Source organism: Salvelinus namaycush, chromosome 3 (assembly GCF_016432855.1).
Source record: "Salvelinus namaycush isolate Seneca chromosome 3, SaNama_1.0, whole genome shotgun sequence".
NCBI lineage: Eukaryota > Metazoa > Chordata > Actinopteri > Salmoniformes > Salmonidae > Salvelinus > Salvelinus namaycush.
The window spans coordinates 89313810-89385898 of record NC_052309.1 but is presented as its reverse complement, the minus strand read 5'-3'; the positions used below and the strand labels follow the sequence as shown (position 1 = coordinate 89385898).

Sequence of the window (72089 nt, the reverse complement as noted above, 5' to 3'; positions counted from 1 at the left end):
ACTTCCTCCATTTAAAAAGACCAGAAACGAACTAGTGATGGATTCTAGCTGGACCCCACTACTGTAGACTGACTTCCTCCATTTAAAAAGACCAGAAACTAACTAGTGATGGATTCTAGCTGGACCCCACTACTGTAGACTGACTTCCTCCATTTAAAAAGACCAGACACTAACTAGTGATGGATTCTAGCTGGACCCCACTGCTGTAGACTGACTTCCTCCATTTAAAAAGACCAGACACTAACTAGTGATGGATTCTAGCTGGACCCCACTGCTGTAGACTGACTTCCTCCATTTAAAAAGACCAGAAACTAACTAGTGATGGATTCTAGCTGGACCCCACTGCTGTAGACTGACTTCCTCCATTTAAAAAGACCAGACACTAACTAGTGATGGATTCTAGCTGGACCCCACTACTGTAGACTGACTTCCTCCATTTAAAAAGACCAGAAACTAACTAGTGATGGATTCTAGCTGGACCCCACTACTGTAGACTGACTTCCTCCATTTAAAAAGACCAGAAACGAACTAGTGATGGATTCTAGCTGGACCCCACTACTGTAGACTGACTTCCTCTATTTAAAAAGACCAGAAACGAACTAGTGATGGATTCTAGCTGGACCCCACTACTGTAGACTGACTTCCTCCATTTAAAAAGACCAGAAACGAACTAGTGATGGATTCTAGCTGGACCCCACTACTGTAGACTGACTTCCTCCATTTAAAAAGACCAGAAACGAACTAGTGATGGATTCTAGCTGGACCCCACTGCTGTAGACTGACTTCCTCCATTTAAAAAGACCAGAAACGAACTAGTGATGGATTCTAGCTGGACCCCACTACTGTAGACTGACTTCCTCCATTTAAAAAGACCAGAAACTAACTAGTGATGGATTCTAGCTGGACCCCACTACTGTAGACTGACTTCCTCCATTTAAAAAGACCAGAAACTAACTAGTGATGGATTCTAGCTGGACCCCACTACTGTAGACGGACTTCCTCCATTTTAAAAAGACCAGAAACGAACTAGTGATGGATTCTAGCTGGACCCCACTACTGTAGACTGACTTCCTCCATTTAAAAAGACCAGAAACTAACTAGTGATGGATTCTAGCTGGACCCCACTACTGTAGACTGACTTCCTCCATTTAAAAAGACCAGAAACTAACTAGTGATGGATTCTAGCTGGACCCCACTACTGTAGACTGACTTCCTCCATTTAAAAAGACCAGAAACTAACTAGTGATGGATTCTAGCTGGACCCCACTGCTGTAGACTGACTTCCTCCATTTAAAAAGACCAGAAACTAACTAGTGATGGATTCTAGCTGGACCCCACTACTGTAGACTGACTTCCTCCATTTAAAAAGACCAGAAACTAACTAGTGATGGATTCTAGCTGGACCCCACTGCTGTAGACTGACTTCCTCCATTTTGTGGATTGTGCTTGTCCTTCTGACTGGATACCATCCAAAATGCTCCTTCTCTCTCCTCCCCACTTCTCTTCTCCTCTGTCCAGGTTGCTCCTAGTGGTATGAGTCGTGTTCAGACCATGGCCTGTGGATCCTGCTCAAATGAGAATGCATATAAAGCCATGTTCATCTGGTACAGAGTGAGTACATACAAAGCCCTGTTCATCTGGTACAGAGTGAGTACATATAAAGCCCTGTTAATCTGGTACAGAGTGAGTACATATAAAGCCATGTTCATCTGGTACAGAGTGAGTACATACAAAGCCCTGTTCATCTGGTACAGAGTGAGTACATACAAAGCCCTGTTCATCTGGTACAGAGTGAGTACATACAAAGCCCTGTTCATCTGGTACAGAGTGAGTACATACAAAGCCCTGTTCATCTGGTACAGAGTGAGTACATACAAAGCCCTGTTCATCTGGTACAGAGTGAGTACATACACTGAGTGTACAAAACATTAAGAACACCTGCTCTTTCAGTCAAATGTATTTCTAAAGCTCTTTTTTACATCAGCCGATGTCACAAAGTGTTTATACATGACATAGACTGACCAGGTGTTATACATGACATAGACTGACCAGGTGTTATACATGACATAGACTGACCAGGTGTTATACATGACATAGACTGACCAGGTGTTATACATTACATAGACTGACCAGGTGTTATACATGACAGACTGACCAGGTGTTATACATGACATAGACTGACCAGGTGTTATACATGACATAGACTGACCAGGTGTTATACATGACGTAGACTGACCAGGTGTTATACATGACGTAGACTGACCAGGTGTTATACATGACGTAGACTGACCAGGTGTTATACATGATGTAGACTGACCAGGTGTTATACATGACGTAGACTGACCAGGTGTTATACATGACGTAGACTGACCAGGTGTGACGTACTGACCAGGTGTTATACAGACGTAGACTGACCAGGTGTTATACATGACGTAGACTGACCAGGTGTTATACATGACGTAGACTGACCAGGTGTTATACATGCCATAGACTGACCAGGTGTTATACATGACATAGACTGACCCGGTGTTATACATGACATAGACTGACCAGGTGTTGTACATGACATAGACTGACCAGGTGTTATACATGACATAGACTGACCAGGTGTTATACATGACATAGACTGACCAGGTGTTATACATGACATACATGACATAGACTGACCAGGTGTTATACATGACATAGATTGACCAGGTGTTATACATGACATAGACTGACCAGGTGTTATACATGACATAGATTGACCAGGTGTTATACATGACATACATGACATAGACTGACCAGGTGTTATACATGACATAGACTGACCAGGTGTTATACATGACATAGACTGACCAGGTGTTATACATGACATAGACTGACCAGGTGTTATACATGACATAGACTGACCAGGTGTTATACATGACATAGACTGACCAGGTGTTATACATGACATAGACTGACCAGGTTGTTATACATGACATAGACTGACCAGGTGAATCCAGGTGATCCCTTATTGATGTCACTTGTTAAATCCACTTCAATCAGTGTAGATGAAGGGGAGGAGACGGGTTAAAGAAGGATTTTTAAGCCTTGATACATGGATTGTGTATGTGTTGCCATTCAGAGGGTTAATGGGCAAGACAAAATATTTGAGTGCCTTTGAACGGGGTATGGTAGTAGGTGCCAGGCGAACCGGTTTGTGTCATGAACTGCAACGCTGCTGGGTTTTTCACACTCAACAGTTTCTGTGTGTATCAAGAATGGTTCACCACCCAAAGGACATCCAGCCAACTGGACTCCACTGTGGAAGCATTGGGGTCAACATGGGCCAGCATCCCTGTGGAGTCAACATGGGCCAGCATCCCTGTGGAGTCAACATGGGCCAGCATCCCTGTGGAGTCAACATGGGCCAGCATCCCTGTGGAGTCAACATGGGCCAGCATCCCTGTGGAGTCAACATGGGCCAGCATCCCTGTGGAGTCAACATGGGCCAGCATCCCTGTGGAGTCAACATGGGCCAGCATCCCTGTGGAGTCAACATGGGCCAGCATCCCTGTGGAGTCAACATGGGCCAGCATCCCTGTGGAGTCAACATGGGGCCGGCATCCCTGTGGAGTCAACATGGGCCGGCATCCCTGTGGAGTCAACATGGGCCAGCATCCCTGTGGAGTCAACATGGGCCAGCATCCCTGTGGAGTCAACATGGGCCAGCATCCCTGTGGAGTCAACATGGGCCAGCATCCCTGTGGAGTCAACATGGGCCAGCATCCCTGTGGAGTCAACATGGGCCAGCATCCCTGTGGAGTCAACATGGGCCAGGATCCCTGTGGAGTCAACATGGGCCAGGATCCCTGTGGAGTCAACATGGGCCAGGATCCCTGTGGAGTCAACATGGGCCAGTCAACATGGGCCAGCATCCCTGTGGAGTCAACATGGGCCAGCATCCCTGTGGAGTCAACATGGGCCAGCATCCCTGTGGAGTCAACATGGGCCAGCATCCCTGTGGAGTCAACATGGGCCAGCATCCCTGTGGAGTCAACATGGGCCAGCATCCCTGTGGAGTCAACATGGGCCAGGATCCCTGTGGAGTCAACATGGGCCAGGATCCCTGTGGAGTCAACATGGGCCAGCATCCCTGTGGAGTCAACACAGGATCCCTGTGTAACGCTTTCAACACCTTGTAGAATCCAATGCCCTGATGAATTGAGGCTGTTCTGAGGGCAAAATGGGGGCAATTCAATAGTAGGAAGGTGTTCTTAATGTTTTGTACACTCAGTGTATATATTTATATACACAATATCTACTCAATATAAGGAGAATATATATACAATATAGATGAAACACTACCATGTTCAGCTGAGACAATCCACATTATATAGTCAATATATTTACAAAATGTACTGTATACCACTGGACACAATTGAAACATAGTATATTGTCTTGTCTTGTCTTTCTTGTCTGTCTTGTCTGTCTTGTCTTGTCTTGTCTTGTCTCAGAATAAGGAGAGAGGCCACAACATCCCCTCTGATGAAGACGTGAGCTCCTGTATGATCAACCAGGTGGGTGAAATCTGTTTTATTAGTCGTATGTACGGGATACACATGGTACGCCTCGTCCAATGAAATGCTTACTGGCAGGTTCCTTCTGGACCATGCAACAACAATATGAACTTTTAAAAGATACGAATAGGAACATAAAGTAAATGTCTCAGTAAACATTTTAATATCACTATAATACAGGAAGGAACCATTTATAGTCCCGTATTTACATGTATTGGGGATGAGGGGCAGTGTATAAACTGAGCAGTATAGTGTGTGTGTGTGTGTGTGTGTGTGTGTGTGTGTGTGTGTGTGTGTGTGTGTGTGTGTGTGTGTGTGTGTGTGTGTGTGTGTGTGTGTGTGTGTGTGTGTGTGTGTGTGTGTGTGTGTGAGAATCAGAGCAGGCCATGACCGGTGTTCCTCTTGACTATTCTTTAGTAGCCACACTAAAAGCACTCTCTCACGCTCTAATTCTCTCTCTCTCTCCCTCCCATGTTTTCCCTCGTTCTCCCTCTCTGTCTCTCTCCCCCTCCTCTCCCTCGTTCTCCCTCATTCTCTCTCTCATTCTCTCTCTCCTCCGTACTCTCTCCCTCATTCTCTCTCCCCCCCTCTCCTCTCTCCCTTGTTCTCTCTCACTCAGAGCCCTGGCTGTCCAGACGTCAGCATCCTGTCATTTATGGGTGGATTTCATGGCAGAACAATGGGTCAGTAAGGTTAAATATTTTACACATCTTCTTGTTGAATGAAAGTAAAATAACAGACCTGCCTCATCAGGTGGTGGCATTGCAGTGTATTGGTTGCAAGAAATCACCATCCACCATGAGACCCACAAAGACCCAAAAGACATGGCTTCTAGTCACCTTACACTCCCAGAAGCTGCTCATAGGAGCTGTTTTATAGACCTAGACACTGAAACCCAAAATGACAGAGTTTGGTGAACATTCTGTCATGCTGGCGGGCGACTTCAATGTGCACCATGAAGACTGGCTGGGTAGCTGAACAACTGTCATGCTGGCGGGCGACTTCAATGTGCACCATGAAGACTGGCTGGGTAGCTGAACAACTGTCATGCTGGCGGGCGACTTCAATGTCCACCATGAAGACTGGCTGGGTAGCCGAACAACTGTCATGCTGGCGGGCGACTTCAATGTCCACCATGAAGACTGGCTGGGTAGCTGAACAACTGTCATGCTGGCGGGCGACTTCAATGTCCACCATGAAGACTGGCTGGCTAGCCGAACAACTATCATGCCGGTTGCCGGGCTGACAGCTTGTAAGCTGCTTAGGCCTACAGCAGATTGTGGTTACCGCAACCAGAGGAGATCACATCCTGGACCTCATCATGACTGACCTTCCGGCTGTGTCTACAACACTCGCCAACCTGGGCACCTCGGACCACAACCCTGTCCTAGTAAAGCTTGATCTGCCTGTATACAGAGACAAGCCTTACAAGAGGAAAGTGTGACAATACAACACAGCTAGCTACTGGGGAATGCCAGGCTTTTTCACATCCACTGACTGGCAGAAAGTCTTCTCTGAGAAAGATACGGAGAAGATGTATGACTAGATCACTGACATCACCCATGATGCCACGGAGCAATTCATCCCCAGCAAAACTCTCACCAGACAGCCTGGGGGAAAAGTATGGTTTGACGAAAGACCAGGAGAGCAGAACTCTCACCAGACAGCCTGGGGGAAAGTATGGTTTGACGAAAGACCAGGAGAGCAGAACTCTCACCAGACAGCCTGGGGGAAAGTATGGTTTGACGAAAGTCCAGGAGAGCAGCAAGGACGAAGAAACGTAGCCTCCCCCCCCCCCCCCCCCCCCCCAACAGCTAAGAAAAAAACTAGCGCCAACAAGCAGCAGTTTGCCCAAGTCAGACACATTCAACCAGACTGAGAAGCAAGCTAGAAGGAACCGGAATATCAAACTCACAAAGGTACTCACTGATAACACCCTAAGTGTTATTTTCCTCTAGCTGCTCTAGCTGCTCTACCGAGGCCCATTCAAACCCCAAGGACATCAACAGGCTCCTGAAAAGCCTGAAGCCTGACAGAGACTGACAGCTCCACATAACCCAGATGTGAGCCAGTCGACATGGATTAGAATCCCACTGCCCTTTGACTTCCTCCTTTCTCTTCCCCTACTGTCCTGTCTGTTCCCCTACTGTCCTGTCTGTTCCCCTACTGTCCTGTCTGTTCCTCTACTGTCCTGTCTGTTCCCCTACTGTCCTGTCTGTTCCCCTACTGTCCTGTCTGTTCCCCTACTGTCCTGTCTGTTCCCCTACTGTCCTGTCTGTTCCCCTACTGTCCTGTCTGTTCCCCTACTGTCCTGTCTGTTCCTCTACTGTCCTGTCTGTTCCCCTACTGTCCTGTCTGTTCCCCTACTGTCCTGTCTGTTCCCCTACTGTCCTGTCTGTTCCCCTACTGTCCTGTCTGTTCCCCTACTGTCCTGTCTGTTCCCCTACTGTCCTGTCTGTTCCCCTACTGTCCTGTCTGTTCCTCTACTGTCCTGTCTGTTCCCCTACTGTCCTGTCTGTTCCCCTACTGTCCTGTCTGTTCCCCTACTGTCCTGTCTGTTCCCCTACTGTCCTGTCTGTTCCTCTACTGTCCTGTCTGTTCCTCTACTGTCCTGTCTGTTCCCCTACTGTCCTGTCTGTTCCCCTACTGTCCTGTCTGTTCCCCTACTGTCCTGTCTGTTCCACTACTGTCCTGTCTGTTCCCCTACTGTCCTGTCTGTTCCCCTACTGTCCTGTCTGTTCCGCTACTGTCCTATCTGTTACCCTACTGTCCTGTCCACCATCCTGAGGACTTCCTGGTCCACCATCCTGAGGACTTCCTGGTCCACCATCCTGAGGACTTCCTGGTTCACCATCCTGACGACTTCCCGGTTCACCATCCTGACGACTTCCCGGTTCACCATCCTGAGGACTTCCCGGTCACCATCCTGAGGACTTCCCGGTCACCATCCTGAGGACTTTCTGGTCCACCATCCTGAGGACTTCCTGGTCCACCATCCTGAGGACTTCCTGGTCCACCATCCTGAGGACTTCCTGGTCCACCATCCTGAGGACTTCCTGGTCACCATCTTGAGGACTTCCTGGTCACCATCCTGAGGACTTCCCGGTTCACCATCCTGAGGACTTCCCGGTTCACCATCCTGAGGACTTCCTGGTCCACCATTCTGACGACTTCCCGGTTCACCATCCTGAGGACTTCCTGATCCACCATCCTGAGGACTTCCTGATCCACCATCCTGAGGACTTCCTGGTCCACCATTCTGACGACTTCCCGGTTCACCATCCTGAGGACTTCCTGATCCACCATTCTGAGGACTTCCCCGTCCTGATGTTTTTTTATATATATTTTTGAACCTTTATTTAACTAGACAAGTCAGTTAAGATCCACCATCCTGCGCTCTCGTTTAGTTTTACGGTAGCGTAACAGAATGTAAGCTCGTGAGATCAGGATGCTCCAACGAGGGTAGGACTGCCCCACTCCTTAAAAACAACAACTCACTGTGTCTGATCTGTTTTCAGGTTGCTTGGCAACGACGCACTCTAAGGCCATCCACAAGCTGGATGTGCCGTCATTTGATTGGCCGATCGCTCCCTTCCCTAAACTGAAGTATCCTCTGGAGGAGTTCACACGGGAGAACGCACAGGAAGAGGCCCGCTGCCTGGAGGAGGTGTGTGTGTGTGTGTGTGTGTGTGTGTGTGTGTGTGTGTGTGTGTGTGTGTGTGTGTGTGTGTGTGTGTGTGTGTGTGTGTGTGTGTGTGTGTGTGTGTGTGTGTGTGTGTGTGTGTGTGTGTGTGTGTGTTAGGATTTAATATTTTCCTGAGAATCTACCAATTTTCCCGGTATTCCCGTCCAAACTGGAAGTGCTAATTTAAAAGCATATAATACCAGCCCAAAAACACATCTGACATGATTATACTACTGTAAATGGAGGAATAGACACATGATTATACTACTGTAAATGGAGAAATAGACACATGATTATACTACTGTAAATGGAGAAATAGACACATGATTATACTACTGTAAATGGAGAAATAGACACATTGGTTGCAATTGAATCAATCTCAAAGTTCTATCAAAGTCACCACACTATTTGGTTGATAGTTTTAATGTAGGTCTATGAACCACTGACTGGTATAGACTAGTTTTAATGTAGGTCTATGAACCACTGACTGGTATAGACTAGTTTTAATGTAGGTCTATGAACCACTGACTGGTATAGACTAGTTTTAATGTAGGTCTATGAACCACTGACTGGTATAGACTAGTTTTAATGTAGGTCTATGAACCACTGACTGGTATAGACTAGTTTTAATGTAGGTCTATGAACCACTGACTGGTATAGACGAGTTTTAATGTAGGTCTATGAACCACTGACTGGTATAGACTAGTTTTAATGTAGGTCTATGAACCACTGACTGGTATAGACTAGTTGTAATGTAGTCCTATGAACCACTGACTGGTATAGACTAGTTTTAATGTAGTCCTATGAACCACTGACTGGTATAGACTAGTTTTAATGTAGGTCTATGAACCACTGACTGGTATAGACTAGTTTTAATGTAGTCCTATGAACCACTGACTGGTATAGACTAGTTTTAATGTAGGTCTATGAACCACTGACTGGTATAGACTAGTTGTAATGTAGTCCTATGAACCACTGACTGGTATAGACTAGTTTTAATGTAGTCCTATGAACCACTGACTGGTATAGACTAGTTTTAATGTAGGTCTATGAACCACTGACTGGTATAGACTAGTTTTAATGTAGTCCTATGAACCACTGACTGGTATAGACTAGTTTTAATGTAGGTCTATGAACCACTGACTGGTATAGACTAGTTTTAATGTAGGTCTATGAACCACTGACTGGTATAGACTAGTTTTAATGTAGGTCTATGAACCACTGACTGGTATAGACTAGTTTTAATGTAGGTCTATGAACCACTGACTGGTATAGACTAGTTTTAATGTAGGTCTATGAACCACTGACTGGTATAGACTAGTTTTAATGTAGGTCTATGAACCACTGACTGGTATAGACGAGTTTTAATGTAGGTCTATGAACCACTGACTGGTATAGACTAGTTTTAATGTAGGTCTATGAACCACTGACTGGTATAGACTAGTTGTAATGTAGTCCTATGAACCACTGACTGGTATAGACTAGTTTTAATGTAGTCCTATGAACCACTGACTGGTATAGACTAGTTTTAATGTAGGTCTATGAACCACTGACTGGTATAGACTAGTTTTAATGTAGTCCTATGAACCACTGACTGGTATAGACTAGTTTTAATGTAGTCCTATGAACCACTGACTGGTATAGACTAGTTTTAATGTAGTCCTATGAACCACTGACTGGTATAGACTAGTTTTAATGTAAGTCTATGAACCACTGATTGGTATTGTCTAGTTTTAATGTAAGTCTATGAACCACTGACTGGTATTGTCTAGTTTTAATGTAGTCCTATGAACCACTGACTGGTATAGACTAGTTTTAATGTAGGTCTATGAACCACTGACTGGTATAGACTAGTTTTAATGTAGTCCTATGAACCACTGACTGGTATAGACTAGTTTTAATGTAAGTCTATGAACCACTGATTGGTATTGTCTAGTTTTAATGTAGGTCTATGAACCACTGACTGGTATAGACTAGTTTTAATGTAGTCCTATGAACCACTGACTGGTATAGACTAGTTTTAATGTAGTCCTATGAACCACTGACTGGTATTGTCTAGTTTTAATGTAGGTCTATGAACCACTGACTGGTATAGACTAGTTTTAATGTAGGTCTATGAACCACTGACTGGTATAGACTAGTTTTAATGTAGTCCTATGAACCACTGACTGGTATAGACTAGTTTTAATGTAAGTCTATGAACCACTGATTGGTATTGTCTAGTTTTAATGTAGGTCTATGAACCACTGACTGGTATTGTCTAGTTTTAATGTAGTCCTATGAACCACTGACTGGTATAGACTAGTTTTAATGTAGTCCTATGAACCACTGACTGGTATTGTCTAGTTTTAATGTAGTCCTATGAACCACTGACTGGTATAGACTAGTTTTAATGTAGGTCTATGAACCACTGACTGGTATAGACTAGTTTTAATGTAGGTCTATGAACCACTGACTGGTATAGACTAGTTTTAATGTAGTCCTATGAACCACTGACTGGTATAGACTAGTTTTAATGTAAGTCTATGAACCACTGATTGGTATTGTCTAGTTTTAATGTAGGTCTATGAACCACTGACTGGTATTGTCTAGTTTTAATGTAGTCCTATGAACCACTGACTGGTATAGACTAGTTTTAATGTAGTCCTATGAACCACTGACTGGTATTGTCTAGTTTTAATGTAGTCCTATGAACCACTGACTGGTATAGACTAGTTTTAATGTAGGTCTATGAACCACTGACTGGTATAGACTAGTTTTAATGTAGGTCTATGAACCACTGACTGGTATAGACTAGTTTTAATGTAGGTCTATGAACCACTGACTGGTATAGACTAGTTTTAATGTAGGTCTATGAACCACTGACTGGTATTGTCTAGTTTTAATGTAGTCCTATGAACCACTGACTGGTATTGTCTAGTTTTAATGTAGTCCTATGAACCACTGACTGGTATAGACTAGTTTTAATGTAGGTCTATGAACCACTGACTGGTATAGACTAGTTTTAATATAGGTCTATGAACCACTGACTGGTATAGACTAGTTTTAATGTAGTCCTATGATCCACTGTTGACTGACTGGTATAGACTAGTTTTAATGTAGGTCTATGAACCATTGTTGACTGACTGGTATTGTCTAGTTTTAATGTAGGTCTATGAACCACTGTTGTCCGACTAGTAAAATATGATGAGGTTATTACAGTCTAGTGAAAATTCCATTTATTTTAGTCTACCTTTATCTGAAAGATGCAGCTTGGTCCTTGTCTCTCTCCGTACACCTGGCTATCAGGCAGTTTTCTTTATTTCTCTTGTTGTGGTGATTTTGTCAGAGGGAACATGTCTGATTCTCCGCTAATCAAACCGATCAGCTGTAGCAGAGATTCAGTACCACGGATAGCGCTGTGGTTTATCAATTGACCGCGTATCTAAACCCACTGTGAATCATACGCCATTCTACTTTTGGCTATATTTAATGTAAAAGACAACATTTACTTGTTAGCATTCGTTATCAGGTGTTAGCATTCGTTATCAGGTGTTAGCATTCGTTATCAGTTGTTAGCATTCGTTATCAGGTGTTAGCATTCGTTATCAGGTGTTAGCATTCGTTATCAGTTGTTAGCATTCGTTATCAGGTGTTAGCATTCGTTATCAGGTGTTAGCATTCGTTATCAGTTGTTAGCATTCGTTATCAGGTGTTAGCATTCGTTATCAGGTGTTAGCATTCGTTATCAGTTGTTAGCATTCGTTATCAGTTGTTAGCATTCGTTAGCCTAAAAATCAATGGTAGGCATATTTCTAGCAATAAAGTCAATGATAATCTCTCAAGGCTCCATGGGTCTTTCGGTCACGGCCGGCTGCGACAGAGCCTGGACTCGAACCAGGATCTCTAGCAGCACAGCTAGCTGTGTCTTAGACCACTGAGACAGAGCCTGGACTCGAACCAGGATCTCTAGCAGCACAGCTAGCTGTGTCTTAGACCACTGAGACAGAGCCTGGACTCTAACCAGGATCTCTAGTAGCACAGCTAGCTGTGTCTTAGACCACTGAGACAGAGCCTGGACTCTAACCAGGGTCTCTAGTAGCACAGCTAGCTGTGTCTTAGACCACTGAGACAGAGCCTGGACTCGAACCAGGATCTCTAGCAGCACAGCTAGCTGTGTCTTAGACCACTGAGACAGAGCCTGGACTCTAACCAGGATCTCTAGCAGCACAGCTAGCTGTGTCTTAGACCACTGAGACAGAGCCTGGACTCTAACCAGGGTCTCTAGTAGCACAGCTAGCTGTGTCTTAGACCACTGAGACAGAGCCTGGACTCGAACCAGGATCTCTAGCAGCACAGCTAGCTGTGTCTTAGACCACTGAGACAGAGCCTGGACTCGAACCAGGATCTCTAGCAGCACAGCTAGCTGTGTCTTAGACCACTGAGACAGAGCCTGGACTCTAACCAGGGTCTCTAGTAGCACAGCTAGCTGTGTCTTAGACCACTGAGACAGAGCCTGGACTCTAAACCAGGATCTCTAGTAGCACAGCTAGCTGTGTCTTAGACCACTGAGACAGAGCCTGGACTCTAACCCAGGATCTCTAGTAGCACAGCTAGCTGTGTCTTAGACCACTGAGACAGAGCCTGGACTCTAAACCAGGATCTCTAGTAGCACAGCTAGCTGTGTCTTAGACCACTGAGACAGAGCCTGGACTCTAACCCAGGATCTCTAGTAGCACAGCTAGCTGTGTCTTAGACCACTGAGACAGAGCCTGGACTCTAACCAGGATCTCTAGTAGCACAGCTAGCTGTGTCTTAGACCACTGAGACAGAGCCTGGACTCTAACCAGGATCTCTAGTAGCACAGCTAGCTGTGTCTTAGACCACTGAGACAGAGCCTGGACTCTAACCAGGATCTCTAGTAGCACAGCTAGCTGTGTCTTAGACCACTGAGACAGAGCCTGGACTCTAACCAGGATCTCTAGTAGCACAGCTAGCTGTGTCTTAGACCACTGAGACAGAGCCTGGACTCTAACCAGGATCTCTAGTAGCACAGCTAGCTGTGTCTTAGACCACTGCGCCACAGGGAGGACCTCCCATTATTTTTCAACATGAAAAACAGACTGTCAGAAACAGAGTAAATATAATTGTAGGTAGGCCTAACTGTAATTGTAGCTGACTGATTCTCAAGACCCAGCCAAACAAATGTAGAAAAGCATTCTACACACAAACTTAGGCTATAGGCTCCGTAAAACAACCTGGTGGTCCTACCCAGTAGCAAACTAACAAACTAAATCCTTTGCATAGGCTATAGGCTACGTAAAACAACCTGGTGGTCCTACCCCGTAGCAAACTAACAAACTAAATCATTTGCATAGGCTATAGGCTGTACCTTTGGGGCTCTCAAAAAGTGCACAGTGCACCAATGCTTCCTGGTTTCTGATCTTGGTCACAAATTGGCCACAGACGGGGGTGACCTGGATCGTGTGCATCAAACCGCTGCTGCAGGTATTTTGACCTGTTTTTTGTGTGTGTGTGTGTGTGTGTGTGTGTGTGTGTGTGCCCCCCCCAGGTAGAGGACCTGATAGTCCAGTGGCGTCAGAAGGGCCGGCCGGTGGCTGGGATAGTGATTGAACCCATCCAGGCTGAGGGAGGAGACAACCACGCAACACCAGACTTCTTCAAGAAGCTACGGAACATCGCACGCAAGGTTGGGGGGGAGAGAGGGAGGAGGGGGGGGGGGGGGGGGGGGTCATACACACTGTAGTCTGGAGAGGGAGGAGGGGGGAGGGTCATACACACTGTAGTCTGGAGAGGGAGGAAGGGGGAGTCATACACACTGTAGTCTGGAGAGGGAGGAGGGGGGGAGGGGGGAGTCACACACTGTAGTCTGGAGAGAGAGGGGGGGAGGGGGGAGAGTCATACACACTGTAGTCTGGGGAGGGGGAGTCATACACACTGTAGTCTGGAGAGAGAGGGAGGGGGGAGTCATACACAATGTAGTCTGGGGGGGGAGTCATACACACTGTAGTCTGGGGAGGGGGAGTCATACACACTGTAGTCTGGAGAGAGAGGGAGGGGGGAGTCATACACACTGTAGTCTGGAGAGGGAGGAGGGGGGGGAGGGTCATACACACTGTAGTCTGGAGAGAGAGGGAGGAGGGGGGAGTCATACACACTGTAGTCTGGAGAGGGAGGGGGAGGGGGGAGAGTCATACACACTGTAGTCTGGAGAGAGAGGGAGGAGGGGGGAGAGTCATTAACAAGGTTGGCTGGAGAGAGAGGGGGGAGAGTCATACACAATGTAGTCTGGAGAGAGAGGGAGGGGATGAGAGTCATACACAATGTAGTCTGGGGAGGGAGGAGGGGGGGAGGGTCATACACACTGTAGTCTGGAGAGAGAGGGGGGGAGGGGGGAGAGTCATACACAATGTAGTCTGGAAAGGGAGGAGGGGGGAGAGTCATACACAATGGGAGTGTAAAGGGAGTCATACACAATGTAGTCTGGAGAGGGAGGAGGGGGGGGGGAGTCATACACAATGTAGTCTGGAGGGAGGGGGGGGAGAGTCATACACAATGTAGTCTGGAGAGGGAGGGAGGGGAGTCATACACACTGTAGTCTGGAGAGAGGGGGAGGGGGGGAGAGTCATACACAATGTAGTCTGGAGAGGGAGGTGGGGAGAGTCATACACAATGTTGGCTAGAGGGAGGAAGGGGATGAGAGTCATAGACAAGGTAGTCTGGAGAGGGAGGGGATGAGAGTCATTAACAAGGTAGTCTGGAGAGGGAGGGGATGAGAGTCATACAAGGTAGACTGGAGAGGGAGGGGATGAGAGTCATTAACAAGGTAGACTGGAGAGGGAGGGGATGAGAGTCATACACAAGGTAGTCTGGAGAGGGAGGGAGGGGATGAGAGTCATACACAAGGTAGTCTGGAGAGGGAGGGAGGGGATGAGAGTCATACACAATGTAGTCTGGAGAGAGAGGGAGGGGATGAGAGTCATACACAAGGTAGACTGGAGAGGGGGGAGGGGATGAGAGTCATACACAAGGTAGACTGGAGAGGGAGGGGATGAGAGTCATTAACAAGGTAGACTGGAGAGGGAGGGATGAGAGTCATACACAATGTAGTCTGGAGAGAGAGGGAGGGGATGAGAGTCATACACAATGTAGTCTGGAGAGAGAGGGAGGGGATGAGAGTCATACACAATGTAGTCTGGAGAGGGAGGGGATGAGAGTCATTAACAAGGTAGTCTGGAGAGGGAGGGGATGAGAGTCATACACAATGTAGTCTGGAGAGGGAGGGAGGGGATGAGAGTCATACACAAGGTAGTCTGGAGAGGGAGGGAGGGGATGAGAGTCATTAACAAGGTAGTCTGGAGAGAGAGGGGATGAGAGTCATACACAAGGTAGACTGGAGAGGGAGGGAGGGAGGGAGGGGAGTAGGGAGGGAGGGGAGTGTGGAGGGGGGGAGAGTCATACACAATGTAGTCTGGAGAGGGAGGGAGAGTCATACACAATGTTGGCTAGAGGGATGAAGGGGATGAGAGTCATAGACAAGGTAGTCTGGAGAGGGAGGGGATGAGAGTCATACACAATGTAGTCTGGAGAGGGAGGGGATGAGAGTCATTAACAAGGTAGTCTGGAGAGGGAGGGAGGGGATGAGAGTCATACACAATGTAGGGCTGGGCAATATGGCCAAAATCTCTTATCCCGATATAGGTCATTTCATATCCCGATAACGATACATATCACGATATAGCACATTTTCTGTAAATTCAATGAATAAATAGTTTATATAAAATGACCACATCTAAAGGCCTTTTTCTTAATACATTTTGAATTATACTCAACAAATAAAAGGTACTTTTAAAAGGTACTCACATTTGATTATTTCTCCTTTTATTTAGAATTTTTATTTAATTTTCAATTAAGCATTTTAACTAAATATTAATGTATAAAATCTAAAAAGGTAAATAGAAAACACTTCAACTATTGTTACAAACAAAATAAATATAGGCCTAAAATACATATATGTGGGCTTGCCTGTTTGGCATGTTATTTTTGCCATTAATACGTGTCACATATCAATGTGCATTTGGTACCTTGGGTCGAGTGTTAGCACCGACTCACGAAACCCCCGTTACTCGACCGTGTAAATTGGGGCCGTGTCTTTGCAGATGTAAGTTGTAACGGCAGCTGTTACCTCCTTCCATCTTCGTGATTCTTTGCCATATGGTGTGCCGCGGGCAAACGCCTCTTCAACGTCTGAGTCAGGGTTTAGTTTTGAGCACTTGACTGTACTTCTTTGGGTCTCGTCCGTAGACTCTCTCCGTACTGTTTCACATGATTCTTGCGCAGGTGGTAAAGGAGGTTAGTGGTGTTTGAGTCTGTTGTCGGGACCGGCCTGCGGAATATTTAGCAGAGGATGGTTTTCTGGTCCATGTCAGACTTTTCATACCCAAACCACGTCCATACGACCGAAGTAGCCCCTCTTTAAGGTACGAGCTCCGTGTCTCTGTACTCTGTGTCACGTTCACTCTCTTCCATGTTTGTTTGTGTTGCAAATGTCCTTCCACAACGCAAAGCGTCGTCCAATTGACTACAAATATTGCCGTAAAGAGTGTGATTTGCGACACAGTGAAATAAACGATAGAGCATAATATAAAAACATAGACGTTTTTCTATCGTCACACGATATATATCGTCATATCGCCCAGCCCTAACACATGGTAGTCTGGGGTGACACTGAAATAAAGTCCATCCATCCATCATGGAAGGAACAAAACATCCTCCCCTCCCCCCCCCTCCTCCCCTCGTCCCCCCTCCTCCCCTCCTCCCCTCCTCCCCCCTCTCTCAGCATGGCAGTGCGTTCCATGTGGATGAGGTGCAGACAGGTGGAGGAGCTACCGGGAAGTTCTGGGCTCATGAACACTGGGGGATGGACGACCCTGCTGACATCGTCTCCTTCAGCAAGAAGATGCTCACTGGAGGTTTCTACCATAAAGACGAGCTGCAGGCAGACAAGGTAACACACACACACACAGGACACACACAGGACACACACAGGACACACACAGGACACACACAGGACACACACACACACACACACACACACACACACACACACACAGGACACACACAGGACACGGACACACACAGGACACACACACAGGACACACACACAGGACACACACAGGACACACACACAGGACACACACAGGACACACACAGGACACACACACACACACACACACACACACAGGACACACACACAGGACACACACACACACACACACAGGACACACACACACACACACACACACAGGACACACACACAGAACACACACACACACAGGACACGCACACACACACACACTTTGTTTATGTGTGCAATGTATAACCGTATTATGGCTGTGTGTGTTTTCTTTCCCAGGCCTACCGTATCTTTAACACGTGGATGGGTGACCCGTCTAAGAACCTGTTCCTGGCTGAGGTTCTGAACGTGATCCGCCGAGAGAACCTTCTGGAGGAGGTGACCCGCTCTGGGAAGACTCTGCTACAGGGACTCTACCAACTACAGGTACCAGAGACTCTACCAACTACAGGCACTAGAGACAGAGACTCTACCAACAACAGGTACCAGAGACTCTACCAACTACAGGTACTAGAGACAGAGACTCTACCAACTACAGGTACCAGAGACAGAGACTCTACCAACTACAGGTACCAGAGACTCTACCAACTACAGGTACCAGAGACTCTACCAACTACAGGTACCAGAGACTCTACCAACTACAGGTACCAGAGACTCTACCAACTACAGGTACCAGAGACAGAGACTCTACCAACTACAGGTACCAGAGACTCTACCAACTACAGGTACCAGAGACTCTACCAACTACAGGTACTAGAGACTCTACCAACTACAGGTACCAGAGACTCTACCAACTACAGGCACTAGAGACTCTACCAACTACAGGTACTAGAGACCGAGACTCTACCAACTACAGGTACCAGAGACTCTACCAACTACAGGTACCAGAGACTCTACCAACTACAGGTACCAGAGACTCTACCAACTACAGGCACTAGAGACAGAGACTCTACCAACTACAGGTACCAGAGACTCTACCAACTACAGGTACCAGAGACTCTACCAACTACAGGCACTAGAGACAGAGACTCTATCAACTACAGGTACCAGAGACTCTACCAACTACAGGTACCAGAGACTCTACCAACTACAGGTACCAGAGACTCTACCAACTACAGGCACTAGAGACTCTACCAACTACAGGTACCAGAGACTCTACCAACTACAGGCACTAGAGACTCTACCAACTACAGGCACTAGAGACTCTACCAACTACAGGTACCAGAGACAGAGACTCTACCAACTACAGGCACTAGAGACAGAGACTCTACCAACTACAGGTACCAGAGACTCTACCAACTACAGGTACTAGAGACAGAGACTCTACCAACTACAGGTACCAGAGACAGAGACTCTACCAACTCCAGGTACCAGAGACTCTACCAACTCCAGGTACCAGAGACTCTACCAACTACAGGGACTAGAGACTCTACCAACTACAGGTACCAGAGACTCTACCAACTACAGGTACTAGAGACTCTACCAACTACAGGTACTAGAGACCGAGACTCTACCAACTACAGGTACCAGAGACTCTACCAACTACAGGTACCAGAGACTCTACCAACTACAGGTACCAGAGACTCTACCAACTACAGGCACTAGAGACAGAGACTCTACCAACTACAGGTACCAGAGACTCTACCAACTACAGGTACCAGAGACTCTACCAACTACAGGCACTAGAGACAGAGACTCTACCAACTACAGGTACCAGAGACTCTACCAACTACAGGTACCAGAGACTCTACCAACTACAGGCACTAGAGACAGAGACTCTATCAACTACAGGTACCAGAGACTCTACCAACTACAGGTACCAGAGACTCTACCAACTACAGGTACCAGAGACTCTACCAACTACAGGTACCAGAGACTCTACCAACTACAGGTACCAGAGACTCTACCAACTACAGGTACCAGAGTCAGATACTCTACCAACTACAGGTACTAGAGACAGAGACTCTACCAACTACAGGTACTAGAGACAGAGACTCTACCAACTACAGGTACTAGAGACAGAGACTCTACCAACTACAGGCACTAGAGACAGAGACTCTATCAACTACAGGTACCAGAGACTCTACCAACTACAGGTACCAGAGACTCTACCAACTACAGGTACCAGAGACTCTACCAACTACAGGTACCAGAGACTCTACCAACTACAGGTACCAGAGACTCTACCAACTACAGGCACTAGAGACAGAGACTCTATCAACTACAGGTACCAGAGACTCTACCAACTACAGGTACCAGAGACTCTACCAACTACAGGTACCAGAGACTCTACCAACTACAGGTACCAGAGACTCTACCAACTACAGGTACCAGAGTCAGATACTCTACCAACTACAGGTACTAGAGACAGAGACTCTACCAACTACAGGTACTAGAGACAGAGACTCTACCAACTACAGGTACTAGAGACAGAGACTCTACCAACTACAGGTACTAGAGACAGAGACTCTACCAACTACAGGTACTAGAGACAGAGACTCTACCAACTACAGGTACTAGAGACAGAGACTCTACCAACTACAGGTACTAGAGACAGAGACTCTACCAACTACAGGTACCAGAGACAGAGACTCTACCAACTACAGGTACCAGAGACAGAGACTCTACCAACTACAGGTACTAGAGACAGAGACTCTACCAACTACAGGTACCAGAGACTCTACCAACTACAGGTACTAGAGACAGAGACTCTACCAACTACAGGTACCAGAGACTCTACCAACTACAGGTACCAGAGACAGAGACTCTACCAACTACAGGTACCAGAGACGTTGTGTGTGCATGCTAACGTCTGTACCTCTCCTTCAGGACCAGTACCCTAACCTGTTGAGCAGTGCTCGGGGACAGGGGACATTCTGTGCCATCGACATCCGTGATGACGCCACACGCAACAGCATCATCCTCAGAGCCCGGGACAAGGGTAAGACACACTATTCACACACAACCCCCCCACACACACACACCCACACACACACACAGATGGATGGACAGACAGACAGACAGACGGATGGCTGGATGGATGGATAGAGACATGCCCGTGTACAAACACACAACCCACACACACACATATGGATGGACAGACAGACAGAAACACCTGCGTACACACTCCACGCTGGTGATCTTCTGTGTAACCTCTATCTTCTCTGTCTGTCTCTCAGGTGTTCTGCTGGGTGGCTGTGGAGATCGGTCCATCCGGTTCCGTCCTGCTCTGGTGTTTAAAGAGTACCATGTTCACATGTTCCTGAACGTGTTCAGCGACGTCCTGGCAGAACACAACTAGAACCCTGCCCCGGTCCCGTCCATACTGGACTGGGCCAAACCAACATAGGCGAAGACCAACTGGGGATGCGGTGTAGGGGAGAGGAAGCACAAGAGTCTTAACCTATAACAGAGGTTCACACAGTAACGCATACACTTAAAGGGATGCTACGGGATTTTGGCAATGAAGGGCTTTTTCTCCTTCCCCAGAGTCAGATGATACTCGTGGATACCATTTTTATGTATCTGTGTGCTGTTCGAAGGAAGTTGCTAACTAGCGCTAGCGCAATTGCTAACTAGCATTAGCACAATGACTGGAAACATTGGCTCGTGAAACTACCTCTAACTTCCTTCAACCTGGAGACACAGAGACATAAAAATGGTATCTATGAGTTCATCTGACTCTGGGGAAGTGGATAAAGGGCCTCACTGCCACAATCCCGAAGTCTCCCTTTAACACATACTCAAACACACACCATACACACACACACACACTTGAATATGTCCCATTGCTAATGTGGCAGTCCTAGCATTCCTCATGTCACAGTAATGTCCTAATGATACGCCTGCAAAAGGCAGAAGCACAAAACATAGTCTTATTTTGGTCATATCACACAAACCCTCCAACTCCCTAACAGATGAAGGCACAGCCAGATGTTTTAGAACAAACACACCTGACAGGAGTGGTTAGCAGCAAGCTAACCTAAACGAGGTTGTAATGATACAAAATGGCCGCCGCACGCCGACCCTTTAGCCCCTGACCTTGAGATGATGTCCTAGTTTGGGTTCTGTGGGGTCCTCTGAGTGTCCTAGTTTGGGTTCTGTGGGGTCCTCTGAGTGTCCTAGTTTGGGTTCTGTGGGGTCCTCTGAGTGTCCTAGTTTGGGTTCTGTGGGGTCCTCTGAGTGTCCTAGTTTGGGTTCTGTGGGGTCCTCTGAGTGTCCTAGCTCTTTTTAACAGAACAATTATGTTTCCTTTTGACTTGGGTTCTCAACCCCAGACATTGGGATTTTGTGAAGGAGAATATTATATTAGATGATGTAGTGTGTCTGCATGTTATTGTTCCTGAACTTCCTTTGGGTTGAAGGAATTGAGAACTGGGTTCCAGACTCACTGTACGTCAGGGCTAACAGTCTATTTTAAACCCCCCACTTACTAACACATAACCATACTTACCTACAGATATACCCATGTTTAAAATTGAAGGCAGGTTTTTGCAGTCAGAACCGCTAAATAAAAAGCTGTATTATATTTGTTGACTTGTTTGGGACGTAGTCCTATTAGAGTGCATCTTGCCATATTCATCCCGTTTCCTCGTGAAACAACTGGACTCCTTATTGATGTACAGCACAAGGTGTCTACGTTGTTCTCAATGCCTGTAGTTGTTGTTGTTTTAAACGTTGTGGACAGGTTGAAATAGCAGCAGTAACACCAAGGAGACGGCTTCAGCATTAACCACTGTAGAAGCTTTATAATGTGGCCATGACGATGGTGATGACGATTACAGTGATGATGATACCTGTCTTGTTAACCAGCCCAATCAGTATTGTATAGAGAGCTGATTTCCTGTTAACCCTTAACAATAGTAGAAGCATTGCTATGTTTGTTTACATTGTTCTGTGAGGTTAAAGGTTATTGCAGATCTCTAATTATTGTTGAATTATTGTCTATGAAGCATCCTCTATGTATCCTAAAATAAAACCAGAATCACATTGTAATGAATTCCTTTGGAGTTTGTGTGTTTCTTATCATATGTTTCTGTTTGCCTTGTCTACAACAGTGGAGAGGGGTGTAAGTGTGTGTTGTGTTGGTTCCTGACAGAGCCTTTCAACCAAACACAACATGTATTTACCAGCCCATCATTCTTTCATAGGACAACAAAAAAGTAAACATCTTTAATGTGTTTTAAAACACCAGCTTTATTTGTCTTTACCCGAACCAGGAACGTCCCATATGGTGGAACTGAGTTCAAACAGAAGCAGGGTTGTTGCGTCAACAATTTGACATAAATAAACATTCTACAAACGTCATTATTTACAATCGTCAGTTAATAACAATAAGATCCAAGCTTTCCTAATGAAACGTTTTTACCTGACACAGGGACACTGAGGATTCATACCAAACCCAAAACCCTGGATAGAGGGGCTCAGTGAATGTGGAGGTGAATGTGTACAGGTGGGTCAGTGTGTCAGAGGAGGCTCTATAGAAGGACAGAGTGCCTGCCGGCCAGTCCAGATACACTCCTACTCTGTTGGAGTGGGGAGATGGGACAGGTATGTCCGTTTCCTTATTATTGTGCCAGGCAGTGTAGCTGTCGTTAGAACTCCATAGACTCCAGGACTTGTTATTGGCTCCCAGCACACAGTCATTACTGTCTCCTCTCCTGCTGATTCCTTTATATGTCACTCCTATATGAGCCCTCCCACTCCTCTCTACCTCCCAGTAACAGCGCCCAGTCAGACCCTCTCTACACAGCACCTGGTCCCAGTAGTTAAATCTCTCTGGGTGATCAGGATACGGCTGCTCCTCTCTCCTACATGTCACCTTCCTGTTCTCCTCAGACAGAGTGAGGAGTCTGTATGCTGTGTTTGGGTCCAGTGTGAGATCACAGGCATCTGTTAGGGAAGATCAATATCAGAAATCCTGATCATCAGAATGTTAATCATCAAGGTATTTTATGAAGACGATGATGTAATGGAATTATGACATCTGACAGACAGACTGCTTGTAAAGACCTTTTTCTAGTCTCTGGTATTTTTGGGTTAAGTTTGGGACTATAATTGATGTATAGGACTATTACGGATGCCACAGCCCGTTGTCAACCGGAAAAGTTTGTTTTTCCGATAGTTCCTCTTTAATACCAATACTCCAGTTTTAATTGCTATATTGTAATTACTTCGCCACCATGGCCTATTTATTACCTTACCTCCCTTATCTTACCTCATTTGCACTCACTGTATATAGACTTTTTTATTTTGTTCTACTGTATTATTGACTGTATGTTTGTTTATTCCATGTGTAACTCTGTGTTGTTGTTTGTGTCGAACTGCTTTGCTTTATCTTGGCCAGGTCGCAGTTGCAAATGAGAACTTGTTCTCAACTAGCTTACCTGGTTAAATAAAGATTAAATTAAATTTAAAAAATACATCTGACAGACTGCGCATCAATCTGTATTGTTGGGGTCTTTTCATCTCACGTCTGATGATTCTGTTACCATGGGAGGATGACTCATAATAATGGCTGACCATAACTCTCCTGTGGTGTACAAGCAAGATGTCAGTTATAGACTACAATTTACATGTAAACAAACAAACGAAATACATTGGATTGGATACCTGGCTCTGTGCACAGAACCACGTTTAGACTCAATTCACTGGATTCTGTACAGGGCTTGATAAATTGGATTGGATACCTGGCTCTGTGCACAGAACCACGTTTAGACCCAATTCACTGGATTCTGTACAGGGCTACACACTAAGAAAAGAGGGTTCCTCAAGGGTTCTTTGGAATGGCTGATGGTTCTATGTGGAACCCTTTGAGCCCTTCAATGGTTCTTTGCCGTTCACAAAAGTGTTCTTTGCTCTGTAGTGATAATTAAAATGTAAGGGAACGTGGTTTGCTCACAGCTCTTCTTGTGCAACCCTGAGTGTCATTCCAGTTTATCTAATGTGTTGTGTTATGCTGGGTTATATTGGGTTAGGTTGTGTTATGTTGTGTTATATTGTGTTAGGTTGTGTTATATTGTGTTATGTTGTGTTAAGTTGTGTTATATTGTGTTAGGTTGTGTTATATTGTGTTAAGTTGTGTTATATTGTGTTATGTTGTGTTATATTGTGTTAAGTTGTGTTATATTGTGCTATATGTATGACTATGGCCAGTGTTTTGGGAAAGACTCACATATGGCCTTGTGTCAATAGATAACGGTTGATTTAGTCAGTGGTTCACAATGTTCTCCTCAGGGACCCCCAGCTGTTCCAGAGCTACCACACCTGATTAAACTGGTCCATTAACTCAATAATTCATATCTATGGAATTTTAACAATAATATGGCTAACCAGAATAGAAAAACCTAGATTCTTCTTCTTCTTTGAGATTGATGAAGGCTCTATAAAAGAACCGTAAAATGGTTCTATTTATAGCCCCAAAAAGGGTTGTAACCATGGCAGTACGCTTGTTTGGTGCTATATAGAATATTTTTGTCAATGGTGCTATTAAGAACCCTCATGAAAGGGTTCTTAATAGCACCATACAGGTTCACAGCCACGGGAAGATGTTTTGAGTTGGAGGCCTGAAAGGGGGGGATATTTTTAACAGAATATTTTTAGAATACCACACAAATGGCCGGCTACTGATCAACTGGCTAGGATGCAAATTTGGAACTTAATTTATTAACAAAAATCGCATTTATAATAATTTGTTTAACATTATAATCTTATATCATTGTTATTATTATAGTCCTATTTATTAATCTAAACCAGTTATTTTAATAGCCTATGCAAAACGTGTTTTATTTCATTCTGTTGAGAACGAAAACAATCCTGCTCGTATTTACCCTATAAACAACGGCTTGATCACGTTTGATATTACCTTAATAAAGTTTATAAAAGGTGTGGCTGTTAGTCTGTTACAGTGCAGGTCTACGATATGAAGGCAGTGAGCCCTGGCGCTCCAACTGACTCCGACAGTAGAACTTGAGGTGAGGAAGAATGTTCCAGGCCGACAGGAGGTACTCCTACAATCTAACAATATAAGAGGAAGAATGTTCCAGGCCGACAGGAGGTACTCCTACAATCTAACAATATAAGAGGAAGAATGTTCGAGGCCGACAGGAGGTACTCCTACAATCTAACAATATAAGAGGAAGAATGTTCCAGGCCGACAGGAGGTACTCCTACAATCTAACAATATAAGAGGAAGAATGTTCCAGGCCGACAGGAGGTACTCCTACAATCTAACAATATAAGAGGAAGAATGTTCCAGGCCGACAGGAGGTACTCCTACAATCTAACAATATAAGAGGAAGAATGTTCCAGGCCGACAGGAGGTACTCCTACAATCTAACAATATAAGAGGAAGAATGTTCCAGGCCGACAGGAGGTACTCCTACAATCTAACAATATAAGAGGAAGAATGTTCCAGGCCGACAGGAGGTACTCCTACAATCTAACAATATAATGCTTATCTTTACATTAGACTGCTTCTGTGAGTCTATATCTGTTTAGCAGACACAGTAGCCATCTGACAGAATGTGGGTGTTGTAGCATGTCACCAGCATCTCTCTCTGAATGCTTCTCTTCTTTTATATAGATGGTGTCATATTAATATCATACAGGGGACATCTAGGCCTATAGGTCTCTGTATACAATGGCCTGATACATTTAGAGCTCAAATCTCCCAACAGCTGAACCGTGAGGTGAACAATTATTGTTTTAGGAAAGTAGAAACCAATAAAACAATACGCTATCAAGTTTAGAATATGCTACACATCAAAATTCAAAACACAAGGAATAGTGTTTTTGTCATTTGTTATCCCTCATTTATTGATGGGACTGGCTGCATTGGTGGATGCCCTAATAGTGTATTCATCCAATGGGAGGGGAGCTAGTAGACAGTGGGAGGGAGAGTATAGGTTATTCATCCAATGGGAGGGGAGATAGTAGACAGTGGGAGGGAGAGTATAGGTTATTCATCCAATGGGAGGGGAGCTAGTAGACAGTGGGAGGGAGAGTATAGGTTATTCATCCAATGGGAGGGGAGATAGTAGACAGTGGGAGGGAGAGTATAGGTTATTCATCCAATGGGAGGGGAGCTAGTAGACAGTGGGAGGGAGAGTATAGGTTATTCATCCAATGGGAGGGGAGCTAGTAGACAGTGGGAGGGAGAGTATAGGTTATTCATCCAATGGGAGGGGAGCTAGTAGACAGTGAGAGGGGGAGAATAGGTTATTCATCCAATGGGAGGGGAGCTAGTAGACAGTGAGAGGGGGAGAATAGGTTATTCATCCAATGGGAGGGGAGCTAGTAGACAGTGGGTGGGGGAGAATAGGATATTCATCCAATGGGAGGGGAGCTAGTAGACAGTGGGTGGGGGAGAAAAGGTTATTCTTCCCAGCAGCCAATACTCACATTTCCTTAGCCCTGGTATGATTCTGCACTTTTCACCATTTTCAATGCTGAAGGAGAATAAAATAGACAATTAAAAAGACACACACACACACACACACACACACACACACACACACACACACACACACACACACACACACACACACACACACACACACACACACACACACACACACACACGTATATATATAAATAATTACGTATTACGGACATTCAGATTCTATGAGAAAGAGACAAAGAAAGAGCTCCAAACACTGTCCTAATTTAACTGGATGTTTGGCCCACAAGTTATCAATTTACTCAAGTTTCTCCAGTCTGCAGTGTGGATCCTCCAGTCCAGCAGAGAGCAGTCTGACTCCTGAGTCTCCTGGGTGATTGTAGCTCAGGTCCAGCTCTCTCAGGTGTGAGGGGTTTGACCTCAGAGCTGAGACCAGAGAAGCACAGCCTTCCTCTGTGACCAGACAGCCTGACAGCCTGTAGAGTTAAACATTATTTAACCACACACTGACTAAATACCAGACAATACAACCTTATCTTCTCATTCTCAGATGTTCCTAACAACAACACGTCACGTCCCTGACAGACCTGGATTCAAATAGTGTCTGATTTCTTTCAAATAGGTTTAAGCACACTAATGACCATCTTGTTTAATTCAGCTAAACTAAGTATTTAGATGTTTGTTTCGTTACCTTGACAGCAGTCTATGTACAAGGAGAGACTGCAGTCAACAAGCAACTAACAAACGCTAATAATAAAAATGTCCAGGCCCAAGTCTCCTCCGTTGAACACCGTAAACATGTTCCTGTTGTTTTTTCAGCCCCCAAAAAATGTGCTTTTCTTTCAAAACAAGGACATTTCTAAATGACCCCAAACTTTTGAACGGTAGTGTATGTAAATGTTCTAAATTAGCAAAAATGTCAAAACATTTCTAAAAACCTGTTTTCTTTTATTACATTTTTGAATAATGTGGAAAAAGTCAAGGGGTCTGAATAGTGAATACTTTCCAAAGGTACCAAACACATAAAGTCCATTGTAAAACATGTGGATCTGGTGAACAGGTATCACTTGTTGACCAACTACAGGAATACTGACCTCAGAGTCTCCAGTTTACAGTGGGGATTCCCCAGTCCAGCAGAGAGCAGCTTCACTCCTGAATCCTTCAGGTCATTGTTACTCAGGTCCAGCTCTCTCAGGTGTGAGGGGTTTGACTCCAGAGCTGAGACCAGAGAAGCACAGACTTCCTCTGTGAGCAGACAGTTTGACAGCCTGCAGAGAGATTACATTTGAAGGGTTCAAAGGGGCCCCTCAAGTTTAAAACCCAACCACCATGTATACTGTATATGGTCAGTCTAATCACATACGGTATGGTGAGTAAAAAAAAAAAAATACAAGCTGGATTTTAATTGGGTAGCTTGGGAACAGTGAAAGTTCAGTTCAATGGAAACTAAGAATATCAGGAGAACATTGGTATCTGTAGACATATATGGATTACTGACAAAACAATAGGATTTACTGACCTCAGTGTCTTCAGATTACAGTGGGGATTCCCCAGTCCAGCAGAGAGCAGCTCCACTCCTGAATCCTTCAGGTTGTTGTCACTCAGGTCCAGCTCTCTCAGGTTTGAGGAGTTGAGATATAAGGCCAGAAATTCACAGCTTTTCTCTGTGAGGTTGCATCCTCTAACTCTACATGAAATCAAAAAGGCAATGATCAGCATGTCAGAAATACACTGTACAAGTTGAAGTTTGGGAACAATGACATTTAATTTCAACTGATACCAAACAGAATAGTTTTATACTGTCTGCTATAAACATATGGTTCTAATGAACTATCACAACTACAGGAATACTGACCTCAGAGTCTCCAGATTACAGTGGGGATTCCCCAGTCTAGCAGAGAGCAGCTCCACTCCTGAATCCTTCAGGTTGTTGTCACTCAGGTCCAGCTCTCTCAGGTTTGAGGAGTTGAGATATAAGGCCAGAAATTCACAACTTTTCTCTGTGAGGTTGCATCTAAGAAGCCTATTTGAAAAGTAAAAAGACAAAACGGTAAGCGTGTCACATAAACATGCTGTACAATTAGAAGTTTGGGACCCATGACATTTCATTTCAAATCAGCTGATACCAAACACATCAGGCTGATACTGTCTGCTATAAACATATGGTTCTAATGAACTATCACAACTACAGGAATACTGACCTCAGAGTCTCCAGTTTACAGTGGGGATTCCCCAGTCCAGCAGAGAGCAGCTTCACTCCTGAATCCTTCAGGTTGTTGTCACTCAGATCCAGCTCTCTCAGGTTTGAGGGGTTTAACCTCATTGCTGAGACCAGAAAAGCACAGCCTTCCTCTGTGACTAGACAGCCGGACAGCCTGCAGAGAGATTACATTTGAAGGGTTCAAGGGGGCCGCTTTGATGATCACACATCTTACAAGTCTCATTCCTCAAGTTTAAAACCCAACCACCATGTATACTGTATACGGTCCATCTAATCACATACTGGACTGCATGGTGAATTAGATTTTCATTTACAAACAGGATTTAAATTGGTTAGCTTGGGAACAGTGATAGTTCAGTTTAATGGAAACTAAAGAATAGCAGGAGTACGGAGTAGACACATGTGGATTTAATGACAAAACAATAAGATTCACTGACCTCAGAGTCTCCAGTTTACAGTGGGGATTCTCCAGTCCAGCAGAGAGCAGCTTCACTCCTGAATCCTGCAGGTCATTGTTACTCAGATCCAACTCTCTCAGGTGTTTTGTACAGGTCGTGTACAGAGCTGAGGCCAAGGCTTCACAGCATTTCACAGTGAGGTTACACTCATTAAGCCTTTGAAAAGTAAAACATAATGAACATTAATTTAGACAACTGTGTGTACATGTTGCAGAGCATTTGAGAATCAACAATGAATTTGTAATATGCTAATGTGTATCTGTGTATTCTGACTGATGATTATATTCAAAACCCATATTTACAGAGCAGCTCTGGAGGCTTTGACCACTGGCAGCAGCCTCAGAAGACCTTCCTCTGATCTGGAGTATTTCTTCAGGTCAAACACATCCAGCTTCTTTTCTGAAGTCAGCAACACAAAGACCAGAGCTGACCACTGTGCAGGTGACAGGTTGGGTTTTGAGAGACTTCCTGATCTCAGGAAGCTTTGGATCTCCTCCACTAGAGAATGGTCATTCAGTTCATTCAGACAGTGGAACAGATTGATGCATCTCTCTGGAGAGGGATTCTCCCTGATCTTCTCCTTGATGTACTTGACTGTTTCCTCATTGTCCTCTGACCTTCTTGTTCTCTTGTTCAGTAAGCCTCGTAAGAGAATCTGATTGGACTCCAGTGAGAGACCCAGAAGGAAACGAAGGAACAAGTCCAGGTGTCCATTCTTACTCTGTAAGGCCTTGTCCACTGCATGCTTGTGGAATTCAATTGTCGATTTTGTCCTGAACTGCGTGAGAAGCCTTCGGGTTGACAGTGTCTTAGATAATAGATTTCGATTTCTGTTGTTGAATGAGAGAAAGACATATACAGCAGCCAGAAACTCCTGTATGCTGACATGCACAAAGCAGTACACCTTCTCCTTGGAAATCCTAGTCTCCTGTCTAAAGATCTGTGTGCACACTCCTGAGTACACTGAGGCTTCAGTGACATCAATGCCACACTCTTTCAGGTCTGACTTGTAGAAGATCAGGTTGCCATTTTGAAGCTGTTGAAAAGCCAGCTTACAGATTTTCATGATCATCTCTTTATTCCAGTGTGACACTGTCTTCGCTTGTCCATGATACTTCCTATTCTTCTGTCTGGACTGAAATACAAAGAATTGTGAGTACATCTCAGTCAGGTTCTTGGGAATCTCTCCTGTCTTCTTTTCAGACAACAGGTCTTCAAGGACTGTTGCAGAAATCCAACAGAAGACTGGAATGTGGCACATGATGTGGAGGCTCCTTGATGTCTTTATGTGAGTGATTATTTTGCAGGCCATGTCCTCATCATCACTGAATCTCTTCCTGAAGTACTCCTCCTTCTGTGGATCGTTAAACCCTCGTACCTCCGTCACCTGGTCAACACACTCAGGAGGGATCTGATTGGCTGCTGCAGATCGGGAGGTTATCCAGAGGAGAGCAGAGGGAAGCAGCTTCCTGTGGATGAGGTTTGTCAGCAGTACGTCCACTGAGGTTGACTTTGTCACATCACGACAACTCTTGTTATTTTCAAAGTCTAGGGGCAGTCGGCACTCATCCAGACCATCAAAGATAAACAGAAATTTGAAATTGTTGTTCTTGAAAATTCCTGATTTTTTCACGCCTACAAAAAAATGATCTACAATGCCAACAAAGCTATGCTCTTCCTTTTTCATCAAATTCAGCTCTGGAAAAGGGAGTGGAAAAATGAAATGAATGTCTTGGTTTGCGTTTCCTCTAGCCCAGTCCAGAATGAACTTCTGCACAGATACAGTTTTTCCAATGCCAGCGACTCCCTTTGTCAGCACAGTTCTGATATGTTTTCCTCGTCCAGTTGAGGTTTTAAAGATGTCATTGCATTTGATTGATATCTCTGATCTTGCTGGTCTCCTGGATGCTGTCTCAATATGCCTCACCTCATGTCCAGTTATGACCTCTCCACTTCCACCCTCTGTGATGTAGAGCTCTGTGTAGATCTCATTGAGATCTACTGAATTTCCTGCTTCAGGTATCCCCTCAAATACATTTGTGTATGTATCTTTCAGGTAAGACTTGAGTTTCCAATGGTATGCAGACCCATCTGTATATCCAAACAACAGTTATTTAGTAAATGTTCAAAAACATGAAGAAAAGAGGGTTCCTCAAAGGTTCTCTGGGACATACCCCTTCCTCTTTCTCTTAGCAGGGGGTTGGTGTTGAGAAAGAAGCTGTTGAGGAAACATCTCATTCTTCTGTTCTAGTTCAGAGGCCCTCTGCAGATCAACAACATTGAGACTGAAGACCCTGGTGTTGTCTCTACGCTTCCTGTTTAGAAGTCTACAAAAGGTGGTAATGCTTAATCACAACATTTTAACATTCACTAAACCATTAACAAAATAATGGTTCTATGTAGAGCCAAAGAACCATGCTCATAAGGTTCCAAATGGAACCTTTAGGGTGCTATAAAGAACCTTTCCTAAGGTTCTATAAATAATCATTATTAAACGTTTCTCGTTCAAATATTTTTTATTGAACACACACAAGAATGGTGTATAGGTATAAAAGACAGGTATACAATTCTTATCTAAACATAAAAGAGCAGACAGAAACAAAAAGACCCAGAGTTCTAGATATAAAACAAATATTACAAAACAAGACATACAGAACAAGGACAGGTAGAAAGAAAGAGGGTAGGTGTCACCCCCCACTTATTCCCCCCCTTTATCCCTCCCCCACTTCTTCCCCCCCTTTATCCCTTCCCCTTATTCCCCTCCCGACTGCTCGGGTGGCGGTGCCAGCACATGCTGCCCAAAGGTGGATTAAAATATTACAATTGAGAGTGCGTTAAAAAGTACAAATTCACAGCGCCGAATGGTCCAGGTAAGAGAGGAAAAGCTGCCAGATTTGATCAAATGTTGATAGTTTATTGTTCAGAATATATCTAATTCTTTCTAAGTGTACAGTGTTTGCCAATTCGCTGAGCCATAATTTGGTAGTGGGCGCTTCCCTCTTTTTCCAAAACAACAAGATTAGTTATTAAACGTTTCTATATAGCCCCCCAAAAGGGTTCTGCTATGGTTACAACCCTTAAGGAGCTATATAGAACCTTTTTATATTTTTGTATCGAACCTTTATGGAGAACTTTACTATAAAGAACCTTCCTCAATCTCAATGGTTCTTTGTAAACCCCTTTGAAGACCCATACAAGGCTTTTTATTCTGGATAGCCATATTATATTTGTTTAATTCCATACATTTGTGTTAATTGACCAGTTTAATCAGGTGTGGTAGCTCTGAAACAGCTGGGGGTCCCTGAGGAGAACATTGAGAACCACTGACTTCATCAACCATTGTCAGTTGACACAAGGCCATATACGACAAAAAAAAAAACGAACAAAACTAAAAAAGTCTGGAAATGTATGATCTCACTACTGTAAGTCGCTCTGGATAAGAGCCTCTGCTAAATGACTCAAATGTATGATCTCACTACTGTAAGTCGCTCTGGATAAGAGCCTCTGCTAAATGACTCAAATGTATGATCTCACTACTGTAAGTCGCTCTGGATAAGAGCTAAATGATTTCATTGTAAATGTGAGGCTTTCACAAGACACCGTCACATTTAACATGTAAAGGCATAACACAACTGATTAAATAAACTAGAATTACACTCTCACGGTTGCACAAAAAGAGCTGGGCGCAAACCACGCCACAAAGTTATTCTAAGATCCACCGCCACTAAATTTTAATTGCTAAAAAGGGGAAAGAACCATTTTCTGAACTGCAAAGAACCATTGAAGGGCTCAATGGGTTTTCATTATGGTTCCACATAGAACCAAGGTTTAGTGAATATTAAAATGTTGTGATTAAACATTACCACCTTTTGTAGACTTCTAAACAGGAAGCGTAGAGACGACACCAGGGTCTTCAGTCTCAATGTTGTTGATCTGCAGAGGAACTAGAACAGAAGAATGAGATGTTTCCTCAACAGCTTCTTTCTCAACACCAACCCCCTGCTAAGAGAAAGAGGAAGGGGAATGTCCATAGATGGAGGGGGGTTACGTACAGTATGCAGCACTAATATCACCATCCTTTTCAACAGCTGTTCTTCAGCTGGAGATGAAGTTGGCAAGCATGTGTTCTCTGGCTACTCAACATCACTAAACAATACAGGAACTATCTACAGTATATTCCCTGTTGTTGAGCTAGGAGGTTTCCCTACAGTATATTACCTGTTGTTGAGCTAGGAGGTTTCCCTACAGTATATTACCTGTTGTTGAGCTAGGAGGTTTCCCTACAGTATATTCCCTGTTGTTGAGCTAGGAGGTTTCCCTACAGTATATTACCTGTTGTTGAGCTAGGAGGTTTCTCTACAGTATATTACCTGTTGTTGAACTAGGAGGTTTCCCTACAGTATATTACCTGTTGTTGAGCTAGGAGGTTTCCCTACAGTATATTACCTGTTGTTGAGCTAGGAGGTTTCCCTACAGTATATTACCTGTTGTTGAACTAGGAGGTTTCCCTACAGTATATTACCTGTGTTGAGCTAGGAGGTTTCCCTACAGTATATTACCTGTTGTTGAACTAGGAGGTTTCCCTACAGTATATTACCTGTTGTTGAGCTAGGAGGTTTCCCTATAGTATATTACCTGTTGTTGAGCTAGGAGGTTTCCCTACAGTATATTACCTGTTGTTGAGCTAGGAGGTTTCCCTATAGTATATTACCTGTTGTTGAGCTAGGAGGTTTCCCTACAGTATATTACCTGTATTGTTGAACTAGGAGGTTTCCCTATAGTATATTACCTGTTGTTGAGCTAGGAGGTTTCCCTACAGTATATTACCTGTTGTTGAGCTAGGAGGTTTCCCTACAGTATATTACCTGTTGTTGAACTAGGAGGTTTCCCTACAGTATATTACCTGTGTTGAACTAGGAGGTTTCCCTACAGTATATTACCTGTGTTGTTGAACTAGGAGGTTTCCCTACAGTATATTACCTGTTGTTGAGCTAGGAGGTTTCCCTACAGTATATTACCTGTTGTTGAGCTAGGAGGTTTCCCTATAGTATATTCCCTGTGTTGAGCTAGGAGGTTTCCCTACAGTATATTACCTGTTGTTGAGCTAGGAGGTTTCCCTACAGTATATTACCTGTTGTTGAGCTAGGAGGTTTCCCTATAGTATATTACCTGTTGTTGAGCTAGGAGGTTTCCCTACAGTATATTACCTGTTGTTGAGCTAGGAGGTTTCCCTACAGTATATTCCCTGTTGTTGAACTAGGAGGTTTCCCTACAGTATATTACCTGTTGTTGAACTAGGAGGTTTCCCTACAGTATATTACCTGTTGTTGAGCTAGGAGGTTTCCCTACAGTATATTCCCTGTTGTTGAACTAGGAGGTTTCCCTACAGTATATTACCTGTTGTTGAACTAGGAGGTTTCCCTACAGTATATTACCTGTTGTTGAGCTAGGAGGTTTCCCTATAGTATATTACCTGTTGTTGAACTAGGAGGTTTCTCTACAGTATATTACCTGTTGTTGAACTAGGAGGTTTCCCTACAGTATATTCCCTGTGTTGAGCTAGGAGGTTTCCCTATAGTATATTACCTGTGTTGAACTAGGAGGTTTCCCTACAGTATATTACCTGTGTTGAACTAGGAGGTTTCCCTACAGTATATTACCTGTGTTGAACTAGGAGGTTTCCCTACAGTATATTACCTGTTGTTGAACTAGGAGGTTTCCCTACAGTATATTACCTGTTGTTGAACTAGGAGGTTTCCCTACAGTATATTACCTGTTGTTGAACTAGGAGGTTTCCCTACAGTATATTACCTGTTGTTGAACTAGGAGGTTTCCCTACAGTATATTACCTGTGTTGAGCTAGGAGGTTTCCCTACAGTATATTACCTGTTGTTGAGCTAGGAGGTTTCCCTACAGTATATTACCTGTTGTTGAACTAGGAGGTTTCCCTACAGTATATTACCTGTTGTTGAGCTAGGAGGTTTCCCTACAGTATATTACCTGTTGTTGAACTAGGAGGTTTCCCTACAGTATATTACCTGTTGTTGAACTAGGAGGTTTCCCTACAGTATATTACCTGTTGTTGAGCTAGGAGGTTTCTCTACAGTATATTCCCTGTGTTGAGCTAGGAGGTTTCCCTACAGTATATTACCTGTTGTTGAACTAGGAGGTTTCCCTATAGTATATTACCTGTTGTTGAGCTAGGAGGTTTCCCTACAGTATATTACCTGTTGTTGAGCTAGGAGGTTTCCCTACAGTATATTCCCTGTTGTTGAACTAGGAGGTTTCCCTACAGTATATTACCTGTTGTTGAACTAGGAGGTTTCCCTACAGTATATTACCTGTTGTTGAGCTAGGAGGTTTCCCTATAGTATATTACCTGTTGTTGAACTAGGAGGTTTCTCTACAGTATATTACCTGTTGTTGAACTAGGAGGTTTCCCTACAGTATATTCCCTGTGTTGAGCTAGGAGGTTTCCCTATAGTATATTACCTGTTGTTGAACTAGGAGGTTTCTCTACAGTATATTACCTGTGTTGAACTAGGAGGTTTCCCTACAGTATATTACCTGTTGTTGAGCTAGGAGGTTTCCCTACAGTATATTACCTGTTGTTGAACTAGGAGGTTTCCCTACAGTATATTACCTGTTGTTGAACTAGGAGGTTTCCCTACAGTATATTACCTGTTGTTGAACTAGGAGGTTTCCCTACAGTATATTACCTGTTGTTGAACTAGGAGGTTTCCCTACAGTATATTACCTGTTGTTGAACTAGGAGGTTTCCCTACAGTATATTACCTGTGTTGAGCTAGGAGGTTTCCCTACAGTATATTACCTGTTGTTGAGCTAGGAGGTTTCCCTACAGTATATTACCTGTTGTTGAACTAGGAGGTTTCCCTACAGTATATTACCTGTTGTTGAGCTAGGAGGTTTCCCTACAGTATATTACCTGTTGTTGAGCTAGGAGGTTTCCCTACAGTATATTACCTGTTGTTGAACTAGGAGGTTTCCCTACAGTATATTACCTGTTGTTGAGCTAGGAGGTTTCCCTACAGTATATTCCCTGTGTTGTTGAACTAGGAGGTTTCCCTACAGTATATTACCTGTTGTTGAGCTAGGAGGTTTCCCTACAGTATATTACCTGTTGTTGAACTAGGAGGTTTCCCTACAGTATATTACCTGTTGTTGAGCTAGGAGGTTTCCCTACAGTATATTACCTGTTGTTGAACTAGGAGGTTTCCCTACAGTATATTACCTGTTGTTGAGCTAGGAGGTTTCCCTACAGTATATTACCTGTTGTTGAACTAGGAGGTTTCCCTACAGTATATTACCTGTTGTTGAACTAGGAGGTTTCTCTACAGTATATTACCTGTTGTTGAACTAGGAGGTTTCCCTACAGTATATTACCTGTGTTGTTGAACTAGGAGGTTTCCCTACAGTATATTACCTGTTGTTGAGCTAGGAGGTTTCCCTACAGTATATTACCTGTTGTTGAACTAGGAGGTTTCCCTACAGTATATTACCTGTTGTTGAGCTAGGAGGTTTCTCTACAGTATATTACCTGTTGTTGAGCTAGGAGGTTTCCCTACAGTATATTACCTGTTGTTGAGCTAGGAGGTTTCCCTACAGTATATTACCTGTTGTTGAGCTAGGAGGTTTCCCTACAGTGTTGTCATGATGTTGCCTGCTTGGGTACTGCAAACCCCATCCCCCTCTCCCTGCCTCTCCCTTTCCACCACAACCCATGCGGTGATCACAGAGAGATGTCGTAAATTCCTGAGAATCCCCCCCACCACAAACAGTATTAAGAGAGAGGGTAAACTTTCAGGACAAAGGAATTCTCTTCCACCTCACAGAACTTGAGGTACGAACATATTTCATGTTCCTGCAAAAGTAGGAAAGCTCGGTGAAGATCCTAGCTATTAACATGTCCATTTGTCCCCATGTGGGAAACTCATGTGAGACTGTGGGACCACATTACCATACCGCTGTTTATATAATAACCTCAGATATGAGGTTTACATCTGTGTGTTGTATAAAATGAATGAGTGAGTATGATACTGTTTGTATAATTGTGTAATATGATTTTGAACTGTTTAACGAAGGAAAATACAACTCCCTGTTGTATTTGAACTAAATCCAAGGACCGCCCCTGAGCCAGTTGGGTCAGAGACCATGGGACCACCCCTCTCTGCTATCTGAATAAAAGCCAACTCTAAGAAATTACCATTCAGACCATGTTTATCCTCAATGGGGAGAACGAAGGTTGAATGTAACATTGCTGAAGTTTAACCATACCACGTGGTTAAAACTCTTAAGACGAATGAGAACAAGTCTTTGATATTGACTACTAGTCTGCAGCTAGGAATTCGGTATCATTGAACGCGAAGAAAGACAACCGCCGAAACAAGAATTCTATAACGAATGTCACTCTGAACAATCCACAATAACTACGACAGAAGGAGCTCCAACAAAACGAACTTCTCTCCGACGATCAAGACGACACAAACAATGAGCGTAAATATATATATATTGATTGCAATTGTTCCCGAATGAGTGAGCGTTCATGTGTAAGGATTAGCATGTCAATTGTTATAAAGAGTATACTCTGTAGTGACTTCTGAATCGACCCCCCATCCATCCCTTTTGTCTAACAAGCCGCCATGCCGGTTCAGCCCACTAGGGCATATTTTCTCCTATCATTTCATGTAACTATTTTAAGTTTGTTTGTTTGTTTATGCATTTCTGTGAATTAATTAGTTAGTAATAAATAAATGATTTAAGACAATTGATGTATGGACGACTCATAGTGAAGACTGGGTTCGTGCAGATAATCAACGATTTACGACGTTTGGAATGAGACTGACGAGGTAGAGTAAATAAATCATTAATTAGAAGACTATTGATCAGATATGAAAATATCTGAAAGGTTATATTGGGAAATTATAACTTTGTAATCTAATAACTTTCCCTGGTGCCCTCGAATTCATAGTTAATTAGTTACGTTATTACTCAAGTGATAGCGTAATCCCTAATTACAGGAATCTTTTATAAAAACTATGTCTTCAATTTAACGATAGCAAAGACACGACAGTGTATTACCTGTGTTGTTGAACTAGGAGGTTTCCCTACAGTATATTACCTGTTGTTGAGCTAGGAGGTTTCCCTACAGTATATTACCTGTTGTTGAACTAGGAGGTTTCCCTACAGTATATTACCTGTGTTGAACTAGGAGGTTTCCCTACAGTATATTACCTGTTGTTGAACTAGGAGGTTTCCCTACAGTATATTACCTGTTGTTGAGCTAGGAGGTTTCCCTACAGTATATTACCTGTTGTTGAACTAGGAGGTTTCCCTACAGTATATTACCTGTTGTTGAACTAGGAGGTTTCCCTACAGTATATTACCTGTTGTTGAACTAGGAGGTTTCCCTACAGTATATTACCTGTTGTTGAGCTAGGAGGTTTCCCTACAGTATATTACCTGTTGTTGAACTAGGAGGTTTCCCTACAGTATATTACCTGTTGTTGAACTAGGAGGTTTCCCTACAGTATATTACCTGTTGTTGAACTAGGAGGTTTCCCTACAGTATATTACCTGTTGTTGAGCTAGGAGGTTTCCCTACAGTATATTACCTATTGTTGAGCTAGGAGGTTTCCCTACAGTATATTACCTGTTGTTGAGCTAGGAGGTTTCCCTACAGTATATTCCCTGTTGTTGAACTAGGAGGTTTCCCTACAGTATATTACCTGTTGTTGAGCTAGGAGGTTTCCCTACAGTATATTACCTGTTGTTGAACTAGGAGGTTTCCCTACAGTATATTACCTGTTGTTGAGCTAGGAGGTTTCCCTACAGTATATTCCCTGTTGTTGAGCTAGGAGGTTTCCCTACAGTATATTACCTGTTGTTGAACTAGGAGGTTTCCCTACAGTATATTACCTGTTGTTGAACTAGGAGGTTTCCCTACAGTATATTACCTGTTGTTGAACTAGGAGGTTTCCCTACAGTATATTACCTGTTGTGGAGCTAGGAGGTTTCCCTACAGTATAGTCCCTGTGTTGTTGAGCTAGGAGGTTTCCCTACAGTATAGTCCCTGTGTTGTTGAACTAGGATGTTTCCCTACAGTATATTACCTGTTGTTGAACTACGAGGTTTCTCTACAGTATATTACCTGTTGTTGAACTAGGAGGTTTCCCTACAGCACAGGTGTCAAACTCATTCCACGGGGGGCCGAGTGTCTGCGGGTTTTCGCTCCTCCCTTGTACTTGATTGATGAATTAACATCACTAATTAGTTAGGAACTCCCCACACCTGGTTGTCTAGGGCTTTATTGAAAGGAAAAACCAAAAACCTGCAGACACTAGGCCCTCCGTGGAATGAGTTTGACACCCCTGCCCTACAGTATATTACCTGTGTTGAACTAGGAGGTTTCCCTACAGTATATTCCCTGTTGTTGAGCTAGGAGGTTTCCCTACAGTATATTACCTGTGTTGAACTAGGAGGTTTCCCTACAGTATATTCCCTGTTGTTGAGCTAGGAGGTTTCCCTACAGTATATTACCTGTTGTTGAACTAGGAGGTTTCCCTAAAGTATATTACCTGTTGTTGAGCTAGGAGGTTTCCCTACAGTATATTACCTGTGTTGAACTAGGAGGTTTCCCTACAGTATATTACCTGTTGTTGAACTAGGAGGTTTCCCTACAGTATATTACCTGTTGTTAAACTAGGAGGTTTCCCTACAGTATATTACCTGTTGTTGAGCTAGGAGGTTTCCCTACAGTATATTACCTGTGTTGAGCTAGGAGGTTTCCCTACAGTATATTACCTGTTGTTAAACTAGGAGGTTTCCCTACAGTATATTACCTGTTGTTGAGCTAGGAGGTTTCCCTACAGTATATTACCTGTTGTTAAACTAGGAGGTTTCCCTACAGTATATTACCTGTTGTTGAGCTACGAGGTTTCCCTACAGTATATTACCTGTTGTTGAACTAGGAGGTTTCCCTACAGTATATTACCTGTTGTTGAGCTAGGAGGTTTCCCTACAGTATATTACCTGTGTTGTTGAACTAGGAGGTTTCCCTACAGTATATTACCTGTTGTTGAACTAGGAGGTTTCCCTATAGTATATTACCTGTTGTTGAACTAGGAGGTTTCCCTATAGTATATTACCTGTTGTTGAACTAGGAGGTTTCCCTACAGTATATTACCTGTTGTTGAGCTAGGAGGTTTCCCTACAGTATATTACCTGTGTTGTTGAACTAGGAGGTTTCCCTACAGTATATTACCTGTTGTTGAACTAGGAGGTTTCCCTATAGTATATTACCTGTTGTTGAACTAGGAGGTTTCCCTACAGTATATTACCTGTTGTTGAGCTAGGAGGTTTCCCTACAGTATATTACCTGTGTTGTTGAGCTACGAGGTTTCCCTACAGTATATTACCTGTTGTTGAGCTAGGAGGTTTCCCTATAGTATATTACCTGTTGTTGAACTAGGAGGTTTCCCTACAGTATATTACCTGTGTTGAACTAGGAGGTTTCCCTACAGTATATTACCTGTTGTTGAGCTAGGAGGTTTCCCTACAGTATATTACCTGTTGTTGAACTAGGAGGTTTCCCTACAGTATATTACCTGTTGTTGAGCTAGGAGGTTTCCCTACAGTATATTACCTGTTGTTGAACTAGGAGGTTTCCCTACAGTATATTACCTGTTGTTGAGCTAGGAGGTTTCCCTACAGTATATTACCTGTGGTGTTGAACTAGGAGGTTTCCCTACAGTATATTACCTGTTGTTGAGCTAGGAGGTTTCCCTACAGTATATTACCTGTGTTGAACTAGGAGGTTTCCCTACAGTATATTACCTGTTGTTAAACTAGGAGGTTTCCCTACAGTATATTACCTGTTGTTGAGCTAGGAGGTTTCCCTACAGTATATTACCTGTTGTTGAACTAGGAGGTTTCCCTACAGTATATTACCTGTTGTTGAGCTAGGAGGTTTCCCTACAGTATATTACCTGTTGTTGAGCTAGGAGGTTTCCCTACAGTATATTACCTGTTGTTGAACTAGGAGGTTTCCCTACAGTATATTACCTGTTGTTGAACTAGGAGGTTTCCCTACAGTATATTACCTGTTGTTGAACTAGGAGGTTTCCCTACAGTATATTACCTGTTGTTGAGCTAGGAGGTTTCCCTACAGTATATTACCTGTTGTTGAGCTAGGAGGTTTCCCTACAGTATATTACCTGTTGTTGAACTAGGAGGTTTCCCTACAGTATATTACCTGTTGTTGAACTAGGAGGTTTCCCTACAGTATATTACCTGTTGTTGAACTAGGAGGTTTCCCTACAGTATATTACCTGTTGTTGAGCTAGGAGGTTTCCCTACAGTATATTACCTGTGTTGAACTAGGAGGTTTCCCTACAGTATATTACCTGTTGTTGAACTAGGAGGTTTCCCTACAGTATATTACCTGTTGTTGAACTAGGAGGTTTCCCTACAGTATATTACCTGTTGTTGAACTAGGAGGTTTCCCTACAGTATATTACCTGTTGTTGAACTAGGAGGTTTCTCTACAGTATATTACCTGTGTTGAACTAGGAGGTTTCCCTACAGTATATTACCTGTTGTTGAGCTAGGAGGTTTCCCTACAGTATATTACCTGTTGTTGAGCTAGGAGGTTTCCCTACAGTATATTACCTGTTGTTGAGCTAGGAGGTTTCCCTAAAGTATATTACCTGTTGTTGAACTAGGAGGTTTCCCTACAGTATATTACCTGTGTTGTTGAACTAGGAGGTTTCCCTACAGTATATTACCTGTTGTTGAGCTAGGAGGTTTCCCTACAGTATATTACCTGTTGTTGAACTAGGAGGTTTCCCTACAGTATATTACCTGTTGTTGAACTAGGAGGTTTCCCTACAGTATATTCCCTGTGTTGTTGAACTAGGAGGTTTCCCTACAGTATATTACCTGTTGTTGAGCTAGGAGGTTTCCCTACAGTATATTACCTGTGTTGTTGAACTAGGAGGTTTCCCTACAGTATATTACCTGTTGTTGAACTAGGAGGTTTCCCTACAGTATATTACCTGTTGTTGAACTAGGAGGTTTCCCTACAGTATATTACCTGTTGTTGAGCTAGGAGGTTTCCCTACAGTATATTACCTGTGTTGTTGAGCTAGGAGGTTTCCCTACAGTATATTACCTGTTGTTGAACTAGGAGGTTTCCCTACAGTATATTACCTGTTGTTGAGCTAGGAGGTTTCCCTACAGTATATTACCTGTTGTTGAACTAGGAGGTTTCCCTACAGTATATTACCTGTTGTTGAACTAGGATGTTTCCCTACAGTATATTCCCTGTTGTTGAGCTAGGAGGTTTCCCTACAGTATATTACCTGTTGTTGAACTAGGAGGTTTCCCTACAGTATATTCCCTGTTGTTGAGCTAGGAGGTTTCCCTACAGTATATTACCTGTTGTTGAGCTAGGAGGTTTCCCTACAGTATATTACCTGTTGTTGAGCTAGGAGGTTTCCCTACAGTATATTACCTGTGTTGAACTAGGAGGTTTCCCTACAGTATATTACCTGTTGTTGAGCTAGGAGGTTTCCCTACAGTATATTACCTGTTGTTGAACTAGGAGGTTTCTCTACAGTATATTACCTGTTGTTGAACTAGGAGGTTTCCCTACAGTATATTACCTGTTGTTGAGCTAGGAGGTTTCCCTACAGTATATTCCCTGTTGTTGAGCTAGGAGGTTTCCCTACAGTATATTACCTGTTGTTGAACTAGGAGGTTTCCCTACAGTATATTACCTGTTGTTGAACTAGGAGGTTTCCCTACAGTATATTACCTGTTGTTGAACTAGGAGGTTTCCCTACAGTATATTACCTGTTGTTGAGCTAGGAGGTTTCCCTACAGTATAGTCCCTGTGTTGTTGAGCTAGGAGGTTTCCCTACAGTATAGTCCCTGTGTTGTTGAACTAGGATGTTTCCCTACAGTATATTACCTGTTGTTGAACTACGAGGTTTCTCTACAGTATATTACCTGTTGTTGAACTAGGAGGTTTCCCTACAGCACAGGTGTCAAACTCATTCCACGGGGGGCCGAGTGTCTGCGGGTTTTCGCTCCTCCCTTGTACTTGATTGATGAATTAACATCACTAATTAGTTAGGAACTCCCCACACCTGGTTGTCTAGGGCTTTATTGAAAGGAAAAACCAAAAACCTGCAGACACTAGGCCCTCCGTGGAATGAGTTTGACACCCCTGCCCTACAGTATATTACCTGTGTTGAACTAGGAGGTTTCCCTACAGTATATTCCCTGTTGTTGAGCTAGGAGGTTTCCCTACAGTATATTACCTGTGTTGAACTAGGAGGTTTCCCTACAGTATATTCCCTGTTGTTGAGCTAGGAGGTTTCCCTACAGTATATTACCTGTTGTTGAACTAGGAGGTTTCCCTAAAGTATATTACCTGTTGTTGAGCTAGGAGGTTTCCCTACAGTATATTACCTGTGTTGAACTAGGAGGTTTCCCTACAGTATATTACCTGTTGTTGAACTAGGAGGTTTCCCTACAGTATATTACCTGTTGTTAAACTAGGAGGTTTCCCTACAGTATATTACCTGTGTTGAGCTAGGAGGTTTCCCTACAGTATATTACCTGTTGTTAAACTAGGAGGTTTCCCTACAGTATATTACCTGTTGTTGAGCTAGGAGGTTTCCCTACAGTATATTACCTGTTGTTAAACTAGGAGGTTTCCCTACAGTATATTACCTGTTGTTGAGCTACGAGGTTTCCCTACAGTATATTACCTGTTGTTGAACTAGGAGGTTTCCCTACAGTATATTACCTGTTGTTGAGCTAGGAGGTTTCCCTACAGTATATTACCTGTGTTGTTGAACTAGGAGGTTTCCCTACAGTATATTACCTGTTGTTGAACTAGGAGGTTTCCCTATAGTATATTACCTGTTGTTGAACTAGGAGGTTTCCCTATAGTATATTACCTGTTGTTGAACTAGGAGGTTTCCCTACAGTATATTACCTGTTGTTGAGCTAGGAGGTTTCCCTACAGTATATTACCTGTGTTGTTGAACTAGGAGGTTTCCCTACAGTATATTACCTGTTGTTGAACTAGGAGGTTTCCCTATAGTATATTACCTGTTGTTGAACTAGGAGGTTTCCCTACAGTATATTACCTGTTGTTGAGCTAGGAGGTTTCCCTACAGTATATTACCTGTGTTGTTGAGCTACGAGGTTTCCCTACAGTATATTACCTGTTGTTGAGCTAGGAGGTTTCCCTATAGTATATTACCTGTTGTTGAACTAGGAGGTTTCCCTACAGTATATTACCTGTGTTGAACTAGGAGGTTTCCCTACAGTATATTACCTGTTGTTGAGCTAGGAGGTTTCCCTACAGTATATTACCTGTTGTTGAACTAGGAGGTTTCCCTACAGTATATTACCTGTTGTTGAGCTAGGAGGTTTCCCTACAGTATATTACCTGTTGTTGAACTAGGAGGTTTCCCTACAGTATATTACCTGTTGTTGAGCTAGGAGGTTTCCCTACAGTATATTACCTGTGTTGTTGAACTAGGAGGTTTCCCTACAGTATATTACCTGTTGTTGAGCTAGGAGGTTTCCCTACAGTATATTACCTGTGTTGAACTAGGAGGTTTCCCTACAGTATATTACCTGTTGTTAAACTAGGAGGTTTCCCTACAGTATATTACCTGTTGTTGAGCTAGGAGGTTTCCCTACAGTATATTACCTGTTGTTGAACTAGGAGGTTTCCCTACAGTATATTACCTGTTGTTGAGCTAGGAGGTTTCCCTACAGTATATTACCTGTTGTTGAGCTAGGAGGTTTCCCTACAGTATATTACCTGTTGTTGAACTAGGAGGTTTCCCTACAGTATATTACCTGTTGTTGAACTAGGAGGTTTCCCTACAGTATATTACCTGTTGTTGAACTAGGAGGTTTCCCTACAGTATATTACCTGTTGTTGAGCTAGGAGGTTTCCCTACAGTATATTACCTGTTGTTGAGCTAGGAGGTTTCCCTACAGTATATTACCTGTTGTTGAACTAGGAGGTTTCCCTACAGTATATTACCTGTTGTTGAACTAGGAGGTTTCCCTACAGTATATTACCTGTTGTTGAACTAGGAGGTTTCCCTACAGTATATTACCTGTTGTTGAGCTAGGAGGTTTCCCTACAGTATATTACCTGTGTTGAACTAGGAGGTTTCCCTACAGTATATTACCTGTTGTTGAACTAGGAGGTTTCCCTACAGTATATTACCTGTTGTTGAACTAGGAGGTTTCCCTACAGTATATTACCTGTTGTTGAACTAGGAGGTTTCCCTACAGTATATTACCTGTTGTTGAACTAGGAGGTTTCTCTACAGTATATTACCTGTGTTGAACTAGGAGGTTTCCCTACAGTATATTACCTGTTGTTGAGCTAGGAGGTTTCCCTACAGTATATTACCTGTTGTTGAGCTAGGAGGTTTCCCTACAGTATATTACCTGTTGTTGAGCTAGGAGGTTTCCCTAAAGTATATTACCTGTTGTTGAACTAGGAGGTTTCCCTACAGTATATTACCTGTGTTGTTGAACTAGGAGGTTTCCCTACAGTATATTACCTGTTGTTGAGCTAGGAGGATTCCCTACAGTATATTACCTGTTGTTGAACTAGGAGGTTTCCCTACAGTATATTACCTGTTGTTGAACTAGGAGGTTTCCCTACAGTATATTACCTGTGTTGTTGAGCTAGGAGGTTTCCCTACAGTATATTACCTGTTGTTGAACTAGGAGGTTTCCCTACAGTATATTACCTGTGTTGTTGAACTAGGAGGTTTCCCTACAGTATATTACCTGTTGTTGAACTAGGAGGTTTCCCTACAGTATATTACCTGTTGTTGAACTAGGAGGTTTCCCTACAGTATATTACCTGTTGTTGAGCTAGGAGGTTTCCCTACAGTATATTACCTGTGTTGTTGAGCTAGGAGGTTTCCCTACAGTATATTACCTGTTGTTGAACTAGGAGGTTTCCCTACAGTATATTACCTGTTGTTGAACTAGGAGGTTTCCCTATAGTATATTACCTGTTGTTGAACTAGGAGGTTTCCCTACAGTATATTACCTGTTGTTGAACTAGGATGTTTCCCTACAGTATATTCCCTGTTGTTGAGCTAGGAGGTTTCCCTACAGTATATTACCTGTTGTTGAACTAGGAGGTTTCCCTACAGTATATTCCCTGTTGTTGAGCTAGGAGGTTTCCCTACAGTATATTACCTGTTGTTGAGCTAGGAGGTTTCCCTACAGTATATTACCTGTTGTTGAGCTAGGAGGTTTCCCTACAGTATATTACCTGTGTTGAACTAGGAGGTTTCCCTACAGTATATTACCTGTGTTGTTGAACTAGGAGGTTTCCCTACAGTATATTACCTGTTGTTGAACTAGGAGGTTTCTCTACAGTATATTACCTGTTGTTGAACTAGGAGGTTTCCCTACAGTATATTACCTGTTGTTGAACTAGGAGGTTTCCCTACAGTATATTACCTGTGTTGTTGAACTAGGAGGTTTCCCTACAGTATATTACCTATTGTTGAGCTAGGAGGTTTCCTTACAGTATATTACCTGTATTGTTGAACTAGGAGGTTTCCCTACAGTATATTACCTGTTGTTGAACTAGGAGGTTTCTCTACAGTATATTACCTCTTGTTGAGCTAGGAGGTTTCCCTACAGTATATTACCTGTTGTTGAACTAGGAGGTTTCCCTACAGTATATTACCTGTTGTTGAACTAGGAGGTTTCCCTACAGTATATTACCTGTTGTTGAACTAGGAGGTTTCTCTACAGTATATTACCTCTTGTTGAGCTAGGAGGTTTCCCTACAGTATATTACCTGTGTTGAGCTAGGAGGTTTCCCTACAGTATATTACCTGTTGTTGAACTAGGAGGTTTCCCTACAGTATATTACCTGTTGTTGAACTAGGAGGTTTCCCTATAGTATATTACCTGTTGTTGAGCTAGGAGGTTTCCCTACAGTATATTACCTGTTGTTGAGCTAGGAGGTTTCCCTACAGTATATTACCTGTTGTTGAACTAGGAGGTTTCCCTACAGTATATTACCTGTGTTGAACTAGGAGGTTTCCCTACAGTATATTACCTGTTGTTGAGCTAGGAGGTTTCCCTACAGTATATTACCTGTTGTTGAACTAGGAGGTTTCCCTACAGTATATTACCTGTTGTTGAGCTAGGAGGTTTCCCTACAGTATATTACCTGTTGTTGAACTAGGAGGTTTCCCTACAGTATATTACCTGTTGTTGAGCTAGGAGGTTTCCCTACAGTATATACCTGTGTTGTTGAACTAGGAGGTTTCCCTACAGTATATTACCTGTTGTTGAGCTAGGAGGTTTCCCTACAGTATATTACCTGTGTTGAACTAGGAGGTTTCCCTACAGTATATTACCTGTTGTTAAACTAGGAGGTTTCCCTACAGTATATTACCTGTTGTTGAGCTAGGAGGTTTCCCTACAGTATATTACCTGTTGTTGAACTAGGAGGTTTCCCTACAGTATATTACCTGTTGTTGAGCTAGGAGGTTTCCCTACAGTATATTACCTGTTGTTGAGCTAGGAGGTTTCCCTACAGCATATTACCTGTTGTTGAACTAGGAGGTTTCCCTACAGTATATTACCTGTTGTTGAACTAGGAGGTTTCCCTACAGTATATTACCTGTTGTTGAACTAGGAGGTTTCCCTACAGTATATTACCTGTTGTTGAGCTAGGAGGTTTCCCTACAGTATATTACCTGTTGTTGAGCTAGGAGGTTTCCCTACAGTATATTACCTGTTGTTGAACTAGGAGGTTTCCCTACAGTATATTACCTGTTGTTGAACTAGGAGGTTTCCCTACAGTATATTACCTGTTGTTGAACTAGGAGGTTTCCCTACAGTATATTACCTGTTGTTGAACTAGGAGGTTTCCCTACAGTATATTACCTGTTGTTGAACTAGGAGGTTTCCCTACAGTATATTACCTGTTGTTGAGCTAGGAGGTTTCCCTACAGTATATTACCTGTGTTGAACTAGGAGGTTTCCCTACAGTATATTACCTGTTGTTGAACTAGGAGGTTTCCCTACAGTATATTACCTGTTGTTGAACTAGGAGGTTTCCCTACAGTATATTACCTGTTGTTGAACTAGGAGGTTTCCCTACAGTATATTACCTGTTGTTGAACTAGGAGGTTTCTCTACAGTATATTACCTGTGTTGAACTAGGAGGTTTCCCTACAGTATATTACCTGTTGTTGAGCTAGGAGGTTTCCCTACAGTATATTACCTGTTGTTGAGCTAGGAGGTTTCCCTACAGTATATTACCTGTTGTTGAGCTAGGAGGTTTCCCTACAGTATATTACCTGTTGTTGAACTAGGAGGTTTCCCTACAGTATATTACCTGTTGTTGAACTAGGAGGTTTCCCTACAGTATATTCCCTGTGTTGTTGAACTAGGAGGTTTCCCTACAGTATATTACCTGTTGTTGAGCTAGGAGGTTTCCCTACAGTATATTACCTGTGTTGTTGAACTAGGAGGTTTCCCTACAGTATATTACCTGTTGTTGAACTAGGAGGTTTCCCTACAGTATATTACCTGTTGTTGAACTAGGAGGTTTCTCTACAGTATATTACCTCTTGTTGAGCTAGGAGGTTTCCCTACAGTATATTACCTGTTGTTGAACTAGGAGGTTTCCCTACAGTATATTACCTGTTGTTGAACTAGGAGGTTTCCCTATAGTATATTACCTGTTGTTGAGCTAGGAGGTTTCCCTACAGTATATTACCTGTTGTTGAGCTAGGAGGTTTCCCTACAGTATATTACCTGTTGTTGAGCTAGGAGGTTTCCCTACAGTATATTACCTGTTGTTGAGCTAGGAGGTTTCTCTACATGTTTCTCGTAGTCAGTCTTTACCACTGCTGGGGCTTGGTGCATGTGCTGATCAGGACCCGTCCCAGACTGCTGACCTAGGCACAGCAACACACATCAGTCTAATGAGGTCGTCATGGAAATGGAAATACACAACAACGTTGTCCTCAAAAGAAGGGGGTGGTGTTGGGGTGATACAATACATATTCTAACCAGAAACAGCTTGTTAGGACTTTCAACAATACAAAGTTTCCCATTTATAATGATTTACTTCCTGTACACCAAAATGTACACTAACATGTCATGCACATATCAGTTGTGAATTACCTATTTTGTAGTCAGACTTTAACTTCTGAGCAAGATTATTCTGGTTAATCCCCCTCAGTATCTCCAGTGAGATCTTCAGTGTGTCCACATAACTGTAGGTCTCCGTCATCTTATCTACTGTGTCCTCTCTGTCAGCTTTCTCCAGCTGACTCTTTGAAATGGGAGATAAGCCCATCTGGGATATAAAGCCATCATGTTGCTTCAGGTACCATTTAAATCTCTTCAAGTCATCATCAGCCAGCTGATTCAGAGTGGCCAGAAGCAGCTCTGGTACAGATGAGGCCATTGTAGATAATCAGACACTATGAAACAAAAGAGCAGATAACATGTTGATAAGACCCCAAGTCCTGTAGGGAGATTGAAGACAGGAGATCTCTCGAGAGATAACAATCTCCCTAGAGGACTTTGGGTCTTATCAACATTTTAACAGGTGATTGAAGACATGAGATCTCGAGAGATAACAATCTCCCTATAGGACTTTGGGTCTTATCAACATTTTAACAGGTGATTGAAGACATGAGATCTCGAGAGATAACAATCTCCCTATAGGACTTTGGGTCTTATCAACATGTTAACAGGTGATTGAAGACAGGATCTCTTAATAGATAACAATCTCCCTATAGGACTTTGGGTCTTATCAACATGTTAACAGGTGATTGAAGACAGGAGATCTCTCGAGAGATAACAATCACCTGTTAACATGTTGATAAGACCCAAAGTCCTCTAGGGAGATTGTTATCTATTAAGAGATCCTGTCTTCAATCATCTGTTAACATGTTGGGAAGGTCGTTTTTTTTTTTTAATGAGTGCAGTAGGTGTGTGTGAATTAGGGATTAACACTGGGAACCGGGATCCAGTTCTGTAGCTTAATGTGAATGCTATGTCTTCTGCTTAATCGTGTTGGCTTAGCGACGTGTTGGTTGACCTAGCGACGTGTTGGTTGACCTAGCGACGTGTTGGTTGACCTAGCGACGTGTTGGTTGGCCTAGCGACGTGTTGGCCTAGTGATGTGTTGGTTAGCCTAACGACGTGCCGGCCTAGCGACGTGTTGGCGACCTAGCAACGTGTTGGTCGGCTTAACGATGTGTCGGCCTAGTGATGTGTTGGTTGGCCTAACGATGTGTCAGCCTAGCGACGTGTTGGTCGGCCTAGCGATGTGTTGGTCGGCCTATCGATGTGTCGGTTGGCCTAGCGACATTTCGGTTGACCTAGCGACGTATCGGCCTAGCGACGTGTCGGCCTAGCGACGTATTGGTTGGCCTAGCGACGTATCGGCCTAGCGACGTGTTGGCCTAGCGACGTATTGGTTGGCCTAGCGACGTGTTGGTTGACCTAGCGACATGTTGGTTGGCCTAGCGGCGTGTCGGCCTAGCGACGGATTGTTGGCCTAGCGACGGACGTGTCGGCCTAGCGACGGACGTGTCGGCCTAGCGACGTGTGGGTTGGCCTAGCAACGTGTTGGCCTAGCGACGTGTTGGTTGGCCTAGCGAAATGTTGGTTGGCCTAGCGATGTGTCGGCCTAGTGATGTGTTGGTTGGCCTAACAACGTGTCGGCCTAGCGACGTGTTGGTCGGCCTAACGATGTGTTGGTCGGCCTATCGATGTGTCGGTTGGCCTAGCGACATTTCGGTTGACCTAGCAAAGTATCGGCCTAGCGACGTGTTGGTTGACCTAGCGACATGTTGGTTGGCTTAGCGGCGTGTCGGCCTAGCGACGGATTGTTGGCCTAGCGACGTGTTGGTTGGTCTAGCGACGTGTCGGCCTAGCAACGTTTTGGTTGGCCTAGCAACGTGTTGGTTGGCTTAGCGACGTGTTGGTTGGCTTAGCGACGTGTTGGTTGGCCTAGCAACGTGTTGGCCTAGCGACGTGTTGGTTGGCCTAGCGAAATGTTGGTTGGCCTAGCGATGTGTCGGCCTAGTGATGTGTTGGTCGGCCTAACGATGTGTCGGCCTAGTGATGTGTTGGTTGGCCTAACGACGTGTCGGCCTAGCGACGTGTTGGTCGGCCTAACGATGTGTCGGCCTAGTGATGTGTTGGTTGGCCTAACGATGTGTCAGCCTAGCAACGTGTTGGTTGGCTTAGCGACGTGTTGGTTGGCCTAGCAACGTGTTGGCCTAGCGACGTGTTGGTTGGCCTAGCGAAATGTTGGTTGGCCTAGCGATGTGTCGGCCTAGTGATGTGTTGGTCGGCCTAACGATGTGTCGGCCTAGTGATGTGTTGGTTGGCCTAACGACGTGTCGACCTAGCGACGTGTTGGTCGGCCTAACGATGTGTCGGCCTAGTGATGTGTTGGTTGGCCTAACGATGTGTCAGCCTAGCAACGTGTTGGTCGGCCTAGGGATGTGTTGGTCGGCCTATCGATGTGTCGGTTGGCCTAGCAACGTTTCGGTTGACCTAGCGATGTATCGGCCTAGCGACGTGTCGGCCTAGCGATGTATTGGTTGGCCTAGCGATGTGTTGGTTGACCTAGCAACATGTTGGTTGGCCTAGCGGCGTGTCGGCCTAGCGACGTTTTGGTTGGCGTAGCAACGTTTTGGTTGGCCTAGCGACGTGTTGGTTGGCTTAGCGACGTGTTGGTTGGCTTAGCGACGTGTTGGCCTAGCGACGTGTTGGTTGGCCTAGCGACGTGTTGGTTGGCTTAGCGACGTGTTGGCCTAGCGACGTGTTGGTTGGCCTAGCGACATGTTGGTTGGTCTAGCGATGTGTTGGTTGGCCTAGCGACGTGTTGGTTGGCGTAGCGACGTGTTTGTTGGCCTAGTGACGTGTCGGCCTAGCAACGTTTTGGTTGGCCTAGCGACGTGTTGGTTGGCTTAGCGACGTGTTGGCCTAGAGACGTGTTGGTCGGCCTAGCGACGTGTTGGTTTGCCTAGCGATGTGTTTGTTGGCCTAGCGACGTGTTTCTTGGCCTAGCGACGTGTTTCTTGGCCTAGCGACGTGTTGGTTGGCCTAGCGACGTGTTTGTTGGCCTAGCGACGTGTTGGTTGGCCTAGCGACGTGTTGGTTGGCTTAGCGACGTGTTGGTTGGCCTAGCGACGTGTTGGTTGGTCTAGTGATGTGTTGGTTGGCCTAGCGACGTGTTGGTTGGTCTAGCGATGTGTTGGTTGGCCTAGCGACGTGTTGGTTGGCCTAGCGACGTGTTGGTTGGCCTAGCGACGTGTTGGTTGGCCTAGCGACGTGTTTGTTGGCCTAGCGACATGTTTGTTGGCCTAGTGACGTGTCGGCCTAGCGACGTGTTGGTTGGCTTAGCGACGTGTTGGCCTAGCGACGTGTTTCTTGGCCTAGCGACGTGTTTGTTGGCCTAGCGACGTGTTTGTTGGCCTAGCGACGTGTTTGTTGGCCTAGCGACGTGTTTGTTGGCCTAGTGACGTGTTTGTTGGCCTAGTGACGTGTTTGTTGGCCTAGTGACGTGTTTGTTGGCCTAGTGACGTGTTTGTTGGCCTAGCGACGTGTTTGTTGGCCTAGCGACGTGTTTGTTGGCCTAGTGACGTGTTTGTTGGCCTAGCGACGTATTTGGCCTGTCTGGTGTCACACGTCAGTCACCACTCCCACCTTATTTGTTACAACAGACTTAAAATAGATTGTGCACAGAAATAGTTCAAAACCTTCTTCACTGCTTCCACGCCCAAATAAGGAACAACGAATAAGAGGGAAAACATGCCGTGTACAAACAGATGGACCAACACATGAATTGTCTAACTTCCATTATTCCCTCGTCTATAAATCAGTGTATTCTGTTTCATTGTCTCAAGATGTACATTTGTTGGATCCAACCAGGGTGGTCTTCAATAGGAGGCACCAGTCCTACAGGTCACCGTTCACCAGCACACAGCTACTGTATGTTGTCGCAAAATGTATCCTGTAGTCTTTCTTCTCTCATTTCCAGCTGACAACAAACCCATTTACAACTGTTAGCAGGAGGAGGTGGAGCAAAAACTTTGCATTAGTATTGATTCAGACTATTGGCTACGACAGACCTCTCAGAATCTTAAAATGGATTCTGCACAGAAACAGTTTAACTATTTGCACTGCTTCCACACCTAAATAAGGAACAAAGAATAAGGACAGGAATGTTTTGTCTTTTTCCAAACTGTGAAAAAATGAACATGTAATGTACAAAGACATGGACCAGCACATGAACTCTACGACTTCCCATTATTCCTCTTTTCAAACGGACGCAAACAGGCCAGAGCGGGGAGGGACTACCTGCACTTGTTTTAGTTTTCCGTTGCAAAATGTTTTGCTATGTATGCACTAATGAATGACCCAGCTCTCACTTAAAGGGTAATTCCACCACTTTTCAACCTCCTATTCATTATCTCCATCTCAATACCAGGGTGTACTATGTGAAAATGGCGCATTTTCTACGTCTTGTAGAAGAAAAAAAAATAAAGTTGAAAAAGTTATATGTGATGACATCATCAAAAATAAAAAATATATATTTTAAACTGTGATTTTTCAAACTGCGGTGACTTGGGGAGCAAGAAAATACCCCCCCCTTTGGCTAGAAACTCCTTACAAGTAATTATTTTTTAGAATTTTTTTTATCCTACCCTGCGATGTCAGAGAGAAGCATTTTTTTAGGAACTTCTCTTTTTAACCACAGATCATAGGAACGAACAATTAATAGCCTGGGCGTTTATTTGCACTGGACACAACAGGCAGTTATTAGAGACAGGCTTCTATTTGAGTGAGGCGTCTATTTCCTTAATGCACACAACTTTTGCTCATTTGCATAGTTAATTGTTTCATTCCAGCATTCACTTCCAGCATTTTAATACATTTCTTGATTTCCGGCACTAATGTGTCATCGTTTACACACTGTTTCCCGTTTCTTTTGTCTTAGTATGCCTCTATTTTGATAAAATATGTATACATTATTCTCCTCTTTGACTGTGCATGTTCAGCAGTTCTTTCTTTCGCCAGTAGAGGGCGCGATTTCTTGGGGTCTGTACTCCCGAAGTTGTTGACTGTTTTTGTGCTTGCCAGTTAGCTAGCAGTTGTCACTTGTTAGCAGAATTACAACAAGTGACACAAACTTTACTTTCAGTCCCTCACTGTCTAATAAATCTCAGAATGAACACTTGAAAATAGTTATTTGAATCGGTTAGCTGATTAACTGTCCACCTGCTGTTTAAAGATGAAGTAATATGTTGATTAACTGTCCACCTGCTGTTAAAAGATGAAGTGCTCCGCACTGCTAAAGCTAACTCTCTCTCCTCTGCTCTCATCCTTCTAGACCTATCGGCTGCCTTTGATACTGTGAACCATCAGATCCTCCTCTCCACCCTCTCCGAGTTGGGCATCTCCGGCGCGGCCCACGCTTGGATTGCGTCCTACCTGACAGGTCGCTCCTACCAGGTGGCGTGGCGAGAATCTGTCTCCGCACCACGTGCTCTCACCACTGGTGTCCCCCAGGGCTCTGTTCTAGGCCCTCTCCTATTCTCGCTATACACCAAGTCACTTGGCTCTGTCATATCCTCACATGGTCTCTCCTATCATTGCTATGCAGACGACACACAATTAATCTTCTCCTTTCCCCCTTCTGATAACCAGGTGGCGAATCGCATCTCTGCATGTCTGGCAGACATATCAGTGTGGATGACGGATCACCACCTCAAGCTGAACCTCGGCAAGACGGAGCTGCTCTTCCTCCCGGGGAAGGACTGCCCGTTCCATGATCTCGCCATCACGGTTGACAACTCCATTGTGTCCTCCTCCCAGAGTGCTAAGAACCTTGGTGTGATCCTGGACAACACCCTGTCGTTCTCAACTAACATCAAGGCGGTGACCCGTTCCTGTAGGTTCATGCTCTACAACATTCGCAGAGTACGACCCTGCCTCACACAGGAAGCGGCGCAGGTCCTAATCCAGGCACTTGTCATCTCCCGTCTGGATTACTGCAACTCGCTGTTGGCTGGGCTCCCTGCCTGTGCCATTAAACCCCTACAACTCATCCAGAACGCCGCAGCCCGTCTGGTGTTCAACCTTCCCAAGTTCTCTCACGTCACCCCGCTCCTCCGCTCTCTCCACTGGCTTCCAGTTGAAGCTCGCATCCGCTACAAGACCATGGTGCTTGCCTACGGAGCTGTGAGGGGAACGGCACCTCCGTACCTTCAGGCTCTGATCAGGCCCTACACCCAAACAAGGGCACTGCGTTCATCCACCTCTGGCCTGCTCGCCTCCCTACCTCTGAGGAAGTACAGTTCCCGCTCAGCCCAGTCAAAACTGTTCGCTGCTCTGGCACCCCAATGGTGGAACAAACTCCCTCACGACGCCAGGTCAGCGGAGTCAATCACCACCTTCCGGAGACACCTGAAACCCCACCTCTTTAAGGAATACCTAGGATAGGATAAAGTAATCCTTCTAACCCCCCCCCCCCTTAAAAGAGTTAGATGCACTATTGTAAAGTGGTTGTTCCACTGGATATCATAAGGTGAATGCACCAATTTGTAAGTCGCTCTGGATAAGAGCGTCTGCTAAATGACTTAAATGTAATGTAAATGTAAGTAATATGTTGATTTACTGTCCACCTGCTGTTTAAAGATAAAGTAATATGTTGATTAACTGTCCACCTGCTGTTAAAAGATGAAGTCATATGTTGATTTACTGTCCACCTGCTGTTAAAAGATGAAGTAATATGTTGATTTACTGTCCACCTGCTGTTAAAAGATGAAGTCATATGTTGATTTACTGTCCACCTGCTGTTAAAAGATGAAGTCATATGTTGATTTACTGTCCACCTGCTGTTAAAAGATGAAGTAATATGTTGATTAACTGTCCACCTGCTGTTAAAAGATGAAGTCATATGTTGATTTACTGTCCACCTGCTGTTAAAAGATGAAGTCATATGTTGATTTACTGTCCACCTGCTGTTAAAAGATGAAGTCATATGTTGATTTACTGTCCACCTGCTGTTAAAAGATGAAGTCATATGTTGATTTACTGTCCACCTGCTGTTAAAAGATGAAGTCATATGTTGATTTACTGTCCACCTGCTGTTAAAAGATGAAGTCATATGTTGATTTACTGTCCACCTGCTGTTAAAAGATGAAGTCATATGTTGATTTACTGTCCACCTGCTGTTAAAAGATGAAGTCATATGTTGATTTACTGTCCACCTGCTGTTTAAAGATGAAGTCATATGTTGATTTACTGTCCACCTGCTGTTAAAAGATGAAGTCATATGTTGATTAACTGTCCACCTGCTGTTAAAAGATGAAGTAATATGTTGATTAACTGTCCACCTGCTGTTTAAAGATGAAGTAATATGTTGATTTACTGTCCACCTGCTGTTAAAAGATGAAGTCATATGTTGATTTACTGTCCACCTGCTGTTTAAAGATGAAGTAATATGTTGCAATACTGATCATTGCAACAACAAAAATCGAGTACTCACGATTTTACCTCCGCACATTTATTGTCAACGTTTCGGTAAAATACTTTCTTTTCTAGTCTTGCCCTAAACTGTAGTTAAAATGATTTTTTTTTTAAATGTAATGATCAGTATTGCAACATATTACTTCCTCATCTTTAAACAGTGTGTGGACAGTTCAATGACAATAACCTTGATGACAATAAATGTTCGGAGGTAAAATCGTGTATGCGGGAGTTATTCCATTTTTTTCTACTATGTTAATGTTGGGGGAGTAACTCCAAGCCCCACAAATGACAATAGCATAGTCTGAACCTTTCCTCGTGAACGTCTTCTCATGTCCTACTGAAGCTGCCCACCTCTCTTCTCTCCCCTGGGGCTTTGAAATATCATTAAATATCTGTGATTTAAACTACACTGAACAAAAATATAAACGCAACATGTAAAGTGGTGGTTCCATGTTTCATGAGCTGATTCTATCAAATTTTGTGCACAAATTTGTTTACATCCCTTTTAGTGAGCATTTTGATGTTTTATTTAACCTTTGTTTAACTAGGCAAGTCAGTTAAGAACAAATTCTGATTTACAATGACGGCCTACCAAAAGGCAAAATTCCTGGTATGGTAATGAGTGGAGAACAGGAGGGCTTCTTAAAGAAAAACTAACAGGTCTGTGAGAGCCGGAATTCTTACTGCTTGGTAGGTGATCAAATACTTATGTCATGCAATAAAATGCAAATTAATTACTTAAAAATCATACAATGTGATTTTCTGGATTTTTGTTTTAGATTCCGTCTCTCACAGTTGAAGTGTACACAGTTGAAGATAAAAATTACAGACCTCTACATGCTTTGTAAGTAAGAAAACATGCAAAATCGGCAGTGTATCAAATACTTGTTCTCCCCGCTGTATAACCACGTCAGCCCAAGACCTCCACATCCGGCTTCTTCACCTGTCATGTGGGCAAGCGGTTTGCTGATGTTAGTTTTGAGAACAGAGTGCCCCATGGTGGCAGTGGGGTTGTGGTATGGGCTGCATGTAATCAATGGTAATTTTAATGCACAGAGATACCGTGATGAGATCCTGAGGCCATTATCGTGCCATTCTTCTGCACCCATCGCCTCATGTTTCAGCATTATAATGCACAGCCCCATGTCACAAGGAACTGTACACAATTCCTGGAAGCTGAAAATGTCCCAGTTCCATGTCCTGTATACTCGCCACCATGTTTGGGATGCTCTGGATAGACGTGTACGACAGCATGTTCCAGTTCCCTCCAATATCCATCAACTTCGCACGGCCATTGAAGAGGAGTGGGAACAACATTCCACAGGCTACAATCAACAGCCTGATCAACTCTACTTGAAGGAGATGTGTCCCGCATCATGAGGGAAATGATGGTCACACAAGATACTGACTGGTGTTCTGATCCATGCCCCTACTTTTTTTTTTTTTTTTTTACAGTATCTGTAGCCAACATGCATATTCACAGCCATGAAATCCATAGATCAGGGCCTAGTGATTTTATTTCAATTGACTGATTTCCTTAAATCAGGTATTCCCAAAATTGGGTAGGCATACTCGCAGGGGTAGGTGCAATGCAGTCAGGTGTACGCCAAATACAATGTGATTCACATTTAAAATATATAAATGCATACATACATATAAATATATATATATACACAGTTGAAGTCTGAGGTTTACATACACCTTAGCCAAATACATTTAAACTCAGTTTTTCACAATTCCTGACATTTATTCCTTGTAAAAATTCCCTGTCTTAGGTCAGTTAGGATCACCATTTTATTTTAAGAATGTGAAATGGCAGAAAAATAGCAGAGAGAATGATTTATTTCAGCTTTTAATTCTTTCATCACATTCCCAGTGTCAACTCTACATTACATCTATTCATATTTATTACATTTTATCTTAAAAGCTAATCATTCCGATTCACATCCGCGAACAAGGGCCGCACTATATAACAGCTTTTAGGTCATAATACAGCAGACCTGACCTCTACAACTAGGCCATATCATATCAAACAAAAAAACCTTGGAATTTCTAATGTACAATGGTGAAATTAGGGAAATTGGGAAAAAAAGGTCAGTCTTACTCATCTTCACCTTCCCCTAAATCAAAACCTGATGTTAAGTCCATACAGTCCAAAGATCCAAAGTTACAAATTGCCTAAATAATGTTAAATTTTGAATTTTAGGGCGGCTTCCTTTTAGATTCGCTAGATGAAAGGTCTTCTCTTGTTCGCTTCGATGTATCTGATTCTTTTTCAAATCAAAATGCTGATCAATAAATAGTTCAAGGTTCTCTATATTATCCAGAATGTTTGTTTCGCAGTTATCAGCTAACGCTCAATTTGTATGATTAATTCATGGTGACAAACTGACTACCACGCTTTTACATGCACAGCTTTCATTAGGTCAATTAACTGAATCAATCAAGTTTAGAGTTGAATCATATTTAGCCGACTCAGTGGGTTCACTTACTAGTCAGAACATATTTCCATCTTTGACTAAACCGAGTCACATGAACAGTATTCCACAAAAATCATAACATTATGAATCATATTTAATCATCTCCTCTTCCTCTGTTCTTTGTAATGTATATTATTGTACTTACTTCATTCTCTGTTCTCTTTTATAGCAGCTACATATCCACTCTCTGATCTCTTTTATAGCAGCTACATATTCACTATTTTTTCTCAATTATGTTCACTTCCTGCATCACATCATCTCATGCCTCGATCACACCAACAGTGTTATTGCGTTTAGGTAGACCAGAAGTACATTCATTTCCAATGGAACGCTGTGTTAGCCTTGCAGCAATGCGTTGCAGAGGCAGTTGCAGTGCGTTCTGTGTGGTGCACACGTTGGATTTATCAAACATATGCATCAAATTATATGTGTAGATGGCTTGACAGGTAAATATTGAACTTTTGTTGCACACATATCCAGATGGTGTTGGGTACAATTTTGCACCATGAAGCTGTCGTGTGATGGAGGCGTCAGGATGAGTGGTAACACCCTGACAGGAAACCACTGGTTAAGTTTTTGCCTGACTAGATGCGCAGGCATTACATTGCATTAACCATTGGTTGCGTCACAGCATGTTTTACTTTGAAACACCCTGAGAAGAAACCACTATGATCAGGAAGTTGAGCTTGCAGTATTCAGAGTAACCTTATTAGGAGATGTTAAATAACAGGCATATAGCAACTCTTCTCTATCTAAACAGAAAGAAATGAGAGGTGGGAGGACGAGGGTCCAGCATGGAAGAGAAGAACCGGGAATCAGCTTCCACCTGTGACTTTTACCTCAGTGGAAGGAAAGGAGAGGTGGGAGGAAAGGTGAGGAGGAAGGAAAGAAGAGGTGGAAAATGTTTGCTTCCTGCATCGCATCATCTCTTTCTTTTTTAAATGGACTCTCAAATCCTGCGTCCTTTCTCCTCTGTTCTCTCTCGGCCTCTTTTTGATAAAGGTCAAAGGTAATCGAGGAGAATACCCTTGTATGAAACGAGAAGCTCTTTCTCCACTTGCGCGTCATCAAGCAAATTACATTTACAAGGGTGGATCCCAAAATATGTGTAAAGTGATTAAAAACAAATTAAGTTAAAAGTTGCAACACATTTTATAGATAAAAGGATAAGCAGCAAATTGTTTTTAAATGTGTGAATGCTTTTCTCCTCCGACAATAGACTCATTTCCTGTACACGACACACTGACGTCAGGCACAGACGAGCGCGGCTCTTGGCTGCAGTAAGAAAGCCATCTCCATCTGCACCCATTCGACACAGCCTAGATTTACCTTTTTACTACTTCTAAACAAAATATATTTTTGGGGTTCTCATACACTTACAGTGATGTGGTGATTCTAGCTTGAACAGTCGCTAAGATTATAATTTGGTTTTGATCTTTGCAAAATAACTATTTTGGATGCCGCAGTCGTTAGCTAGAACGCTAAAGCTCATTGATACAGGCTGTAGCAAAAGCTAGCCAAAGAGCCATTTTACTGGTTGAAGTGGTTTTTCTTTTAAAGTATAATGCAGTTGATTTGCGATGATGACACAAACTTTATAATAAGCAGGACATTCATATGAGCCTTAAAATCCCATTATAATCCATAAGTAGTGTGAATGTCCTCATAAGAAACATGTAAATAGAGCCCTTTTGTGCTACCGTTCTTTAACAACTCCCCCTTGTTCTGACACCAACTTTGTAAACACAGAAAAGGGTCCATACAACCACTGTAGTCTACATGGGGGGTATTTACCACTGTAGTCTACATGGGGGGTATTTACCACTGTAGTCTACATGGGGGGGTATTTACCACTGTAGTCTACATGGGGGGGTATGTACCACTGTAGTCTACATGGGGGGGGTATTTACCACTGTAGTCTACATGGGGGGGTATGTACCACTGTAGTCTACATGGGGGGGTATGTACCACTGTAGACTACATGGGGGGTATTTACCACTGTAGTCTACATGGGGGGGTATTTACCACTGTAGACTACATGGGGGGGTATTTACCACTGTAGACTACATGGGGGGGTATTTACCACTGTAGACTACATGGGGGGGTATTTACCACTGTAGACTACATGGGGGGGTATTTACCACTGTAGACTACATGGGGGGGGGGGGGGGTATTTACCACTGTAGACTACATGGGGGGGTATTTACCACTGTAGTCTACATGGGGGGGTATTTACCACTGTAGACTACATGGGGGGGTATTTACCACTGTAGTCTACATGGGGGGATGTTTACCACTGTAGTCTACATGGGGGGATGTTTACCACTGTAGTCTACATGGGGGGATGTTTACCACTGTAGTCTACATGGGGGGGTGTTTACCACTGTAGACTACATGGGGGATGTTTACCACTGTAGACTACATGGGGGGATGTTTTCCACTGTAGACTACATGGGGGGATGTTTACCACTGTAGACTACATGGGGGGATGTTTACCACTGTAGACTACATGGGGGATGTTTACCACTGTAGACTACATGGGGGGATGTTTACCACTGTAGACTACATGGGGATGTTTACCACTGTAGACTACATGGGGATGTTTACCACTGTAGACTACATGGGGGATGTTTACCACTGTAGACTACATGGGGGGGGGGGGGGGGGATGTCTACCACTGTAGACTACATGGGGATGTTTACCACTGTAGACTACATGGGGGATGTTTACCACTGTAGACTACATGGGGGATGTTTACCACTGTAGACTACATGGGGGGGTATTTACCACTGTAGTCTACATGGGGGGATGTCTACCACTGTAGTCTACATGGGGGGATGTTTACCACTGTAGTCTACATGGGGGGATGTCTACCACTGTAGTCTACATGGGGGGATGTTTACCACTGTAGACTACATGGGGGGATGTCTACCACTGTAGTCTACATGGGGGGATGTTTACCACTGTGGACTACATGGGGGGATGTTTACCACTGTAGTCTACATGGGGGATGTTTACCACTGTAGTCTACATGGGGGGATGTTTACCACTGTAGACTACATGGGGGGATGTTTACCACTGTAGACTACATGGGGATGTTTACCACTGTAGACTACATGGGGGGATGTTTACCACTGTAGACTACATGGGGGGATGTTTACCACTGTAGACTACATGTGGGATGTTTACCACTGTAGACTACATGGGGGGATGTTTACCACTGTAGACTACATGGGGGGATGTTTACCACTGTAGTCTACATGGGGGATGTTTACCACTGTAGTCTACATGGGGATGTTTACCACTGTAGTCTACATGGGGGATGTTTACCACTGTAGACTACATGGGGGATGTTTACCACTGTAGACTACATGGGGGATGTTTACCACTGTAGACTACATGGGGGGATGTCTACCACTGTAGACTACATGGGGGGATGTCTACCACTGTAGTCTACATGGGGGGATGTTTACCATTGTAGACTACATGGGGGGATGTTTACCACTGTAGACTACATGGGGGGATGTTTACCACTGTAGTCTACATGGGGGATGTTTACCACTGTAGACTACATGGGGGATGTTTACCACTGTAGACTACATGGGGGATGTTTACCACTGTAGACTACATGGGGGGATGTTTACCACTGTAGACTACATGGGGGGGATGTTTACCACTGTAGACTACATGGGGATGTTTACCACTGTAGACTACATGGGGGATGTTTACCACTGTAGTCTACATGGGGGGATGTTTACCACTGTAGACTTCATGGGGGATGTTTACCACTGTAGACTACATGGAGGATGTTTACCACTGTAGACTACATGGGGGGATGTTTACCACTGTAGACTACATGGGGGGATGTTTACCACTGTAGTCTACATGGGGGGTGTTTACCACTGTAGTCTACATGGGGGATGTTTACCACTGTAGACTACATGGGGGGATGTTTACCACTGTAGACTTCATGGGGGATGTTTACCACTGTAGTCTACATGGGGGGATGTTTACCACTGTAGTCTACATGGGGGATGTTTACCACTGTAGACTACATGGGGGGGTATTTACCACTGTAGTCTACATGGGGGATGTTTACCACTGTAGACTACATGGGGGATGTTTACCACTGTAGTCTACATGGGGGATGTTTACCACTGTAGTCTACATGGGGGATGTTTACCACTGTAGACTACATGGGGGGGTATTTACCACTGTAGTCTACATGGGGGATGTTTACCACTGTAGTCTACATGGGGGGATGTTTACCACTGTAGTCTACATGGGGGATGTTTACCACTGTAGTCTACATGGGGGATGTTTACCACTGTAGTCTACATGGGGGATGTTTACCACTGTAGACTACATGGGGGGGTATTTACCACTGTAGTCTACATGGGGGATGTTTACCACTGTAGTCTACATGGGGATGTTTACCACTGTAGTCTACATGGGGGATGTTTACCACTGTAGACTACATGGGGGGATGTTTACCACTGTAGACTACATGGGGGGGTATTTACCACTGTAGTCTACATGGGGGATGTTTACCACTGTAGCCTACATGGGGGATGTTTACCACTGTAGACTACATGGGGGATGTTTACCACTGTAGTCTACATGGGGGGATGTTTACCACTGTAGCCTACATGGGGGGATGTTTACCACTGTAGTCTACATGGGGGGATGTTTACCACTGTAGTCTACATGGGGGGATGTTTACCACTGTAGTCTACATGGGGGGATGTTTACCACTGTAGTCTACATGGGGGATGTTTACCACTGTAGACTACATGGGGGGATGTTTACCACTGTAGACTACATGGGGGGGTATTTACCACTGTAGTCTACATGGGGGATGTTTACCACTGTAGCCTACATGGGGGATGTTTACCACTGTAGACTACATGGGGGATGTTTACCACTGTAGTCTACATGGGGGGATGTTTACCACTGTAGCCTACATGGGGGGATGTTTACCACTGTAGTCTACATGGGGGGATGTTTACCACTGTAGTCTACATGGGGGGATGTTTACCACTGTAGTCTACATGGGGGGATGTTTACCACTGTAGTCTACATGGGGGGATGTTTACCACTGTAGCCTACATGGGGGGATGTTTACCACTGTAGTCTACATGGGGGGATGTTTACCACTGTAGCCTACATGGGGGATGTTTACCACTGTAGTCTACATGGGGGGATGTTTACCACTGTAGTCTACATGGGGGATGTTTACCACTGTAGCCTACATGGGGGGATGTTTACCACTGTAGTCTACATGGAGGATGTTTATCACTGTAGCTTACATGGGGGGATGTTTACCACTGTAGTCTACATGGGGGGATGTTTACCACTGTAGCCTACATGGGGGGATGTTTACCACTGTAGCCTACATGGGGGGATGTTTACCACTGTAGTCTACATGGGGGATGTTTACCACTGTATCCTACATGGGGGATGTTTACCACTGTAGCCTACATGGGGGGATGTTTACCACTGTATCCTACATGGGGGATGTTTACCACTGTAGCCTACATGGGGGGATGTTTACCACTGTATCCTACATGGGGGGATGTTTACCATTGCAGCCTACATGGGGGGATGTTTACCATTGCAGCCTACATGGGGGATGTTTACCACTGTAGCCTACATGGGGGGATGTTTACCACTGTAGCCTACATGGGGGGATGTTTACCACTGTAGCCTACATGGGGGGATGTTTACCACTGTAGCCTACATGGGGGGATGTTTACCATTGCAGCCTACATGGGGGGATGTTTACCACTGTATCCTACATGGGGGATGTTTACCACTGTAGCCTACATGGGGGGATGTGTTTACCAATATACATACTGCATTTATACCGTTTTTTATACTAAGATGGACCAAGATGTGTTGCTTTTGCACATGTTTGTTCCAATATGATGATGCATTGATTAAAACAGTAAGAATAGAATTTAATGTCCAACCCAAAATATAAGCTTGTTTGACAAAAAAATGTAACACTGTTGGCTGCATAAATAATGATACTACTAAATGTATTGGCAATGTGGCAATAATTCACTTAATGGTGAGACATTTTAAATATTTTTCCATGCATATTTTGTCATGCTGGATGTTTTGTCATGCTGGGTGTTTTGTGATGCTGGATGTTTTGTGATGCTGGATGCTTTGTGATGCTGGATGTTTTGTGATGCTGGATGCTTTGTGGTGCTGGATGTTTTGTGATGCTGGGTGCTTTGTGGTGCTGGATGTTTTGTGATGCTGGATGTTTTGTGATGCTGGATGTTTTGTGATGCTGGATGTTTTGTGATGCTGGATGTTTAGTGATGCCGGATGTTTTGTGATGCCGGATGCTTTGTGATGCTGGATGTTTTGTGATGCTGGATGTTTTGTCATGCTGGATGTTTTGTGATGCTGGATGCTTTGTGATGCTGGATGTTTTGTGATGCTGGATGCTTTGTGATGCTGGGTGTTTTGTCATGCTGGATGTTTTGTCATGCTGGGTGTTTTGTGATGCTGGATGTTTTGTGATGCTGGATGTTTTGAGATGCTGGATGTTTTGTGATGCTGGATGTTTTGTGATGCTGGATGTTTGAACTGTGAGTAGGTAATGATTCGAGTCATCCTCCTTCAGTAGGGTAAAAGACAATTAGCACTTGAACATTGTAATGAAATACTGTGTGTAAATACTGAAGTGATGTATGATTGTTAATAAAATTGTTCATTGACCAATTTGTTATACTGTGTCCATGTGTATAGGCTGCAAGTACGTGGCGCAGTGGTCTAGGGCACTGCATCGCAGTGCTAGCTGCGCCACCAGAGTCTCTGGGTTCGCGCCCAGGCTCTGTCACAGCCGGCCGCGACCGGGAGGTCCGTGGGGCGACGCACAATTGGCATAGCGTCGCTGTGTTAAGAAGCAGTGCGGCTTGGTTGGGTTTGTGCTTCGGAGGACGCATGGCTTTCGACCTTCGTCTCTCCCGAGCCCGTATGGGAGTTGTAGCGATGAGACAAGATAGTAATTACTAGCGATTGGATACCACGAAAATTGGGGAGAAAAATGGGATACATTTTTTTTTTAAATGTAGTTGTGGAGTGTATTAATGGAGGCCAAGGGAAGCCAAATGTATAATAAAAAAATAATCATGAATCTTTCGTCGCTCTGTGTTTCATAATTTTCCTTCAATTCACAAGAGGCTGAATGCGCAGTATCTCACTGTAGAAAGCAATCCAAGCGAGTGAAACTGCACCCCGCCCAGTACGTGTAGTGAGTGAAACTGCACCCCGCCCAGTACGTGTAGTGAGTGAAACTGCACCCCGCCCAGTACGTGTAGTGAGTGAAACTGCACCCCTCAGTACGTGTAGTGAGTGAAACTGCACCCCGCCCAGTACGTGTAGTGAGTGAAACTGCACCCCGCCCAGTACGTGTAGTGAGTGAAACTGCACCCCTCAGTACGTGTAGTGAGTGAAACTGCACCCCACCCAGTACGTGTAGTGAGTGAAACTGCACCCCGCCCAGTACGTGTAGTGAGTGAAACTGCACCCCGCCCAGTACGTGTAGTGAGTGAAACTGCACCCCGCCCAGTACGTGTAGTGAGTGAAACTGCACCCCGCCCAGTACGTGTAGTGAGTGAAACTGCACCCCGCCCAGTACGTGTAGTGAGTGAAACTGCACCCCGCCCAGTACGTGTAGTGAGTGAAACTGCACCCCGCCCAGTACGTGTAGTGAGTGAAACTGCACCCCTCAGTACGTGTAGTGAGTGAAACTGCACCCCGCCCAGTACGTGTAGTGAGTGAAACTGCACCCCGCCCAGTACGTGTAGTGAGTGAAACTGCACCCCGCCCAGTACGTGTAGTGAGTGAAACTGCACCCCGCCCAGTACGTGTAGTGAGTGAAACTGCACCCCGCCCAGTACGTGTAGTGAGTGAAACTGCACCCCGCCCAGTACGTGTAGTGAGTGAAACTGCACCCCGCCCAGTACGTGTAGTGAGTGAAACTGCACCCCGCCCAGTACGTGTAGTGAGTGAAACTGCACCCCGCCCAGTACGTGTAGTGAGTGAAACTGCACCCCTCAGTACGTGTAGTGAGTGAAACTGCACCCCGCCCAGTACGTGTAGTGAGTGAAACTGCACCCCGCCCAGTACGTGTAGTGAGTGAAACTGCACCCCGCCCAGTACGTGTAGTGAGTGAAACTGCACCCCGCCCAGTACGTGTAGTGAGTGAAACTGCACCCCGCCCAGTACGTGTAGTGAGTGAAACTGCACCCCGCCCAGTACGTGTAGTGAGTGAAACTGCACCCCTCAGTACGTGTAGTGAGTGAAACTGCACCCCTCAGTACGTGTAGTGAGTGAAACTGCACCCCGCCCAGTACGTGTAGTGAGTGAAACTGCACCCCGCCCAGTACGTGTAGTGAGTGAAACTGCACCCCGCCCAGTACGTGTAGTGAGTGAAACTGCACCCCGCCCAGTACGTGTAGTGAGTGAAACTGCACCCCTCAGTACGTGTAGTGAGTGAAACTGCACCCCTCAGTACGTGTAGTGAGTGAAACTGCACCCCTCAGTACGTGTAGTGAGTGAAACTGCACCCCGCCCAGTACGTGTAGTGAGTGAAACTGCACCCCGCCCAGTACGTGTAGTGAGTGAAACTGCACCCCGCCCAGTACGTGTAGTGAGTGAAACTGCACCCCGCCCAGTACGTGTAGTGAGTGAAACTGCACCCCGCCCAGTACGTGTAGTGAGTGAAACTGCACCCCTCAGTACGTGTAGTGAGTGAAACTGCACCCCTCAGTACGTGTAGTGAGTGAAACTGCACCCCGCCCAGTACGTGTAGTGAGTGAAACTGCACCCCGCCCAGTACGTGTAGTGAGTGAAACTGCACCCCGCCCAGTACGTGTAGTGAGTGAAACTGCACCCCGCCCAGTACGTGTAGTGAGTGAAACTGCACCCCGCCCAGTACGTGTAGTGAGTGAAACTGCACCCCGCCCAGTACGTGTAGTGAGTGAAACTGCACCCCGCCCAGTACGTGTAGTGAGTGAAACTGCACCCCGCCCAGTACGTGTAGTGAGTGAAACTGCACCCCGCCCAGTACGTGTAGCGAGTGAAACTGCACCCCTCAGTACGTGTAGCGAGTGAAACTGCACCCCTCAGTTGTTACCGGCCATAGCATTGAATGCAAGGGAAGTCAGCGAGCATTTGGCCTCCCTTGATTAAAAAAAAGATATATTATATATATTATATAATAAATAGCCAATTGGCGTTGAGCTGAACTGTGTGACTGGTCCTGATGCACAAAACAAAGTGTCAATGGATTTGGCTTCACACCAATCACATCAAAAGACTAACGTCATTGACAGAAGAAAAAAACTTGAATTGTTGCATCTCATCTTTGTTGTCCTCTGGTGGCTAGCTAGCTAAAAGTGTCTCTTTCCTATATTAGCCTTGGATGGAGATGTGGAATTGGACTTGTGGTTTTACTTAATTCTCTGTACTGGCCAAATGATTATAACTGCAATTCTGATCCAACCATAAAGATGGTTGTCCTTCCACAGAGGAACTCTGGAGCTCTGTCAGAGTGACCATCGGGTTGTTGGTCACCTCCCTGAACAAGGCCCTTCTCCTCCGATTCAGTTTGGCCCGGCGGCCAGCTCTAGGAAGAGTCTTGATGGTTCCAAACTTCTTCCATTTAAGAATGATGGAGGCCTCTGTGTTCTTGGGGACCTTTAATGCTGCAGAAATGTTTTGGTAGCCTTCCTCAGATCTGTGCCTCGACACAATCCTGTCTCGGAGCTCTACGGACAATTCCTTCAACCTCATGGCTTGGTTTTTGCTCTGACATGCACTGTCAACTGTGGGACCTTATATAGACAGGTGTGTGCCTTTCCTAATCATGTCCAATCAATTGAATTTACCACAGGTGGAGTCCAATCAAGTTGTAGAAACATCTCAAGGACGATCAACGGAATCAGGATGCACTAGAGTTCAATTTCGAGTCTCATAGCAAAAGCGTCTGAATTCTTATGCAAATAAGGTCGGTTATTTTTATATATTTTTTGACATCTGCAAAGATTTCTGAACCTGTTTTCGTTTTGTCATTATGGGGTATTGTGATTGAGGAATTAAATATATATATATATATATATTTTAGAATAAGGCTGTAACGTAACAAAATGTGGAAAGTCAAGGGGTCTGAATAATTTCCTAATGCACTGTGTGTGTGTATATATATATATCTCCCTTTTGAAATCTAACTTTTAAAATGGTCTGAGAACAACATTAGCAGGGTAATTCAAGACTAGCCAATATGCAGTGATAATGTACTGAGCTTATAGCCTAATGCACAAGCCTCATAGCTACAGAACTGTTGCTTATAGGTTCATGTTGCAGAGGCTTACACTTTTTAAGGCATGTTTGTTATTTTATTCTGAGTGGTAGATCATCTCTGCCTGCATTTTGACTCCAAGAGATCTCGGCTCAGGCGAGGTTGGTGACCACTGCCTTACTTTAACCATTTTAAAATGTCAACTTCAAATGGGGTCACATCAGATGTGTCAGGATGTCCTCTTGGACAATACGTTTCAGTGGAGTAAATGTACAGATCTGATCTACAAAAAAGAGTCAGACTGTACTTTCTCAAAAAGCTGGGATCTTTTAATGTTGACTGTACTATACGGACTCTGTTTTACAAATCTTTCAATGAGAGTAGATTAACTTTTTGTATTGTTTGTTGGTTTGGCAATGCCACTGTTAACCAGAGAAATATGCTGAGAAGGATTATCACAACAGCAAGCAAGGTACTTGGAGTCAAAAAGACAGGCCTGGATGAGATCTTTAAGGTCAGGGCCCTCCACAAGGCTCACAAAATCATTTTAGACCCAAGCCACCCCCTGTACCCGGACTTTGAACTACTCCCCTCTGGTCGCAGGTATAGGGCACCCCTCGACAGGGAAAACAGAACGAGACAATAATTTGTGCCAGGTGTGAGTGTAACGGATGTGAAATGGCTAGCTAGTTAGCGGGTACGCGCTACTAGCGTTTCAATCAGTTACGTCACTTGCTCTGAAACCTAGAAGTAGTGTTGCCCCTTGCTCTGCCTTTGTGGAGTGATGGGTAACGATGCTTCGTGGGTGTCAGTTGTTGATGTGTGCAGAGGGTCCCTGGTTCGAGCCCGGCGAGGGAACGGACGTAAAGTTAGACTGTTACATGAGATCTCTCCTAAATAGCTTGGGCTGATGTTCCTATCGACCCAGCAGGCTACTGTTTTATTATTGTTATGTAACTGTTATGAAAGTTGTATTATCAATTTGTTTTGTATTTAAAACGTGTACATGACACTGCAACAGAATTTCCCCATGGGGACAACAAAGTCAGTAAAGTAAAGAGTTGTGACGTTCCAAGGATCCCCGGACAGCAAGGACCTGTTGTGCCTGTTGTTCCACTCGTATCTGCCGCCTCATTGGTCCCTCCTGATCTCGCCTCTTCCCGACTGTGTTCTAATCTTTGAGGACATGTATTTCCATTGTTAGAGCATCTGGACCGCCTCCTTATTGGAGAAGGTCCTAGGTCCCTCCCCTCTGGCCTTCTTCTCCAATGCACTATGAGGAGGAGGTGAGGAGGTGAGGAGAGAGGATGTGAGAAAGAGCCTTTGCACTCTGCATCCTGATCCTTACAGGAAGCCACTGTGAGCTGACCACCGGCTCTACAGGTTGCTATAGTCACCCTGCACCAGCATGCAGCTCTGTTGTCTGTCTACTTTCATTTACAGCTGAGAACAAACCCATTAACAGCCAAGACTTCACTGTACTGATAACAGACTAGATCAAACCCATTAACGGCCAATACTTCACTCAACTGATTCTGTCTCTCAGGTGATAAGACAATACACAAGAACATGTTGAAAATAACATTTATATTGATCAACTAGAAATAAAATCCAGGCAGAATGAATGACTTTGTAAAGCAGACAGACCAGTAGGCAGACCAGTAGGCAGACCAGTAGACAGACCAGTAGACAGACCAGTAGACAGTGTCACATCTCCATTCTAAATAGAGATTTATGCTGTTAAGAATTCATGAAATTGTTTACATACCTGGTACATGAGAATATATTTTCCATTTCCAACAACTCCCAGTACACATGTCATTTGTAGACACACCTCCCATTTGAAAACCCATCTCCCATTTGAAAACACACCTCCCATTTGAAAACCCAGCTCTCATTTGAAAACCCACCTCCCATTTGAAAACCCACCTCCCATTTGAAAACCCACCTCCCATTTGAAAACCCACCTCCCATTTGAAAACCCACCTCCCATTTGAAAACACACCTCCCATCTGAAAACACACCTCCCATTTGAAAACACACCTCCCATTTGAAAACACACCTCCCATCTGAAAACACACCTCCCATCTCAAAACACACCTCCCATCTGAAAACACACCTCCCATCTGAAAACACACCTCCCATCTGAAAACACACCTCCCATTTGAAAACACACCTCCCATCTGAAAACACACCTCCCATCTGAAAACACACCTCCCATCTGAA

The 72089-nt window shown here is 44.1% G+C and overlaps 2 protein-coding genes across 3 annotated transcripts in view; one reads left to right on the top strand and one right to left on the bottom strand.

Annotated features, from left to right (window-relative positions):
* Positions 1-22364, top strand: part of LOC120041970 (4-aminobutyrate aminotransferase, mitochondrial-like) — a 65909-nt gene extending 43545 nt beyond the window's left edge. For both annotated transcript variants that reach the window (XM_038986847.1, XM_038986856.1), the window contains exons 8-16: positions 1519-1611; positions 4482-4544; positions 5164-5227; positions 8063-8211; positions 13781-13918; positions 17069-17236; positions 17645-17791; positions 20195-20306; positions 20545-22364. In XM_038986847.1, coding sequence (XP_038842775.1) covers positions 1519-1611; positions 4482-4544; positions 5164-5227; positions 8063-8211; positions 13781-13918; positions 17069-17236; positions 17645-17791; positions 20195-20306; positions 20545-20666 — 1056 coding nt within the window. In that variant the 3' untranslated portion in view covers positions 20667-22364. The remainder of the gene's footprint in view (positions 1-1518; positions 1612-4481; positions 4545-5163; positions 5228-8062; positions 8212-13780; positions 13919-17068; positions 17237-17644; positions 17792-20194; positions 20307-20544) is intronic.
* Positions 22365-27436: 5072 nt separating this feature from the next.
* Positions 27437-49968, bottom strand: LOC120044111 (NACHT, LRR and PYD domains-containing protein 12-like). The gene is made up of 8 exons (XM_038988701.1): positions 49683-49968; positions 49349-49453; positions 29747-31535; positions 29424-29600; positions 28621-28788; positions 28285-28452; positions 27915-28033; positions 27437-27468 (listed from the first exon to the last, which is right to left on the bottom strand). The coding sequence occupies exons 1-8, from the start codon at positions 49966-49968 to the stop codon at positions 27437-27439; spliced, it is 2844 nt and encodes a 947-aa protein (XP_038844629.1).
* Between the last annotated feature and the right edge of the window lie 22121 nt (positions 49969-72089).

What these genes read in the sequence shown, in the direction of transcription:
- LOC120044111 (XM_038988701.1), bottom strand. Translation starts at nt 49,968, where the DNA reads ATGGCCTCATCTGTACCAGAGCTGCTTCTGGCCACTCTGAATCAGCTG. An exon ending in TGTAAACTGGAGACTCTGAG is followed by an intron (nt 28,789 to 29,423) that starts GTCAGTGAATCT and finishes CTTTTCAAATAG; the next exon opens with GCTTCTTAGATGCAACCTCA. An exon ending in TGTAATCTGAAGACACTGAG is followed by an intron (nt 28,034 to 28,284) that starts GTCAGTAAATCC and finishes ATCTCTCTGCAG; the next exon opens with GCTGTCAAACTGTCTGCTCA.